We start from the raw sequence: 71080 nt of genomic DNA, 5'->3' as shown, positions 1-71080 counted from the left end.
AAGGACATTTTTGGCTAGATATTTTAAAAATTAATTTCTAACAACATAGCTATGCTAGTTCAAGAATCCAGATTTATTGGAATTTTTAAAAAGAAACTAATGTTTCCTTTATGTCTTTGTTTCACTGTGTGATACATCTTACAAATATTTATGCTCAGTTTCCTGCAGCAGACTCCATGAAATTTGTCCTGGATTCAGATGTTAAAATCACGCAGTGTATACATGCAAATGTAATGAATCATTACAAGTATTGAAAGAAATCGAAGGCAGTTGAATGTAATGGCTTCATGACTTCTTCACCAATTGTAAGCTCTTTCGTTGAATCATGGAAAAGTTTTACAAAGGCTTACTATACGGTTAACTCCAATTCAAGATTTTCTTGAAAATAAAGGAATATTTGCCAAATATCCAGTAATCAAAGAAAAAAATCACTGTGTGATTTCCGTTTACATCACTATCACCCTGCATATCAATAAGCTAAATCTGAAGGTCCAAGGAAAGGAAAAACGTATCTGTGACTTAGCTGCAGAGGCAAGATGGTTACGTTGAAATTGAAACTTTTCATAACATAATCAGTAATAATGATTTTTACACTTTTCTTACATGAGTCAATATGTAGAAGATTTTAATTGTAATTGACTGCATCATGTAAACTGGCTGGAAAACTACAAGAGAAATGTGAAGAACTCGTTGCTGATAAAGTGGTATTTCCTGATTGAAAAGCAACTCTGAGTTTGACGTCCATAATACTGAGCTAACACAAGACTTAATAAATTTACCTAGACAGACATCAAGTTGAAACTGGTATCTTTTGCTTTAAAGCAGTGATGGCAAACCTTTTGAGCTCAGCGTGTCAGCATTTTGAAAAACCCTAACTTAACTCTGGTGCCGTGTCACATATAGAAATTTCTTGATATTTGCAACCATAGTAAAACAAAGATTTATATTTTTGATATTTATTTTATATATTTCAATGCCATTTAACAAAGAAAAATCAACCAAAAAAATGAGTTCGCGTGTCACCTCTGACACGCGTGTCATAGGTTCGCCATCACTGCTTTAAAGTCAAAGCAATTATTTAAAAAGATGAACCAGTTTTATCCATGTGGATGCAAACATGAAAGGAGAATGATTTTTCAGTGATGAGAACTTTTAAGGATGTTTGAACACCTTAGGTATGTACATAAACTGTTCCAACGGGAAACTATAAAAATCATACAATTTAACGACTCCCCTTAAAACCGAGAATCTAAATTTGATGTGTTGTAAATGTAAAATACACTTAATAAAAAGAAAAGAATCTAAAGTAGCTCATTAATATTTTTATATTGATTATATGTTGAAAGATAATCTTGTGAGTGTATTGTATTTTATAAAGTACTAGAGGCCCAGTGCACGAATTCATGCACAGGTGGGATACAGCCAGCCCAGCCCCAATTGGCAGATCAGGGCCAGGATTGTTGGGAGGAGCAGATGGCAGGAGGTTGGCCGGCCGGCCTGCCCCAGTTGGAGCCTGATCAGGGCCTGGCGGTGGGGTGGGGTGGGAGGGTGGGGTTGGGGGGGGGGCTCTTGTGGGTGGAGGGGTGATCAGGGTGGGGCAGGCCGATCGAGGGCAGGGCAGGTGGGGGGGAATGGCCGAAGGGGGGTTGGCCGGCTGGCCCCACCCCCTGATCGACTGATTTGCTGGCCGCAGTGGGCGTCATAGCGACCGGTTGTTATGGCGTTCGGATCGCTGGCTCTTTATATATAAAGATAGTATTAAAATGAATTTATCTGTTGATTTTTACTTTTTTAATGTGGCTACAAGAAGGTTTTACATAACATATGTGGCTTACACTATATTTCTATCAGATAATGCTGGCCTGGGGAAGTGTGTCCAAGCTGCCTCCCCAATGAATACTGCCCTGGGGTGCTCTAAGGGATAGGGAGGGGAAGAAGTCAGCCTGGGTGAGTGACAGGTGCCCTGGGTCCTGGGAGAACCTTTTGTTCTGTTGGGTACACAAGTGCTTGTCAGGGCTTGCCATTGTCTTCTTGCTCTTTCCTCTTCTAAGCACAAGAAGAAAAGAAAGGGAAGGTCACTTCTGGAAGCGTAAAGCCAGACTTCCTCTGGAAGTCTGCTGGCCAGTTGAAATACGTCAGAGTCTATTCAGAGAACCAAGGAATGAAATAGAATAATTACCTTTTTTCTAGGAAGCATAAGTAAACAGTTACAGGCTTGTGACCCCTGAACTATCAGAAGCCCTGAGGCAGAGAAAGGGGCTGGAAACTTCATCTAAGAAAGTAAAGGTAGCTTTCGCAAAATAAGAAAAGAAGGGTTAAGTGAAGAAGTAATTCGGGCCAAAAGTTGAAGTTTCACGGGAGAAGATTATTTAATCCACCCTGTGTACTTTTCATATCTTTCTGTTTTTCTCTAAAACACGCATAAATCACACACAACCATGAATGACCTAATCACTGGTGCTCTTTTTTCATAATCACAGTTCAGAGGAATATCAGCATAAATATGATCAGATTGTTTTCTACATTGGCTGGCCATGGCTGGGGAAAGATTTGGTTTGTTTAAGGAGGTGGGGCTATGGGGAAATCACCATTTTCCTACATGGAATACGTGGAATCCCGACAAGGAAACTGGGAGAAAACAAATACTTCCTGGAAAAGGTTACCAACTTATCTGTGTCATAGACAGCTCTTTGCCCGGCACAGTGCCTGCCACCATTGAGGCAACCGGCATCATCTGTGAGATCGAGTTGTAAAATCAGGTCATTCCCACTAAAAAGCTTGTTGTCTAATCAGAAGACAGGATAACTGGTTTTATTTTTTAGTATTTTATTTGTATTTATTTTATTAATTATAAAAATCTCTCCTCTTTGGTTGGTTTGTTTTAGAAAAGACAGTGGGTACAGGACACATTACAGACATTGAATTTACTACCTGTATCTCACTCTCCAAACGTTCCCTGTAATGACTTGAAACCATGTTTGCCCCACATGCATCACCCTAATTGAAATCCTGGTATAAAGTATCTGCATGCCAGGGCCAGTGGAGACTCATCACTTGACCACAAGTCTGGGCAAGCGCAAGTGGGGGCCCCGCTGTATGTTTTAGCTGTTTCCCCTGCAAGATGGCTCCTCTCTTGCTTGCGTTGTTGAAACTTGTGCGTTATCACTGTCATCTTCCCCACATTGTTAAGAGAAAATGCCTTCTAAGAAAGTGGAAAAAGTCTATGAAAAAAACTACATGAACCAAGGAGGCCTGGAAAAACTCAATCACTTAAAAGAGAGTCAAGAGTGAAAAGCAGCCCTAACCAGTTTGGCTCAGTGGATAGAGCATCAGCCTGCGGACTGAAGGGTCCCAGGTTCGATTCCAATCAAGGGCATGTACCTTGGTTGCAGGCACATCCCCAGTAGGGAGTGTGCAGGAGGCAGCTGATCAATGTTTCTAACTCTCTATCTCTCTCCCTTCCTCTCTGTAGAAATCAATAAAATATATATATATATTTTTTAAAAAAAAGAGTGAAAAGCATTTTGCGAGAGGAGAATGAATAAAAAAACATAAGAAGTTAGAGTGGACAATATAATTTGTATTGGATGTTGAACAACATGGTTGCACAGAGCATTTAGCTATACTCACTGAGTTCATTAAATGTAACTGGTGTTTTAAATTCTTTATACCTTTTATTACAGAGGTTTCTAAGAGTGTTTTAGTACTATATGGGGGAGATTGGCTGGGATTTTAAGAAATACTTTTTTTATTTTTCTCACTTAAAATAACAAAATATGGGCTCAGGCTATTTGAAATTTTAAAATAAAAAAATATATTTTCAGAAATATATTGGATTTGTACAATGCAGGCTACCTGAAGTCACAGAGTGAAAGCAGAATTAGATGGTGTTACGAGCAAATCTGTTTTAGAATTGCCATATCTAGAAAAATCCTTCAAACTACAAAGAACTAAATATTTTATGTTACCTAGAGACATTTGGCAGAGAAATGACTCTAGATAATGTTCAATAACAGAACTTCAAAGCAGTCCTGTGATGTTGAAATAAAGTTGGAATCCTAGATCTCATTTTAAAAAAATACATTTGAAAACTTTGACATCTTTATAAACTCCTCTTTCCCCCCAAAAGAAAAATATATTGAGTGGAAGTCACTGGACTATTATAGTTGTTCTCAGCCAGTTTCTCTATCTCTGGTCATCCCGATCCCTCCCTGTCCCAGTGGTCAGCACAAAGTCCTCAGAAATTTCTGGTGAAACAGGAATCATAATAGCTTCTGGCTGAGAAAGCATCAACTTCCCATTTCTTTGTGTGTCATATTGAAATATCTCTTTCCAATGAGCCAAGTCCCACTATATTAGCAAGTCTCCTTTTATGATCGCCATCACTCTAGTTAGTTGCCCTCTCGTGTATGTTACTTTGCGGTTCTTTCAACCTCCAGGTTGGCAGACCCTCTTAAGCTCAGTTAAGGCCACTGCTCAAAACTGCTCTGTTCTGTTCAGTTCTCTACGCCTCTTGAGCACATGCATAACAGGGACGCATCTCCACGCAGCACGGGATCATGTTTGTTGAATGAATGAATACATGAATGAGTGAATACATGAATGAATGAGTATAACTTTATCTGCCTAACTAACCGCGAGAGACGAAGACTCTAAAGGAGACTTCCATCTTTAATCACAGGGTGAATGACATACCCTGAAATGTCCTTCTGTAAAACAACATAAAATATAATTCACATTCTTTTTTAAATTTTTTTTTTATTTCAGAGAGGAAGGGAGAGGGAAAGAGAGACAGAAACATCAATGATGAGAAAGAACCACTGATCAGCCACTTCCTGCACACTCCCCCCCCCCGCCCCCCCAACCAGGGATCAAGCCTGCAACCCGGGCATGTGCCCTGACTGGGAATCGAACCGTGACCTCCTGGTTCATAGGTCAATGCTCAACCACTGAGCCATCCTGCTGGGCTTGGCATCCTTTTTAATGCAAAGCTGAGTTCACAAGAAAGTAGGAGAAATTCCTAAAAGGACAAGAAAACAGAGTCATAAACCAGTGCTCACGGCAAGCTGCCTGCAGGGATTTGTACAATGGCCAAGTAGAGGTTTTGGTTTAAAGGACCATGAAAAGGAGAAGAAACAAGGCCCAGTCAACGTGGGATTTGAAACCAGCCCTCCGAAGAGCACTATTAGTGGAAACACAAAGCAATGTGCTTGGTGGAGGAGGATGAGAAGAAATGTACCTTACTCCTGGGTATAGATGGAGGCAACTATACCAGTTACTGCTACCGTTTCTGAAGCCCCACTAACATTGGCGCAAAGAAAAAACAGTATTTTAAAACTAAAAAAAAGAAAACAAGAAAAACAAACAAACTATAACTCATAGACACAGACAACTGTATGGTAGTTATCAGAGGGAAGGGGGTGAGGGATGGGAGAAAGTGGAAAAAGGTCAAATACATGGTGATGGAAGATTTGACTTTGAGCGGTGGGTACACCATGCGGGTTACAGATGATGTCTCATAGAAGGGTACACTTGAAACCTATATGATCTCACTAACCAATGTTGCCCCAATACATTATTTTAAAAACTTAAAAAAATAAAATAGCATGCATCTAAGGAGAGAATTAATGAAACTAGTTGAATGGTAAAAATAAAAATGAAGAAATGATCAGATATTCAGAGAGGTAGAAAATATGAAAGAGAAATAGGGTAATAAGTTCTGACAAGACCCATTCAGAGCTTTAGAAAGAAAGGGCTGAGCACATGGGGCAGAGGAAACATTTAAAGAGATAATAGCTGAAACTTTCCCCAAACTGTGACGTAGATAAGAGCAATTACATTGGAGAACAATTTGCCAATATTTACCAAAGTGGAGCATGCTCCTGTCTCAATAATCCAGCAATCTTACCCCTAGGTATGTATTTACCATAAATAATTTCTTGCACATGTGTACAAGGTAATACGTAAGAATGTTCATTATGTCAGGGTTTGTGATTGGAAAATACTAGAAATATTCAGGAGGAGAAAAGATAAATAAATTATGATATAATCATGTAGCGGAATACTATAAATTTAATAAACTAGAGCTACGTGTATCAACACAAATAAGTGTCACAAAAATATTGAGGGATAAAACCAAGTTACAGAATACATATAGTACAATGCCATCTATTTAAAATATACAAACCGAAGGTTGCCAGATTTGTGGGGGAGGGGTGCTGCTGTGTTTAAAAGGTGAAGGGATTAAGAAGTTCAAATTGGTGGTTACAAAATAGCCATGGGGAGGTAAAGGACAGCATAGGGAATATAGTAAAAACTGTAGTAATAGCCCTGACCAGTTTGGCTCAGTGGATAGAGCGTCGGCCTGCGGACTGAAGGATCCCAGGTTCGATTCTGATCAAGGGCATGTACCTTGGTTGTGGGCACATTCCCAGTAGGGAGTGTGCAGGAGGCAGCTGATTGATGTCTCTCTCTTGTCGATGTTTCTAACTCTCTATCCCTCTCCCTCTCTGTAAAAAAATCAATAAAATATATAAAAAAATATAGTAATAACTATGTATGGTGTCAGATTGGTACTGGATTATTGGGGGGAATCTTGTAAATTATATAATTGTCTAACCACTATACTATACTCCTGAAACTGTTATAAAATAATATTAAATGTCAACTGTAATTGAAAAAATCTTTTAAAAATAAATTAAATACACAAATGTGTAAAACAATATCTGTCAATATGAATGGATTAATACAAAGAAATGCTCAGGAATTATAAACACCAAACTCAGGGCGGTGATTTCCTTGGGAGGAAGTGGGGAGAGGAGGAGTTATGATCAGAAATGGGGTCCAAAGGAGTCTTCAATTGTATCAATAGTGTTCTATTTCTTAAGGTGAGTAGAAGGCTCACAAGTCCCTTACATTACTTTTTATAGTCCATTTAGGCCTGAAAAAAAATGTATTTTAAGCAGATAAAAGGCCTTTGAGATATAACTGAGGAGATCTAATAATTGGGGTATTTTAACTGAAATGTTAATAGTTTCTGGAGACATTTAAAGATTCATAAAATGCAGTTTAACCTCATGTTATTCTTGACACTTCATCTTCCTTTCTCCCCTGGAATCCAAAGAATTTCCTCTGGATTCGCAATATAATATATCTTCATGGCAAGTGTGTTCTACTTTTTCCTGTCAACTTTCACGGTGTCCTCGGCTTTCAGACATGCACGAGACTCTGCTATCATTAATAGCTAAATAGGGAATACCTGCTGTGAATTCTTGCCTTCCCTCCCACCCAGAGTTCTCAGAGGAGCAGCCTAATACTTCCTATCTCTAATCCATCATTTCCACTTGCTCTGTAAACCACTACAATCTGGTTCATGTCCACATGGCCGGAAGAGCTCACACTTGAACTGCGACAATCACTTGAAAGTCAAGTTCAAAGTCACTTTTCAGTTTAATGGACTGAAACTTTTCAGTTTAATCTGCTGTACTTGACACTGTCTATTTCCTCCCCCTCCCCCTTCCCCTCCCCGAAGCTTTCCCGTCCCTTGGTTCTATGACACTCCTTTCACATTCTCCTCACACCTCTCAATTCCTCCTCTGTATTCTTCATAATATCCAAGTTGTCACCTTTGTTACATATCGGGTGACCAAATGCGTGTGGGTGCATTTCTGAACTCTCTCTTCTGTTTCGTTCATTACTTTGCCTCTCCTTGTTCCAAAACCCACGGGCTCTTTATAATTGATTTTGATATAAAAGCCTATATAATAAAAGCCTAATATGCTAAGTGTCCAGTCATCCAGTCGGCCATTCAACCAATCAAAGCATAATATGTTAATGATGTGCTAAGACTGCTCAACCACTCGCTATGATGTGCACTGGCCACCAGGGGGCAGATGCTCTGACCGGTAAGTGAGCTTGCTGCTGGGGTCCAGCCAATCCAGACTAAGTGAGATGGGCTTGACACACCCTGGAGCTCTCCCTCAGTCCCTCCCCGGCTGGCCAACCTCCCATGTCCCTCCCCAGCCTTGATTGTGCACCAGTGGGGTCCCTTGGCCTGGTCTGCACCGTCTCCCAATCCAGGACCTCTCAGGGGATGTCAGAGAGCCAGTTTCAGCCCAATCCCACAGGCCAGGCTGAGGGACCCCACTGGTGCACAATCAAGGACCCCACTCAAATTTGTGCACCAGGCCTCTAGTAATATATAAAATAAGATCTCCAGCTCCCTTTTTCTTTAAGATTGTCTTCCCTATTATTGATTCTTTGAACTTACATATACGTTTTAGAAAATTCCTTTTCTTTTGAATTTTTTTTGAAAATTTTTGAAATTCAGAAGTTTGAGAAAATCTAACCTAGTTATTATACTCATTTTAGGGATTAACTGAGGGGGCAGCTTGTTCAGAAACCTTCCTACTTCTCCCACAAGTTGCTTAGGTTCCCATTCCCAGGGCACATTTCTCTCCAGAGGTCTCTTTGGGGATAATGACTGTTATTTATGTGCTACAATTATTGTAATTCAGTATCTCCCACAACTCCTCATCAGTAGATATTATTATCCCGTTTAATAGAGTAGACAACTGAGATATAGAAAAGTAAGCCACCTGCCTTTCACACAACTGGTAAGTTTCAAGTTTACAGTTCAAATCCAGGTCTGTCTGATTCCAAAACCTGATATTTTTTCAGTATTCACTCCTCTTCTAATGACAGAATACTTAATCACAGAATTTAAATACAATGTGTTGGAGAGTTGATGTTTACTTTAAAAAAACCTAATCGATTCTTAACTTTACAGCAAATAACATTTAACATCTGTAAATAAGGGCTCGAGATAAACTTTAATTTTTAAATACCACATCTATACTTTCTTATTCTAAACAACAAACGTGGCATATGTTTGAGTTCTTTATGGCTGAGTAACAAATCAGCCCAGAATGAATTAGCTTAAAACAACGAGCATTTTATGATTTTCGTGAACTCTGTGGGTCAGGGCACAGCAGGAAGGCCCTGTCTCTGCTCGACCCACCGTGTCTGGGGCCTCCGCTGGGGACAGGAATGGCTGGAGGCCCCTTCATCTGTAGGCCTGGTGCCTGATCGGAATGACTGAAAGGCCGGGCTCAGCTGAGGCTGCCCACCACACAGTCTAAAAGGGGCCTCCATGTGGGAAGAGCAAGTCAGAAGAGCAGATATCCCAAGGAAAAGGAAAATGTTTGGGTGTGTTCAGAGCCGGTCTCAGGGGTCATACAAAGGCACTGCCATCATATCCTGGTCTAGGCCAGCAGTTCTCAACCTGTGGGTCGCGACCCCTTTGGGGGCCTAAGACCATCGGAAAACACATCTATAATTACATATTGTTTTTGTGATTAATCACTATGCTTTAATTATGTTCAATTTGTAACAATGAAATTGGGGGTCACCACAACATGAGGAACTGCATTCAAGGGTCGCAGCATTAGGAAGGTTGAGAACCACTGGTCTAGGCAGTCACAAGCCAGCTCAGATTTACGGGGAGGGGACATGGAGCCAATGATAGGGGTGTCAATGAATTTGGGGCCATACCCGAAAGCCACCAAAGATAACAAAAAACATCTAGACTTGAACTGTGTTTGAAGTCTTCACCCTTGTTTCTCTCTTTCCGGTTAGCACAGAGCGACGCCTTCACAGTATCCCTGCTCTGCAGGAGAGATGTCACATCTCAACAAGAGTCCCCATCCCCCCTCACCTCAGGAGAATTTGGGGGTTCTCTAGACACAGATTCTAAACCTTCCATTTCTGCACGTTTGCATTGTCATGTGACTTTCTCTCATCGCTGTGAAAAGGACTGGCCTGCCCTGGGGGTTGCCAAGAGATGTCACAGGGAGCGAGTGCCTCCCCAAGGGATGGGATGTTAGGTTATGGAAATGAGTAATTTACAGGGAGATATTTAAATGATGATAAGTGAACATTTTAACATTTCCTTTGAATAGTAACAGTGCATTTATTGAGCACTTGACTTAATGTTTGTCAGCATTGTGCTCGGCCCTTATATTGGGTTTTCTCTGCCCTTTCTGTGCAGACTGTGGTCCTGAGGTCCGCAGCATCGACACTACCTGGGAGCCGGTTAAAAATGCAGAACTTTGGGCCCCAGCCCAGACCTCTTGAATCAGAATCTGCATTTTAACCAGGTCCCCAGACGACTTGTGCGCGTATTAAAGTTTAGGTATGCTGTGCTGTGCGGTGGGCGCTTTTACTCTCTGCCTAAAGAAACGTGCTGGAGAGCACACGGTGTGTGTGTTAGCAGAACCAGAATCCAATCCCAGGTCTGACCGACTCCAAAACCTACTCTCCTAACGAAGGCTCCAAAATGCCTTAGCGAATTTCATCATCATATCAGCAAGGCCTTTGCTATATGGACAACTGTCATCTGCTTAAAGGGAGGTTGTGCAAGTGTTCAGTGATTCTGAAATGGAAGCATGGAACAGACTGATGAATCTCAGAGGAAGGCGGGGGAGGAGGGGGAGATTATATGCATATATGCATAACCCATGGACACAGACAATAGTGCAGGTGAAGGCCTGAGGCAGGTGCAGGGGGCAGAGGGTCAGTGGGGGAGGGGGTGGAGAGAAGTATCACATCTGTAATACTTTCAACAAAAAAGATAATTTTTTTTTAAAAAAGAGGCTCCGGAACAGGTTTCTCCAGCGCAGCAGCATTGGGCATCGCTCTGCGCATGACTTAGCCCTGTTTCCCCTGCCACCCTGAGCGTCCCTTAAGAGGTGAGACTATTGCCTGTGTGTTTTGCCCCTCCACAATTAACACAGAGCTGGCACATAACATGGGATCTGTTCCTGACATGCTCATTAATGCATCAACGACTTGTCTGTTCCGATGGGCAGTGGACAGTTCTCTGGGAGCTGACGTTATGTTGGAATAGAAGAAGGTGCAGGAATTCTTTCTAAGGTTTGCTACAAGCTCAGGATTTTAGCTGCAAAAAACCAGCAAACAAGGCTGCTCTTGGCTCACCAGTTCTGTTTATCTCTCCATCCAGGCAGCCCCCACCCAGGGCAGCCCGCACCCAGCCAGCAATGGAACCTCCTGAGCAAGGGCGGCCTTGCTCTCCCAGCTCTGGAGTGCAGCTCCTTGGAGGTTATTACCCTCCCCTCGGTTTATGAAAAGCGGGAGGCTGGATCCCCTGATTTCTGTGGTCCCTCAATGTCTAAAGCTCATTTTTATCTGTTATATCTCATCTCTTCCTGCGGAGAAGTCTAGGGAGAGGGAAATATGGGCGTCCAAGCAGTTGGAGCAAGCAGACATCCTGATCTTCCCAGACAGTCTGTTTATGCTCCCTGCCCCGGTGTAACTATTAACAATGTCCTCTTTTGCTGCTGGGGTGATAAATTATATGCTCACTCGGTCACTGGGGCCTAGTAATGGTCCTAAAGTCACCTCGGGAGCCAGGCCGTGGCCAGTCCCTCACACAGCCATCAGCTTTCTGGACTGGTGGCCAGCATGGTGGGTAGTTTCTCAGGCTGTGGAGCTGGGTGTCCTGCGTGTCCAGACGCCACCTTGGTCCACTCTGTCCAAACCAGAAGCTTCTGTCTCCTCGGGGCCTTAGTTGGACACACTCTGCTATTACTTAGCTCACCTGGAAGACCCCTGATCACCCTCTCTTCCCCCAAACACACATCCTCCCAACTCCTGGCACTGAGAATGGGTCGTTTGCAGTTTCAAGGCCCCCAGCTTCCCACCATCCTCCAGCGGTGGCCCGAGTATACAGCCCACACTTACTAGGTGGCAGCATCAGAAACTAGCACAGCAGTCCCCGGCGGCCCTTTGATCCCTGAGCGGAGGAGAGAATGGCCGGAAGGGACAGCCCAGCCTGAGGTTACAGTCCAGCTCGCTTTCCTCCGCTCTGGGGGCCAGCAGGCCAGCAGGAAGGAGCTGAGCTATTCTTAGCCAAGGTGTGGGAGCCTGGCAGGAGCCACAGGCGCTGCCCCAAGGGTCAGAGACAGGAATTGGCCACCCACTCCGGCTGCTTCCCCTGTCTCCCTGGGCTGCCACTCACACAAGGAAATAAGCACCACACACCCCTCACCCAGCCACAGCTCAGGGCTCAGACACCGACCACCCCTCCCATCCCTTCAGCGGCAGACAGGGCACAGCCTCCCTCTCAGAGTCCAGTTTGTGGATACAGTTAGGGCTGGGAGGCGCCTTAGCAACCATCTCAGCTCCTTCATAGAACTCATTCTCCAGATGCCAGGACTGAGCCCCAGAGAGGGGCAGTGACTGGCGCATGTCACCTGGACGTTCATGGTCAGGCTCAGAACTCTAACCACTGCCACGTGGAGATAAAGGTTGTAGGAGCCACAAGATTGGCCTCAGAGCACATGGGCTCCCTGTGACAACGTTTTCATACGGTCTCAGTAAAATGAGAAAAATTAGGAGAAGTTCACCAATTTGCTTTAGTGGAAAGGACTTTATTTTGAGTTTCTGCTCTTCTTCCCCCGAGGTAGTAAAGATGACCTGGTTTTTATTAAGTGACTCTAATGGAATGTGATAACCCTATGTAAGTCGCTAATATTAAAACACTTTCTTTTACTGATGTGTGAAAAAAAATGGAACCAATAGCGTGGCGAATACTCCAAAGGAAATAAAGACATGGTTCATTCAGTCATTCTGTAACTATGCAGTGTCTGTCATCACGGGGCACAGAATACACATGACTTCTGCTGTGGTCTTGTCTTGCTCACAGTCACATGGGAATGACAAGTACAAACAAGTAAACATATGACTGTGAAATGTGAGTGACCCCGTGAGTGAGCTTTTATGGGGGGGCGGGGGGAGGCTGTGAGACAGGGGACTGGTCTGGGGACTTACTTTTTTAAAATATGTTTTTATTGAATTCAGAGAGGAAGGGAGAAGGAGAGAGAGACAGAAACATCAATGATGAGAGAGAATCACTGATTGGCTGCCTCCTGCATGCCCCCTACTGGGGATTGAGACTGCAACCCAGGCATGTGCCCTTGACTGGAATCGAACCTGGGACCCTTTAGTCTGCAGGCCGATGCTCTATCCACTGAGCCAAACCAGCTAGGGCCGGGGACTTACTTTCAATCAAGGGTCATGGAAGACCATAGGATGAGGATGCTAGTTTACAGAAAGTGAACTGGGAAGAGGAGGAGTCATGCGAAGGGGCAGCTTGGTAAAGAGCTGAGACTGGCAAAGATTTGGGCAAATCTGCGGAACCGAAAACCACCAGCCTCGTAGAAAGACTGGGTAAGGATGTGAGTCTAGAAGAGGGAGCTGAGAGCCGGAGCCGGTTTGGCTCAGTGGATGGAGCGTCGGCCTGCGGACTGGAGGGTCCCGGGTTTGATTCCGGTCAAGGGCATGTACCTGGGTTGTGGGCACTTCCCCGGTGGGGGATGTGCAGGAGGCAGCTGATCGATGTTTCTCTCTCATCAGTGTTTCTAGCTCTCTATCTCTCTCTCTTCCTCTCTGTAAAAAATCAATAAAATATATTAAAAAAAAAAAAAAGATTTCATAGAAGAGGGAGCTGAGAGTCAAGCTGGAGTCCATTGCCTTCAGGTCTTATTGGCCATGGTGAAGAGTTTGGATTTTATTTTAGAGCAAACAGAAGTCATTGAAGGGTTTTCAGCAAGAGAATGAAATGGCCCAGTTTTACTTTTGAACACATCATCATCTCTGCCTGCTGCGTGAAGAATGAAAAAGAGAAACGCAATATTATGTTCACAGGGGCCACTGATATTTCAGGTGAGAAATGCAGAAGCAATGGAGATATAGAGAATGTTGGACTCAAGACTTCCCCAAAGAAGATGGTGTTCTACTTGTCAAGCAAACACACACATACACACAGGACACACATACACATACATGCATGTGCGTGCTCACACACATATATACCCATACACAGATGCACACACACTGAATGAATCAGGTTATCTGGAAAATGTTGTAAAGTCAGATGTTTGGACGCAGATTTTTGGAGAGAAGAGCTGAGAACACTCCAGGGCCCTCCCGTTCCCTCTCCAGTTCTAACCCTCTGGCTCTCCTATGGGGTCTTCAGCTGGCTCCTGTGCTTGCTCCCCTAGGTCAATACATGCTCCAAGGAGTCTCCCGGGTCCTGTCCCCACTGTCCCCAGCCAATCCTACCAAAGTTCCTCGGTTTGGATATGACCATCCTGGAGAAAACACACATCTGGGAAGCAGCTGCCTGGCCACTCTCACAAAATCATCTCCGTCTAATCCAGTTTAAGCTGGAATGGAGAGGAGGCGTGGAAAACTAAGGGGAAACATGAAGCCTGTCCAAGATGGATCTGGGTAGAGTGTCAGGGCACCACCCAAATCTTTGGAGACATGCCTCCAGGGTGGCCATTGGGATTTCAGCTGGCCTCTGTGCCTTCTTCTGATCCCTGCAGATGTGCCCACAGCTGTGTGCCATCTGCTACCCTCCACCCCAGAGGAAGCTATAGTTTGGGGGTTAAAGAAGTGAGCAAGGGGAGACTCTTCCTTGGCTCCTTGGCTCTGGAGGGCGAGGTGTGGGTATAAGGAGTCTAGGCTTCCTATGAAGTAGCCCAATGGCCTGGCATCTATCTGCACAGTGAGTGGCTCCCCCCAAACTCTCCTGGCATGGAAAGAATTTTCAAAGAAAACTCAATATTCTGAAGCCTCCCAAGTCCTTCCCTAAATGTTTCGCAGACTCTAGCTTAGAAATGTCATCTTTGTATTTACTCCACACCCTGCTCCTCTCCCTGCCTCCACACCCCACACACTTGCACCCTGAGTTCCCAACCTGGGTCATCGTGAGTCTGACAGCATCTAGTCAAGCTGACATCTAATCTTCCCCAAAGGAACAGAGCTGCACTCCCATCCAACAGATGATGTTATCGGCCACCTCCCTGAGCTCAGAAGTTTGGTGCAGCCCAGACATATGGATCTTTTTAGAGACGCATGCAATTTGGCAGCCCTGTTTCACACCCTCCAAAGCCTGCTGCTCTGACACTGCTTTGCTGGGAGTGCACCAGGAGCGGGAAGGAGTGGGGAGTGGGTCCGAGCGGGCTCTTTTCTTCTTCTCTTCCCTTGTCATTTCTCCTGGCAACTCTCACTCAATCTGGCCAAAAAATAAGAATAAGAATAATAATTTCTCTTCCTGGCTCAGTCTTTGGCTGAAAACAGGCAGAGAGAGAGGGGGGGGGGGGGGGGGGGGGAGAGAGAGAGAGAAATGAAAGTAAGAAAGAACAGAAATATTCTGATCAGTTTTCCAAGACAAAGGCAGGAGTCCCTCAACCAACTACACACTCCATCTTGCTCCTCCTCCTCCTCTTCTCCACCTCCAGCCACTGGAGCGAGAGCCAGTCACAAGCGCAAGGTCTGTGTGATCTGTGATCTGCTGCTGGATCTGAGCGGTGCACAGCCTGAGCGCCGTCTGCTGCAACCCTGCTCCTCCTTCAGGTCATCCATCCCGAGCCTCGATGGGCAAAGTGAGCCTTGCTCTGTGTGCTCAGAAATGATGGGAGAGGCTTCTGCTGAGGCCAAAACATGTCTCAGGAACACTGCAGGCTCCCACGTGCCCCTTTCCTCCCTGCCAGACACACAGGAGGCTGTCATGTCTTGGAGGAAAGGACACTTTCTTCTGCCCCTGAAGAAGGAGCCACTGCTCAGAGACCAGCAGCCAGCACTGCCAAGGGAAGCATCTGGAGCTCAGAGGCTCCTTTTGTCCCCGCACGAGGCCTCTGGTAACCTGCCACTGGGGAGTCTGCAGAATGTAAACCCTAAAGGGTGGTGCCATCTTGGATGAAGACGCTAAACTAGGAGGGGTTCAAACACTTCCCAGGAATTGGCTGTCCTTGAGCCATGCCCCACCCTGGGCCTCCTAGGTGGTCTCTCCCAGGCTGCAGGCCCAACTCAGAAGATAAGAAATGGGAGGAACAAAAATCAAGGAACACTCTGCCTTTTTCTTTCAGAACCAGGCCTGGACCAGCCTCCTTATTTTAGTTTTGATGGTTTCAAGACAGAGAAAACCTCTCCATCAAGCACAAGAGTCAATAGTTGGGGACAGATGTTTCCTTTCCAGACACGTTTTCCTGCCTCAAGTTAAAAATAGCCACCCTCTTCGCTTTGACTTCCATAAAATATATGTCACAAAGCTCTGCACTTGGGTTTCCAGAGACAAAGACTGATAGGTCCCTGGATTTTACAGCCTCTTGGCCCATGAGTTAGAAGCAGGATCAGGTACAAGATGATCCAGCCCCTTGGGGTGGATTCCTGGACCCTCTAGTGAGGGAAATTGCTTCCCTACCCCTTCCTTCCTTCAGGTAGCACCAGAAAGAGAGCTTTGAAGTGAGGAAGGACAGTTTGCCAAGTAGATCCACTTTTGCTTCTCTGAAGAAATCCTTCATCTTGGCATTTTCTTGAATGAATTACTCCTCCTGCCCTTTGATACTCTGGCTCTAATGGCAATAGAAACGCTGTCTGGTAGCATCATGAGCAGTGGTGAGAAAGGCCTGCACCATCAGGAAGACGTACTGAAAGCCTAGAACGGACACAAGGGAAACGAGCAGGGACAAACCCAGTAGTACAGACACCCTCACGTTCACAAGCAATGAACTGCTGACCCATTCTCAGAGCTGCTTCCCGAGGCCTAAGGGTTCTGTACCCAAGGGGCCCTCAGGGCTGACTGCTTCACCTGTTAGCCAAGTGGTTTCAGCTATCACTGCTCCCACAGACAACTCAGGTCCTGACAAATCTAAAGAGAAGAGCTACAATAACTAACCATCGGCACACCTCTTTCCAAAATGAAAATAGCATTTTTTACTTTTTTTGTTTGTAAAAGTAATACACAGATATTGTAAAAAAAAAGAAAAAAAAGAAAGAAAAAAGAAAGAAAGAAAAGAAAGGACATGACGATTACAGAAGTGAAGGAAAGGAAATCTACCCATAACTCCACCACCCGGATGATCATTGTGAGCGTATGTGATGCTTAGATGCTTATTATCACATCACTCACTGCCCTTTCCCCCTTCCCACAGCAAACAGCATCATGCTGTGATTCGCTTTTTCTCATTCACATGCCAACCAGTTCTAAAGAGCTGCGGCAATGCACAGAGAAGCTGTGGGTGATGTGCCAGTCTAGCTGGAAGGCCACACCTCTCTCTCCTACTCACAAGCCTGCCCCTTAGGAGGCAAAGCCGGGATGGTAGACCTGGGCCAATGCTTGAGGGGAGGGGAAGTGAGGCGTTGAGTACTCTGCCTCTTTTCTGAACATGATGACGCTTTTGTCTTTAATGACATCCCAAGGGGCCTATGAAACATGCCAGCAGACTCCCTCAGACGCTGCCCTGAGGATCAGCCCAAGCTCACTCCCTTCTAAGGAATAGCCCCACCTTCCCCAGGGCAAGAGAGGAATGTTACCCCAACATCAAAATAATCTCAACCCACTTGAAGTTATATACACACATATTTTAATATATACATATGTGTACATCTGTAACTTGAAAACTTTTGTAACTTAAATATTTGTAACAAATTAAGACAAATTTTTCACAAACTAGTAATGACATGGATGAAAAAGGGAACAGATTAGACAAAGTATAGATAAATGAGATCAAAGGAATTTTATCAACAATTTTATAAACATATCACTTTCTAGGAAAATAACAAAATTTACTCGAGGGAATTTTTAAAAACTGAGATATCTTAGCCTTAGTAGGTTTGACTCAGTGGATACAGCATCAGCCCTCAGACTGAAGGGTTCAGGGTTTGATTCCCGTCAAGGGCATGTACCTTGGTCGCAGAGGCTATCTATCCCTGGCCGTGGTCGGGGTGTGTGCAGGAGCAACAATCAATGTATCTCTCTCACATTGCTATTTCTCTCTCTGTGTCTCCCTCCCTCCCATCTACTCTCTCTAAAAATCAATCAGAAAATATCGTTGGGTGAGGATTAAAAAAACACACACACAAAAAAAAAAACTTTAAGGAAGTAACCATCTCAATCTTATAAAAACTCTTCTTAAGAATAGAAACAAAAAGGAAATACTCTCCAAGTCATTTTACAAAAACTTTATAACCCAATAACCAAATCAGGCAATGGCACAATGATGAAGGAAAAAATACAGACCCATTTCTTTTATGACTATAAAAGCAATGATCATAGGTAGATGATTGTATTAGCAAATTAAATTCTACAGTGTATAACAGTGATAATAAATCATGACAGAGTTGGGTTTAATGCAAAGTTGATTTAATGTTAGCAAAACTATAAATGCAATTCACCACACTACCATATTAAAAGAGAAAAGCTGTATGTCATTTCAACAGATATAAAAAAGACCTTTAAAATCATGTTTATTACTAAAGAAAGAAATATTTCAGTAAATTAGGAGTAGAGGTGAATTTCTTTAGGATGATAAAAAGCACATATAAAAATTAAGCAAATGTAGTCCTAAGTAAACAAACATTAGAATATTAACTTTTAAAATCTGGAATGCGTCAAGGACATATAGGGTCATCACATTTTTATCCTTGTAGTGGATGTTCTTGCCAGTACATTAACTTAAAAAAAAATTCAGAGGGATAAGGATTGGAAAGAAAAACTAAAATTATCCCTATTTGCAGTTGCTATGATCATTTTCATAGAAAACCCCAAAGAATCTACAAATACTTAAAAATAATAGACTTTAACAAGATAGCTCAATAAGATTAAATAAATCAATAAACTGCATTTTCATATACCAGCAACAAAAATCATTATAAAGAGGGTATTATTTACAATAGCATTAGAGGACATCAATTACCTAGAAATGAAGCTAACAAAAAATGAATTAAAACCACTACAGGGAAAATCATAAGACCCCAATAGTGGAGACCTATGCTAAGTTGACTGAATGAAAGAGCCAGTTATCTCCAAATTAATCTACAGAGGAAATTTTATCGAAATCTAAAAGGATATTTTGGGGAAGAAGCTGATAAGCAGATTCTAACATGTGGATGAGTAGAGCCAAGAATAGCCAAGCCACTTTCCTAAAGGAAATGAGAGTCCTCATGTGCCCTACCCATATCAGGACTATTTGAAGCTGCAGGAAATAAGGCAGTGACAAAGGCACAGGGGCACACATGGTGAGCAAAGGGTAGAGAGCCCGGAAATGGTCACACATAGGTACGAAAGGTTGGCATATGACAAAAACAGCATTTCAGGTCAGTAACTGAGTGAACAGAGCTGGGGAAGTGGTTATATCTGTACGAAAAAGATATGAAACTGGATCAGGTCTAGTTATAAGTAACGAGCGTCTCTCAGTTCCTGCCCCACACTTCTACACTCTTCACTAAATGCTGGGTATAATGTGTGTTTGCTTTGTTGTGTGAGAATATTCAATTCTGCTACAGGGGAGAAGAAAAGCAAACAGGATGGGTGAAATTCACCAGGTGTACTAACTGTGGATAGTAAATAAGCAAGTCGTTTGTGAGACACAGGCAGAAGTTAGATGTGCTGAAAATAGGTAGTAAGTTTGTAATCTGTGAGACATGTCAGAATAGAGTAAGTGGAATCCTGTATAATAAAAGTGTAATATGCAAATAGACTCAACGGCCGAACAGCGGAACAACCATCCGGGACCACGCTATGACACCCACTGGCACCAGGCCAGCCAAGGTGGGTGCGATGTGATTGGTTAGGAGCTGGCCATTGCCCCATGATTGCCTCGCAGAGGGAGGCCCTCGCCACTGACAGGTGGGTGGCTCCTCCCTCCTACGAGGGAGGCCCTGGGTCCAGGGTGCCGGCAGCCAGGGAAGGAAAGCCTACTCCTGCAGAATTGCATGCGTCGGGCCTCTAGTATATTATAAAAAGAATGGAGCAAACAAGAGTGTTCCTTACAGGTAGAAAAGAATGGGAAAATCAAGTCATAAGGAACAGTGCATGCCACCTCAAGGCTGACAGCCAGATCATTTCTAAGTTTTCTATGTAGTGGTGACACCGTTCTGGCCTTTGTATGCTCTGTCCCAGAAATGCTGATCAAAAGGATGGCTGCCCAGAATACTCATGAGCTGTATGAGCAGACCTGTGGCCAGGCCACTTGCCCTCATGTCTCCCAATAGAGCAGCGGTTGCCAATCTTTCAGACCTCAGGGACCATCAGTGGTCCTCGGACCACCTGTTGGCAACCACTGCAATAGAGCAAGTATATGTTGGTTCCAAGCATCTTCCATCTACTGATCCTTATTTAACCTCAGTTCTGTCCTCATGACTACACTGTCAGAGCATAACATGATTCAGATATTGCGGTCCTTTTACCTTGCTTGCACCTTTCCCAAATAGGTTAACCTACTGCAACTCTTTCCTCTTGGTTCTGACTGTGTGTTTTAAAAAGTTGCAATAGCCCAGCTGGCATGGCTCAGTGGTTGAGTGGGGACCTATGAACCAGGAGCTCACAGTTCGATTCCCGGTCAGGGCACATGCCCAGGTTGTGAGCTTAATCCCCCAGGGCCGGGTGTGCAGGAGGCAGGCAATCAATGATTATCTTTCATCACTGATGTTTCTCTCTCTCTTTCCCACTCCCTTCCTTTCTGAAATCAATAAAAATATTTTTTTAAAAAAATAAAAAGAAGCAATAACCTTTGTGATCTGATCAGCATGTTTTCGTCGGCGCCTTCTTGGTCTGTGGCCTCTATAGCCTGCCTATAGTGTGCTTGGAGACTACCACTGCATGGAGCTACTTTCCCACAGGACACTGGTACTGGGAACCTACCTGCCGTATTTCCCAGACTCTTTTGTCAGCTGGTTCTGGCAAGAGGAGGCACTGGAGAGAAATTGGAAGGCAGGAAGAGAAAAGAAGGGACTCACTTCTAACTTCAAGTTCTCCTTGCCTCCCTCTAGCATCTGAACGTCTCTGCCGCCAAAGACCCCTCCCTGCCAAACTGGGATCCAAATCCTGAGAGCTTTCAAAGACCCCAAACAAGTTTGCAACGTGGGAAAAAGGTGTTGGTTCCAAAACATGAACTTGAAAAATCGGAATGAACGAAAGTTTTATTAAATGCTTACAAAAGGTAAACTTAGCCAACTTGTAAACTGCAACTCAACTCTTCAACGGTTTTATATAAATGCAATAAAGTCTGAATTATAAGAACAAAATGAAAAAATATATTTTAAAGCTCAAAAAATTTTTAAATCATTTCCCTTAATGTGTTTTACATCAAAGAAGTTGTATTTCACATGGGGTGAGGGTCTATTTAAAATTGATCCAGATGACGTGTGTGTATGTTGGAGTTGGGGTGGAGAGATGTTCCATGGTAAGGGTGGTCATGGCCTGGAGGTCGCTAAGAGCCTGAAAGAACCTCTTACTCTATATATTCCTGTTGTACCATCCACTATGAGCAGTGTTGTTAACATCTTATTCTGGCAACGGCTTATGTAGTGAAGTAGGAAAGCAGAGACTTTGAGGATCAGCCAAGAAAGGCCAGCGCTTTGAAGAGACTTGCTAATTCAACTCTATATGGCCTATGAGGAAACATAAGGCTGGAGTCCCAGGGTGGACTCATGTCCAGCGGCCAAAACCTGAGTTCGTGGGTGGTTGTGTTACCAGCAATGTTGGCTCTCAGTTCTTGAGTTCAGTAAGGAAAGAATTCAGAGCCAGGAATTCTAGCACTAGAGGAAGTTTATTTAGCATGCAAAACAAAGTACACTCAAAAAAGAGTCGAGTGGGCTGCTCAGAGAGCTGCCTTGGCCTTTTAGAGAGAGTCACAGAGGCAGAAGAAGTGAGCCAGCTGGGCTGCGTGGCCGCAGGAAACAACTTACAGAGTCAAAAGAAGGACCATTAGAGATTAGGAGAAAGAAAGCAAAGATACACAACTGAGGAAGAAAGGTGTGGGCATGCTCTAGAGAGAGTATCCACTGGTCCTTTGTCTAAAGAGTTTTTAACCTGTTTTTTAAAGGCAGGAATTTTAGGTCTGGGGAGGAGGGTGGTTCTCAATAGAATAGTCACCGGCTTTCCAGACATGTCCTTTTAGGGTCATGGTCTCTACTAATTGGTCGGTCCTAGGGTAGGGGGTCATTGGTCATTGCATCTGGCCCTGATGTCAGCCAGGGCATCACCTTTGTCTGATTTTGCTGCTTTTCTGGACCTGGAGCTGAAACACAACTGAGGACTAGATGTTACCTCTAGTTTGACCAAAACTCTGTCTCTGTGGTCAACAGAATCAAGGCTTAGTTCCTCAGATTATTCGATGCTAGTAAGAATCTCATTGTCCTGAGGGCTTAATGCTTAAGGGAGGAGTAGCTGTGCAAGGGAGAAGGAGGCAGGTGAGTGAGGGTGCTGGATAAGGTCAGTTTGAATCAGCCATCTGTCTCAGTTTCCCCATTCCACTGGCCAAGGGATTTTCCTGGCTTCTTACTATCTTGACTCAGTTGCTGGTAGGTTGTATGTGCTTAGAGTGAGGAGTCTCAGGCACCCTAGAAAATGGACAGAGTAGCCAGCTATCACCCAGTGTCATCGTTCTGGTGTCACCCATAGCCTTGCAGGCCAGCGAAGAACAGCTCTAGTTCTTAGAGGAAGGGATTTGTCAGCCTCCCACCCACACTGGTATTTTCCCTCCCTGAAGTCTGATCTCCACTTCGTACCTAGCATGTCTTCTTTCTGTGCCAGGGCTTCTGAAACGCCCGTGTGCATAGGAATCACAGAGTGTGCCTATTAAAAGTGCAAATTCTGGAATGTCCCCTTGGTTCTGTGCCTGCCATGCTCTGAGAAGTTCTGCTCTATAGGATCATTCTCTCTGCCCTTTGTTCCTAAAGCTAGTTCAGAAATTCAGGAGCTAGAGACAAGTTCGTTCCTGCTTCCCTTGGTCCAGCCAGGGAGACAAACGGCATTTGAAGTAAGCATAAGAAATGACTGAGAATGAAGGAAGAGCCAAGTGGGCCGAACTGGTTTTCACTGTGAAGCAGGCCCAGCTCCTGGAGCTGAGGGGTGTGTGTGTGTGTGTGTGTGTGTGTGTGTGTGTGTGTTGGGGCAGGGGAGGGGCTAAATTGGGAGTCCCCAATTACAAAGGCCTGATTTAAAAATGTATTTTGCAGCTCGTTCGGCCCCCCAGCTGCAGGCCCTTGAGATCACAATGTGGTCAGATTGGAATCACCATTGAAACACATTCAGACCATACCATTGTGTTTTCTCAAATGTGCATCTTAAGCCTTTGGCTTTATTGTGTGATTAAAGTCTTTGTTTTCTAGTTAAAGGAAAATTGAGGAATCAGATCAGAAGAGGGAGCCTGGGGTTTGTTTGTGGACCCGGACACCCTTCTCCTGTGCAAACACTGAACTGATCGTAGGCCAGAGGAGGACCATAAAGATAAACCCACTTTCCTACTGCGAGGGGGTCTGCAGACAAGTAAATCAGGAAGGATCAGAGGGTGCTGGCCTGGCTTCCTTTCTCCCGCTCCGGGCTCCGTGGTGCAGACAACATGAAAGAGACTAGACTGGGTGTTGCTAATCCTAGGATTCCACTCAGGACCTCAGAGCATGTGCTCCCAGACTGCGCCTTATCTTGTCCCCTCCCTGCTGGCGTCATCTGCTCCTCCTGGCTCCTCTCTCCTCCAGCCTCACCTCCCAGCCCAATCTGTGACTAGGCTGCCTGCCCAGCTCAGTGTCTGCAGTTCAGTTTACCAACATCCTGGACGACTGGGGAGGAATAGGGGCTCCAGGATCAACCAGATAATAGAGGAGGGAGGCAGGGAAAGTCCTATTTCTGACGGGAGATCAGGATGAAGCCCCTGAGGCTGGGACCCTGGGCCCGACAGGGGATCCTGGAGGAGGCATCCCTGTCCCTAAGGGAGTCCTTTGTCTTCGTGATGATGGTGACAGGATCTAACCAGGTGGGAAAACATGGTAGGGCTGGTCCCAGGAGAAAACCTTTAAATGAACACAAATAGACAGATCTCGCAGGGGGAAAAAAATGAAAAGAAAAAGAAAAACGGACAAGGATGGTTTGGACGGGCAAAATGCATAATGGCAGCCACTTATGTGTCCCTCTCACCCATTATGCTTCATTAACATGCAGCACAGTCTCCACCTGCCTATCATTAAATGCGCCCGCTTGCACGTGGTAAGTTTTCCCTGATTAGCAAAACGCTCACACTTGGGAACTCAGGTCCTCACAGAAGAGTCCTTCTGCAAGATTGTTCTCGGCTTAAAACTTTAAAATAAAGAAAAGCAAAAAGGAATAGAACACCAAAAAAGAAAAAAGAAAAAAAAAGTAAGAAAAAAGGAAATTTGCTCCTGCCCGGGCCACCGGCACGGCTGACAAAAAAGGGGTTAAAAGTTAAGTGGAAGTGAGCTTGAAGATGAGGCCTCTACATAAACTTGAACAAGGCATCTGGGGCCCACACAAACCTCCACCTTTTTTGGCCTCGAAGGCGGCAACCCCAGCCTCCCTCCCCACGTCCTCCGCCTTTGGGACCGCGCAGGGAAGCTCACGTTAGTGGCAGCCAAGGAGAGGGGCCGGCCTTGCCAGGACCAAAGAGGGAGGGGAAGGGAAAAGCAAGAATCGCCCACCCCGCTCCCGGGAGGAGGGGCGGGCGTCCGAGCGAGCGAGCAGAGTCTCGGGCGCTGTGCATCTCCCGGGAGCCGCGCGGGAAGGATGCTGGGCCGCAGGGGCGCGCGCGCGGGGCGCGGGATGCCGCGGGGCTGGACCGCGCTCTGCCTGCTGAGTCTGCTGCGTGAGTACCCGCCGCGCGCGGCCGCCGGGCTGGACGGGGAGGGCCGGGCGCTCCGCCCGCTGCGCGGAGGGCAGGGACCCTTGCCTCCACCCAAGCCCCCCACGCCCAGGGCGGCTCCAGGCTTCGGGGAGCGAGCCCCTCACCTGTGACTCGGCGGGGCTGGGACGGGCAGGGGAGGCGACCGCGCCGCGAGCGTGCACTAGCCCAGGTGTTACCCCGCGGCGAGCCCCAGGCGTCCCGCAGTGGGACAGCGCGACTAGCTGGAGTTGCCTCTGATAGGCAGCCCTTCGAAGGTGCCGGTGCCCCTTCCCGTTACCAAAGGTGCGGAGCGCAAAGTTGCAGAGAAGGGAGGAGAGGAGCAGCCGAGTTTTGCGGCTGATGAGTGAGAAGCAGCCGAGTTTGGGGGCCTGAGCGTGTCGCGGGGAAGGGGACCAAGCGCCCACCCAGCCCTGGGACGAGGGGGGGAGGGGGCGGCCAGAATTAGACGTTGAAGGAAAGGGAGCAAAGCCACCTGGGACGAGGCCGCGGGCGCAGCGCAGGAGGCCCAGGAGGCAGGCTGAGTTAGGTGAGGAGGGGAGTATGGAATGGAGAACAACCCGCGCGAAAATCCTTGCATCGGATCGCAAAGTGAAGTTACAACTCGCTCTTCCGACACCCACACCCATTCCACTGCAGGGAAGGTGGTGGTGGATGGAGTTTGTTCTCCCCGCTGCCTCCCTCTCCCACCACAACTCCTCCCTCAGGCACCAGCTTAGGATTGTTAGGTTTGGGGATTTTCCTTCCCTGCCCGCCTCCTCCAACTTCTAAAACTAGTGGACAGGTCAGAAGACTAGTGGACGCTTCTCCTCGTCCATAATGCTCTGATTTCTTAAGTTCTTGCTCTCAATTTCCTTAAAAACACACAAACAAACCCACACACAATAGGGCGCTCGATAAATATTCCTTTCATTTGGAGATAGCATTCTCTATCTCATTTCATTGCACTTAGAAGGTTTTAAACACTGTAACTTGTTCTCCCTTTTGCTCAAGATTCGGCTCCCAGGGCTCCCAATTCTCTACTCTTCCCAAAGGCCAGCCAGCAGGGCCCCACAGAGTGGTCTGGGCCAGCCAGCTGGGCCCCCACTCTCAGCCTCCTTTGTGGTCCCTTTCTGGGTCCACCCAGTTGGAGAGCGACTCATTCTGGACTGGAGGAAGCTCTAAGTTAGGCTCTGGGTTGACCTGTTTGGCAGCCCCAGACTTGCCCTTTGGGGCAGGGAAAACGCTGTCCCTGAGGTGTGCAAGCCCTAGCGAGGGGATCCCCCTGGGTGAGCTGATCAGAGGCTCTGATTCACATCAGATGCTCCTCTGCTTTGACTCCACAGCTTGTGATGATGACCTGGTCCTGGGCCCACCCTTTGCTTATTTCCTCAGCTGGCCGGGCTCAGCCTAGCCTGCAGCAGTGGAGGTGCGGGGAGCAACTTAACCTCTTCAAAACCTCAGGCTGACCTGTCGAGAATTTCAGTCTGGGGGTGAGGGATGGGGCATGCGTCCCGATCCTCAGTCTTGCCAGATTGCGCCCGGCGGTTTGGCACCTCTACGCCTTTCTTGAGAACTTTCTAGGGTGTGTTGTTGTTTTAAGACTCAGAGTCGTTTTCTGTCCTGGGGATATATTGTGGAGTCCATGAAATGAGTGACTGTACCTCGAATGCTAACAAAGGGGCGTTGCAGAAATTCTGGGCTATTATTACTGTGAAATTTAGAGCAGCAAGGGGTGCTGTGGCTTTCTCATCACCTGGACACAGAGCTTTGTTCTGAGAAGTTCTTTTTCCTGTCCCTGGAAGAAGTTGGCATGGGGATGGGCATAGCAGCCAACCTAAAGTAGACTTTCTTTGTTGGAAATGGAGCGGCTCTGGGTGGCGGTGAGAGGCATTGCCACACCAGCTGGGGAGAGGAACCCCATTTGTCAGACTCAGGGTTTCCCTCAAGCCTTCCGTGGCCAGTCCCACCCCTTCACATTCCTCTTCTTCCTTTGAGTCCTTCTGTGCCTGCAGACCCCACACCCATATCCTGTCTGGGGCCACATGTAAGAGGGGGGAGAAAAAAGAAAGAAAAGGGAAAAGAATTTTATCAGATATTTTCCAGAGGAGAGAGGACTCCACCCTTTGAGTCTCTGCCACATGGTGACTGAGGAGGAGCAGCCTGGGGACCTCTGACTAATTCAGTGGCCCCCAGTCCTCTTCCTTGTAGGGCCAACCCTGCTGGCACAACCTATGCAAACGCAAGCCTTCTGCAGCATTCCTGCTTGACAGATAAAAACAGGCCACGGGGCCTCCTTTTCTTATCCCTTTGGCTCCACCTCCTGGGAGCCTCATTCACTTATCCTCAACTCCTTCATTCTCTGACTGTCTTCAAAAGCTCAGGGCAAAGGGTGCCAAACTGCAGCTGATAAACTCCTGCCAGTCTTACAAAAACAAATAAAAAAGAGGAATAAATTCCACTCCTTATGGTCTCACGGCCTGATTTCCTTTAGACCCTGGGCAGGCAAGCCCGGGCTGACTTTCAGGGCTGGATGGTTACCCAGCTCCACCCTGAGGGTGCCTGGGCCTCCCTCTCTCATTGACTTTACTTGATCTAACTAAATGGCCCGAGTGTGGAGAACTGAACATGTGAAGGTATGGGAACAGAACAAAAACACCACCCTCCAGAAGAAAGTGCTCAGAGTCACTAGAGCAGAATTTCTATATTTTTCTGGGCTTTGACTTCTCTAATGAGAACATTTTCTTGTCTCCTCAGCAAAGAAATAAAAGCACATTATCTATGACTTTTAGTCCCCAAAGCCCCCAACTCTGCTAAAGGGAAAGATGTGTGCATCTTGGGGGATGCATCCTGGGACCACCACGCCAGGGCCCACCTGGGAATGAGTCACTCCCCTTCAGGTGTAAATAAAGGAAAGGCCTTTTGGCTTCATTGGAAAGTCTGCTATTTGTTGATTGGGGAGAGTTGGGCGTGGACAGAGAACCTATCACTGACACCTACAGGGGGCAGCCTCTCTAGGTAGCCAGTTCCATTGTTCAAGAAAATCCCTTAAATAGTCTTTGGATGAGACAACCTAGCCCCCCTGGACAAATTTAGGATGTGCAATTCCGCAAGAGGTTGACTCGCTGAGCATGATAAAAGAAAGTTGAACTTTGTATTTGATGAGCCTGAGACAAAAGGCTGAAGTACTCCAGAGTCCAAGCAGAGAGAGAGAGAGAGAGAGAGAGAGAGAGAGGAGGGGAGTGCCTGGAACAGTGGAGGGACAGTGGAGGGTGGAAAAACCTGGCTAAGAGACCTTATGGTACGATGTGGATGTTTAGCACCATCGTGTCTAGAATTTCAGTTTTGTCACCATCTCTTGTAGGCTGTGCTATAATCTCGCCCCAGGCTGTCAGGCCTTCAGTAAGCACAGGGTAGCCTATGTTAGCAGTCTTCTGGGGAGAATAAAGGAGTGGGTGCTTGGCTAGGCCATTCTGAAGTAGTGCAGACCAAGAATTGCTGCGGCCTGCGGATGGGGAGGCATAGCTCTTCCATCCAGGGGTCAGTGGCAACCAGGAAAATGCAGGAAGAGGTGGCTGGGAGAAATGTAGGCCCAGAGAAAGCTCAGGATATTGGGGTTCCACAGTAAGTGGATGGGGTCCAAGACACATCATTTACATAGTAAAGGGAAGTCTCAGTATACGGGGCACACTCAGGCCACAGACACTTGGTTTAAATTCAAACGTTAGCTTGGCCTCTGATGTATAGGAAGGATCAGCCCAGCACTTTGTTCTAAGCCAACGAGGCCCAAACTCCTGGAATCGATAACAAGGATGCTTCCCGAATGCTTCCAGGAAAGATGGGCGGCTCACCATCTTGCAGTTCATTCCATCTTTTAAAAACTAACCTCATTATTTTAAGTTTTTCTTTGTCTTGCAGTGAAATTAGCCTTCCTGCTACGTCTAGTCATTCATTCCAATTCTATTTTTTCTATTAATTCACAGAATCCTTCTGATCTTTCTTCATGACAACCATTTTCGACCTTTCTAATCACCCCACTAGATTATAAACTCCTTGAGGACAAGGATGTATTTAAATTCTAATGACGCTCACCCCTAATAGTGGAAAGGAATCTTCTCTTATTTTGTGCTTCCCACAGCACTGCGCATGGCCCCTTGTACGTCACTGGTGCTTATGAAAAATAAGAATGAAATGTACCTTGAAGAAAGTTATTTACTCTCCCTCCCAAATTCTTCTTTTCTACATCAGAGGTTATAGGAAAGGGACAGATAGTAAATATTTTCGACTCCCAAGGCATGGTGCTCTCCACTGCATATTGTATTTATTTTATTTTACAACACTTTAAACACATGAAAGCCATTTTTAGTTTACTGGCCACGGTATAAACAGCCCACGGGCGGGATTTGGTCCACCATCTGCAGTTGCCAACCACTGATTGAGATGAAATAACAGTAGGCCCTCAACCATAGGACTTGGTTTCTAGAACTCTCCTTATTCTGGTTAACTTCCCATGGACACTCCCTAAACTTCCCCTTAAAATATAGTCTTAAATGAGACCCCTCTACCTAGTGGTGGTTGGTGTGACCGTACCTAACACAGTCTCCATTCAGTCCAAGTGTTTATTTTGAACTCAGGACTGTGCTAAGCGCTCTGAGTAAAACAAATGAGTAGAGGAGACAGTCTGGCACTTGAGAAATGTATAATGGAACCGAAGTGGCAAGACCGCTACTCAGGAAACAGCATATATGATTTGTGCTCCGTAAGTGATAGAGATACACGTCCTAAGGTCTTGGAGAAGCAGAAGGAAAGGGGCCTACACTGAAGATAACCACTATTTCTTGATGTTTACCAGATAGACTAACTGCTTTACACCCCTTTCCTCCTTTGTTCCACAAAACAACTAGGAAGTAGGGACTATTTTTATCCTCACTTTACAGGTGAGGTTTAAAGAGGGGAAGAGGCCGGGCTGGTGTGGTTCAGTGGTGGAGTATTGACCCAGGAACTAGGGAGTCACGGTTCAATTCCCAGTCAGGGCACATGCCGGGGTTGTGGGCTCAATCCCCAGTGGGGGGCATGGAGGAGGCAGCCGATTTATGATTCTTTCTCATCATTGATGTTTCTACCTTTCCCTCTCTCTTCCTCTCTCTGAAATCAATAAAAACATACTAAAAAATAAAAACATAAAGAGGGCAAGAGGCTTCCCAAGGCCCCACTGCCGAGCATGGTGCAGAAGCCTGCCTGCTTCCATCAGGGTTTGAGAGCGGAGCCTGGGCTCTGTGCTTCCAGGCTCTGCCGTCTTCTCGTCAGCTCAGGAGTGGGCTCCCAGGGAGGCCCCTGTGCTCCTTCTCCCTAGGACTGCATCTCTATGAGCTGAGACACCCAGGAACTCCTCCAGGAAACTCCTGGTGGGCTGGCTGCTAGAATTTGAAAGAATGGGCCGAATGGGGCTGACTGGCTAGGAGGTCAGAAAACAACACCAGCAAAAAATAAAAATAAAAATAAAACTAAGCGTCTAAGGAAAGTAAGATCAAGGACAGGAAAACCCAGTCTCCTAAGGTGTGGAAATTGAGTTATTTAGGTAGCCTTTCTGAATTGCTGAGGATTTTAACCCCACACCTACCCCCCTTTAAAGAGTAACAATAGCTTCAATTCACTAGTTGTAGGTAGAAATCTTATGAAAATGTATTTCAGACTCTTCTGCTTCCTTAAGTGTACCAAAACAATAGGACTTTAACCTTCATGCTTCAAATGTATCATGAAAATAATTTGCTCAAGGTACAACTCAGTGACATTCTAATGCTTATGAAGGTGTACATATTTATTAACTCCTCCCATAAATGATTCCAGGCTAGTGTGTGGGTTTTGATACTCATGTCTGTTTTTCATTTCTTTCCGTTTCTTCACTTTTAGCTGCTGCTTCTCCTTATTTATTGTTTGTTTCCAAGGGTCTCTTTTTAATTTTTAGCTTTAGCTAATATATCAAATAAGCAACTTGAGAGTATTGTGTGTAAAACAAGAATAATTGCCTCTGAATAAGTGCCTGTAAGTTAAATGGGTGACTTTTGCTACATCAATTTTGTGACATCTAACGTGGCTCCTGAGAATCCTCGCATTGCCACCTCCCTGAGGCCTCGTCTTCTTCTCTTGCTCCATGTCGAGAGTTGAGACCACACAGCACACCGCGGGTCTTCAGTGCAGGCCCCTTTCCTTCTGCTTCTCTAAGACCTTAGGACTTGCATCGCCATCACTTGCGGAGGACAAATCATGTAAGCTGTTTCCTGAGTAGAGGTCTTGCCATGTTAGTTCCATTATAAATTTCTTGAGTGCCAGTTAATAAAGATGGACTGAGACGTAAACAAGATAGCGTTTCCTTCTATTTGAAGTTGTACTCTCATACGGTCTGGTGGAGGCCTATGCCTCCAGTCTAGAGTGGAGTGGATGGAGTGCCGGTCTTACCCGTCGATTTTAGGAATCTGACTGGTAGGCTGCTGTCCCTCCCCGCGGAGTAAGGGAACAGAAGTTCAGATAAAGAAAGGTCAGAGTCGAAGGCTTAATGCCGTGGGTGTGTGGGGGAAGTAGGACGCAAAGAGGTCTGTGGCCCGTCTTGATTCTTATAAATGTCATTTCTTCAAGACCCCAGTCTCTTCAAGGGAACGAACTCTATAAAAGGGTCCCTAGAGACTGTGAAACCATGAGACTCCCTCACTGATGGTCCCTGGATTGCAGCACCAGGCCAGGATTGTCTCCCATGGCCCTGCCGAGGTGCCCCCTGGCCCTACACCAGCTTATGCGTACCCCGCGCTCAGCCTTGCCTTTCTGTTCTCCATCTCTCTTCAGCTTCCCCAGCATCTCCGAGGCTTCCCTGCTCACCCTAGACTCAGAGCAGATGGATCCTCAGTGCTCGGCTGAGGGGTGGGTGGGAGGAGGCTGCGGCAGCCGGGAGCCCGACCCTAGTGGATTGGTAGCTGGCCTGGGCCTAGGGTTGCTTCACTCATCTGGCACAGGCACCTCTGTCCTCAGAACTAGCAGCAGGTTTCTGGACACATCTGGAAAAGTTCAAAACTGTTTGTCTGGGTGAAGGAGGTCCTGGGGGAGGGGGTTCAACAGCATGACATCACCTCAGCCAGGCCCAACTTCCTTCGGGAAGAGAAAAGGGCAGGGCCAGGCTGGGCCAGATGGGATTCCCAGGAATGGATGTATTGGAGGGGAAGACGAGGAAAGGGCGGGCAGGAAGAGTGACGTCAAGGGGGATTCCAGCGGTCCCTTGCAATGTTCCTGGAGAGGATGGCTTCGGTTCTTATCACCTGCCCCCTACAGTGAATCCAACCCTTAGGGGCAGATTGCTGAGAGGGTCCTACTGAAGGACAGAAGGAGATGGAATCTGCTCCCTGTCTATTTCATTTTGTTAAACTCACTCCCTGCCTAAGCCAGACAGGAGCCCCCCTCCCCCACTTTACTTTCCAGAGAACGGAGGATGCCTGCTGGTCCTGGGAAGTTTGGCCCCCTGAGTCAGCTAAACCTCCATGGCCCCACTGCTCCTCGCCGCGCATGAACTATGCCTTTCTTTGCCCAAACCCTGGCGATGCCGGTTCTCATTTCTAAAACGGAGAGAGCGGTATTACTCTGTCCTCCTGCTCACCAGCCACGTAGTATTCAGATGACTGTTGTCCTTGCCCTTAATAGCAGTCTTCCTGCGGCAGGTTGGGGAGGGAGGCAGATATGGGGCAAGAGAGACTTGTCGCCATCTCTAGGGACACATTCTTGGCCCCAGGTTAATTGCCTTTAAACTGAAGACGAACTTCCCTCCTGTTGCTGAGGGAAGGGAAAGGTTTCATTCGACGTTGCTTTTCCCTGGAAACCTCGGAAAAAGGCGCACCTGGCTCTCAATCGGGAACATTTAGAGACAAGCTTTGGGGACCCTCAGGAGCCTCTCCTTGAGGATGGCTCTGCTGGGTGTGAGCCCTGGATCTCCAGTCCACCGCGGACATGTACAGGGCCCAAGCCAGGAGTACAGTGAAGGTCCACACACTACATGTCTAAACGCGTCAAAGTTATAAACCAAGCCAACTGGCTGATAAATAAAATATCGTCTGTTCTCCTACCTGGGGAAACATACCTTCATGGCCACCGCAAGGCCAGGTTGGCATGTGAGACTCTCACAGTCCTGGAACTCAGTCCCACAATGTGGCTGACCAAGAAGAGGTGGCCCTTGGTCCTAGCCCACCCCCCTTTTCTCTTCTTAACCATGACTCTGGCCCGCACCATAAGGGATCTTCCATGCATGCAAGGGTCCCTCCACCTGCACGCTTATGTTCTAAGCCTTCGCCCTGCAAAGAGCCACCCCCCCCCCCCCCCCCCGGCCGCCCCTGGGCCTGGCGGGCGCACACTCTGGTGCTGCAGCTCACCCTCCGCAGGACGGGCTGGGAGAAAAGGCCCGTGCCGGTCCTCCGGTGAGTAACACGTTCTAGGTCTTCTGGCCCCCAGTGCAGATTCTGGAAGGGAGGCTCCGTCTCTGTGGGCACCGTGGTTGGAGGGCAGCGCAGGGCGGGAGGAGGGACAGAGTGTGGGCTCTAAAGCTCAGGGTCCAGGCGACAAGCGGCTCCTCCCTGGGTCTAAAGATGGCACTGCTGGCTGGGAACTAGGAAGCACGGAAGGGCAGGCACCCTCGGGAGGATCTTCAGAGAATAACTAGATCCAGGAACATTATACTGTAGCAAGTTAGCATTCATCTCACTGATTCTCCCAAGAACCCACGTAAGGAAAGAACCCTCACTTTAGAGATTTGTAAACTGAGACGCACGCACACACACATGAAATTGCAGAGTTACTGGCAGAGTCCAAACTAAACTCTCCGTCTGCGTCTGATGGGAAATCGGGCCTGGTGTTCTCCAGTTCGCCAGCTAGGTTTCTAGGGCAGAGATTCCTGAAGGAAACCTTCGGGTGGCTGGCTGCTGTTCTTCAACCAAAGGAAAGCAGAATCGGTTTAAAGGCCATGAGGGAAAGAATGCGGGGAGTTTGGGGATGGGAAAGTCTGGGAAGAAGAGAAGAAATGTAAAGGGACTGCATAGAGGATGGTATGAACGTAGTGATTGTTCCAAGAATGAAAATGGCGGTGCATGGAGAGTCAGAAAAAGAGAGGATACGTTAAGAAAGGAATAGAGATATATCCTCTCCACATTTTAGATCTCTGTAATATTTATTCAGGTATACTTTGATATTTTAATATTTTAACATGTTATGAACATAGCCTCACGTACTCATATTGCTATAGTTTCCCCACATCTCTTTATGTGTAATGATTACGCGTCTTCGGTGCGTATGACATTTATCCTATTGTAATTCATTTTAGTTGCTTGCAACTTTTCCCTCCTGTAGATAATCCTCCTACAGATAATACTCTCCACGCCACTCAGTGCATACAAGCTTTTCTTTCCCTGTTTCCTTAGGAAAAATCTAGTCGTGGGAAATTAGTTTCCTGTCCAGGAGGAGGTTCTTGTTGCTGTTGCCTTGCCATGGGTGGCAGGAGATGTTGTCACGCTTCACGAATTCGCATATCATCCTGCACAGGGCCCAGGCTAATCTTCTTGGTGTCATTCCAATTTGAGTATATGTGCTGCTGAGGCGAGCACAGGATTTTCTGGATGGAAATTAAATCACACCCTGGCCAGTTCTCTCAGTGGTTAGAGCATTAGTTGAAGGACCAAAGGGTTGCTCATTTGATCCCTGGGTTGGGGCACGTGTGGGAGGCAACCAATCAATGTGTCTCTGTCACATCAATGTTTCTCTCTCACTCTCTGTCCTACTCCCTCCCCTTTCTCTCCCCCCACCCCTAACTCTCTCTAAAAAATCAATGAGAAAAATATCCTTGAGTGAGGATTAACAAAAAATATATATATAGAAGAAGAAGGAAGGGGGGGGGGAGGAGAAGGAGGAGAAATAGAAATTAAATCAGGTGATATCATGAGGCTCCAAGACAATTTAGGTTCTGACTTTTCCTCCTTGTTTCCCTACAGCCTCTGCATTCACAGATACAGATAACTTGACTGCTGTTGCCACAGAGCCATCTACTCCAGGAATGCTTTCAGCTCTTCCTACAAATGCATCCAACCAGGAACCCATAACACAAAGGACTCATGAAAGTACCACCCTCTACCCTGTCTTTCAGAACAGCAGTGGGACCACAGCAGCCATCTCAGGTGAAAAGTGTCTGTCTTGGGTCCCAGAGGGATGCTGCTGGTGCTTGGGTAAAGCATTAGGACATTTGCAGACGGCCCTTCCTGCCCCTGCTGACCCCCATAGAGGGAAATACAAGCTCCTATAATAATGGTTTGGGCATCTTGTTTAGGGTACCCTGAAGTAAGTTCTAGATCATTCTTCCTCCAGTGACAGTGTCCTCAGGCCAATGTCTTGGCAGCTGATCCTGATCAGTCATGTTCCTCGTACCTCTGCTCTCATGCTGAGTCGGGTTTAGTGATGAAACAGGACTAGATGAGAACTCCCTAGAGATCTCTGACCTCTCCTGAGTGAAGGAAGGTGTGTCCGGCTTCAAATTGGTGGTCTTTGACTTCACTGGAGTGGACCAGCATCCAGTTAAGTTTCAGAATCCTGAGGGAATTCTAATACACCTAGATTACAGCTATGGTTCCAACAGCTGGCTTGAAATGAGTTCCGTAAGGGTTAGGCCATAAAGTAACTCTTAAATCCCCAAATTCCCTCTTCTGAGTTGAAGACCATGCCAATGTCATTATCTATAAGGTCTTCACTCATGACAATGAACTGAGATGTGTGTGTGTGTGTGTGTGTTTATGCAAATGTGCTCAAATGCACACTTGTGCTTTGGTCTTTTCCAGAGTCTACAGTCAACTTTACTTCTACCTCTGGGATCACCCCAGTTCCTGGAACCGCGAACTCTTCTGCCCAGACACAGACCTCTTTAGCCACCATAGTGTCTTCCACCCTAACCAACTTTTCAACTTCAGAGATGACCTTGGAGCCCAGCATGTCACCTGGAAATATTTCAGACCCAATATTCAATAGCACCAGTCCTGTGGCATTTACCATTGAACCCAATACATCCTTTTCTTCTACCCCAAGTACCATCAAGGTGTGTGAATTAGGCCAAAAATGGCAGATATCCCCCTCATTTCATATACATATGCAAGCTCTATACTCCCCTTAACAACTTCTCATCCCAACCAATAAGATTTGGGTCATTAAGAATTAGCATGGGCCCTGGCCAGTGTTGCTTAGTGGTTGAGTCCCAAGCACTGAAAGGTTAACAGTTCGATTTCCAGTCAGCGCACATACCCAGGTTGTGGGTTCGATCCCTGATCAGGGTGTGTATGGAGGCAACCGATGTTTCTCACATCGATGTTTCTCTCTCTCTCTCTCTCTCTCTCTCTCTCTCTCTCTCTCTCTCTCTCTCTTTCTCTCTTCCCACCCTCCTTCCCTCTACTTTAAAATCAATAAAAAGAATTAACATGGCCGAAGCCGGTTTGGCTTTTTTAAAAAGAATTAACATGGAAAATATGCAGCCTAAATATTGCTGGAAGGGGTAGAAAGAGGGAGAGGGGTGGAGTCAGGTGGCAAGGCTGATCTGTGCCATGGGAATTGCATTTCTAAGGAGTAGAGATTAAAGGGGATTCTCTTCGATCCGTCCAATCCTCGCTGTTTTTTTCTAGTACCTCTTGGTCTGGGCTTTGATTAGGGCCCCATTCCCCTTTGTACACATTTAGAAACCATCTTTCATTTAATGGGGCTGTTTTTCCCAAAATGCTTAGGGCAAATACCATTTCCTCTGTGTGAGAGGGTTTGGCGGAAATGCCAGGCATAGAGAGGCAGTGAGGAATGGAACAACAAGGGATGGTGAGATCACCGGCCCTTCTCAGCCCTGGGACTAGTGACTGGCAACAGCTTCCAGCACGGAGGGTAGAAAATATGAGGCCGGGGGACCTGGGAGCTGGTGCTGGGGGACCTGCCTGGCTTCTTTTTTAAAGGAGCTAGAAACGGAAGCTGGACAGTCCTCGGGGTCAGGAGGACACTGAGCCTTGCCAAGATCCGCCCGGCCCCCCATTATCTGTTTGCCTATACAAGGAGAGGCAAAAGTAGGTTTACACGTGTGAGTACGCAAAACATATAATTTATTCTTGTATAATGATTCATTGTATTATTTTTGATATAACAACCTGTAAACCTATTTTTGCCCACCCTGTATGGCCTGACTGCGAGTAAATCATTCACTGGAGGAAAACAGCCTGCCCTGCCCGCACATATCTCTGCACAGTGCATGCCAGTGTTTACCAAGTTTGCAAATAGCTGGTATCTGCTGGGACCGGCGGTGAGATGGAGGAAGAGAGTAAGGCTGTCATAAAGCTCTAGTCCTCTAACAAATTTTTATGCATTTATTTTATTTTATTTATTAAATTTATTGGGGTGACATTGGTCAACATAAACATACAGGTTTCAGGTATGGGTTTCTGTGTTATAAGATCTGTATATGGCACCATGTGCCCATCACCCAGAGTCAGATAGTCTCCCATCACCTTATATTAGGACCCTCTTCTCCTCCCCACACCTCTCCCCTTCTCTAACAACTTTTTAAAATTCTTTTCTCTGAAAGTCTCTTAAGAGTGTACTTCACAGAAATCAAACTGGAAAAGAGGTGGGGCAGAAATGAGAGGCAAAGATGCTGGCTTATTTACTTTGTTTTAATACAGGGAGACATCAGATGTTCCGGAGTCAAAGAAGTGAAATTGACCCTAGCTATCTGCCTGCAGCTAAATGAGACCTCCACCTGTGTAAGTCAAATCCTCACCCCCATGCCTCGCCTTCCCTCTCCTCTCCTCCCACAATTCCTTCGCAACCCCCTTAAACCATTTGTACTAGATGGACTGTGGTGGGGTCTTAGCAAGGTCAGGCTACTTCCAAAATGAGTTTTGCGTTTAGGGAGTAAGAGGCCCCATCTGGTGGACAAAAAAGATAAAGATGATTCTATTTAAATGTAGTTTTTACCTCCTCTGGTATAGTCTCTATAGTACATTTAATATATATAGTCAGATTTAAGTTTGATTTTATATTAAGAAAGTCCTTCATGAAATATAAAATAGTCACCTAAAATATTAATTTCTTTATTATATTTATTTACATATAACTTTAGTCCATATAGAATTTCTTTTTCTGTAATGCTGTGTTTTTCATATAACCATTTCCCAAACATTATTTCTTCCTTTGTTGATCAGAATGCTTCTTTTAGCTTATATTAAATTTTTATATGTCACAGGGCATATTTTGACAGATATTTTATTTGTTCAGTTTGCCTGTTATAACATTTTTTAAATTATTATACTTTTACATTACAGGACTTTTAATATTTAGCCAGGCAGGTCCTTGCTCTATCAAAAATGAAAAGTACTTTTTATTCTTTTAGAAAAAATTTAGGAACATCTTGTCAAGATTTTTTTTTATTAAAATTTTAATTGAAACTAAAATTCATATTTTTTCTGTTCTTCTCTTATACTATTCAGCATCGTGGGTTTTTTAGTTTTTTAATTTTTTTCTACAGGTTTTATAGATTTCTTAAATTTATCTATAATATGGACTTATTATGTATTACAATTAGTTATTGTTGGGATATCAAAGTTAATTGAGTTTGGAATATTTATCTTGAGGTTAGCCATTTTGGTTAACTTACTTATTAATTCCAGGAGCTTTTTAGTTTATTCTTTTCTGTTTTTAAGGTAAGTTATTATGTTACCTTCCACAATCTGTTGTTTTTCTCCTCATTTTTCGTAGTTATGCCTCTTGTTTGAGTTTCATGTCTTAGTGCATTGGTAAGAATGTACAGTGTCGTGTTCATTTTTAATGATATAGTAGGCCTCCTTACTTTGTTTCAATAAACCTAGTTTCCTGACAGTAACAAGGCTCTGGGTGAAGGATGGGATGACAGGAAGAGTGGTATTTACTTACCAAAAAAACAAAAAAAACAAACACCCACAAAAAAAGTTTCCTTATAAGTTAAGAATTCATTTAAAGGAACCATACATGTGATGTGAGGCATACACCGACCCGGAAAGGGCTAGGAATTGACTGTGCTGTAGAGCACATGAAATTACTTATTTTGTCTATTCTAACTACTGACATCTACCTGTGATTATTAGGTGGGTGGTTCTGACTCACAGAACTTTTAAAATTATAGCTTAGAGAATTAACTTAGGACTTTTAAAAACAAAATAAATTGTGAAGACGTAAGTTCACACAATGGAATAACTAAGTGCAATTTGCAAAAGAGCTAACTTAGACACGAATATAAATTCTCTGTGTGTTCCTGATGCTGACTTCCAACTCAACTCATTAAAAAAAAAAAAATGCCAAATCCTTTGCTAATTCTAGCTCAGGAAAATAATCATCTCCCCCTCCCCCTCTCACCCCCTCTTTTGCCTATCATCTTGGTTGAACGCTTATTTTCCTGTGCCAGAATGCTCATTCTTTGTACCAACAATTTAGAGCTGATTGCATAACCTTCCACATGTCTGTCCATTTCTCTTCAAAGTTCACATTTAACGAGGGTCATCATATAAAACAAGTGCCAGGAACTTCCTGCTACTCCAGAAATAATTCCTCTTACGTTGCTATGCCCTCTTTCACCCTGTGGTCTTGGCTGTCTAGTCTGTGTTGTGGCACAGCTGAGAAGATCTGCACTCTCCTCTGAGATGTGGGGAGGGTCCATGAGTATCAGTGTGGAAAGAGAGCAGCTCCCCCGGGATTCTAAAGAAGGCTTCTGCTCTGCTTGCAGCGAATCAAGTCTACGGTAGCAACAGTGGAGTGCTATCATTTCCCTGGTGGGTTTACCACTATCGATCCCCCTTCCTTCCTGAGGTCCCCTCTTCCCCAGACCCTAAGCAGCAATGCCTCCTATGATTCCCCAAGGTCATTTTCCTCAGCCAGCCATCCTTGTTCTGAATTTTTAGCCACCTCTCTTCTTGTGTCCCAGATTCCTTTTCCTTGAGTCCTACATGATGGATCATCGGTCGGTTCCCAATGCTGACGGTGCGGTGTTAACTGTCCTTAGGCTGCTTTGTACTTTTGATGTCAGAAGGCCTTATGGTACTGGTTCTGACCATGGGAAACTTAGGCCCTACTCACAGCCTAATGAGAAGCATGAGCGTTTGGATTCCCCTAACATCACGTCCTTGAATACGTAGGTAACGTTGGCGTGCTCCTGCATCTGTACTCCCAGGAGAGAAATGCACAGGCATCGCTCTCAGCCATTCAGACTCTCGTTCTGTGCCAGTACCTACTGAGTATCCAGCGTGTTAGCTCTCGCTGTGTGGATTCTTCCGGCTTGCCTTCCACACATGCATTCTGTAGACATTTGTATCCCAACCACCCTTCCTTCACTCCCCATCCTTCGCCTCTAGGCACACATCCCCTGTATGATCCAGGGAGAGGGAGGGCGGGCCCACGCTCTTCTCAGGCACCTGGTACCACAGCTCAGAACCCTCATTAGCAGAACGTGTCACTCCAAGTCTGACTTTCATTTTCTCTGCTGCAACCTCAGGTTAATTCAGTTTTTGTGGTTGTGGTTTCTCAAATTGTTTCCAAAATGTGAGGTTACTTTATTCTCTTATGCCATACCCATTCTTTTCCAGGAGAATCCACCAAAAAATACTTTTAATGGCAGTAAAATACACATGGCATTACCATATTTAAGTGTACAGTTCAGTCGTGTTAAGTAGAGTCACCTTGTTGGGAAGCCAATCTTCAGAACTCTTTTCATCTTCCAGAACTAAAACTCCACACCCATTAAACAATGTCCCATGCTCCCCTCCTCCTAGCCTCTGGCAACCACTATTCTACTTTCTATTGCTCTGAATTTGATTACTCTACGTATGTCATATGAGTGGAATTATACAGTATTTATCTTTTTATGACTGGCTTATATCACAGCATAATGCCCTCAAGTTTCATCCATATTAGAGTCCATGTCAGAATTTCCTTACTTTTTAAGACTGGATATCTTTTCCTATTGCATGTATATACTACATTTTGTTTATCCATTCATCTACTGACAGACACTTGAGTTGCTTTCATATTTTGGCTATTGTGCATAATGCTGCTATGAGCATGGGTATACAAATATCTCTTCAATGCCCTGATTTCATTTCTTTTGGTTATATAACCAGAAGTGAAATGGCGGATCATATGGTAATTCTACTTTTAAATAGAGTTTATGTTTTCCATAACAGCTACACCATATTACATCCCCATCGACAGGTCCAGAGGGTTCCAATGTCTCCACATCATTGCCAACACATGTCATTTCCTGGTTTGGTTTGATTTGGTTTTGTTTTTGAGTAGCCATACTAATGGGCGTGGCTACTCTCTCATTGTGATTTGGGCTGGCATTTCTTAACAATCGATGACATTGATCATCTTTTAATGTGTTTATTGGCCATTTGTACATCTTATTGGAGAAATCTCTATTTAAGTCCTTTACCTGCCAATTTGGTTTTTAGAACGACCTTTCTTTGGAATCAGATCTGTTTGTACGGAGGTTTTATTTACTCAGCTAGCTCACCTCACCCTTATTCTGTCCCACTGACTTCATCCGAGGCAGATTGCACATCATACCCCCAGCCCACGCCTTCCTTGCCCTATGCCCAAACACGAAAGGTCAGTTTCCATGCAGAAAAACAGCTTACAGATGGAGGACTGAAGAAGACAGTGTGTTTCTTGGAAAGAGCCTGGAATCTGGAGACAGCCTAACTTCGTGCCCTTGGTCAGCTGTGCACTTGTTGTGTGACTTGTGGCAGGTCCTTTAATTAGTCCAGAACCCATATGAACATAGAGGTTTTGCCTGCATTTTCAAGCTCACACCAAAGTAGATAAAATTATTGAGGGAGATGCAGCACTGGGAAATATCTAAATGTTATTTAGAAAAATTCCTGTCCTTCTCTCCCTATTGTAATGCTTAGCAGGCTTCCTTGACAAGCTAAGAGTCCTTGCAAAGTTTGAGGGTGCTACTCTAGAATGGTTGGTTGGTTTTATGATTGTGGTTATTATTTTTGCAAAGAAACTTTGCAAGCAGATGTCGTCGGGGGCTCACAAATCGGGTTCTCATGAGCGAAATGGCGAGGCTGTGGCCTCCTCCTGCCCCCTCTCCCATGATGCCTGCCCACAGCCTCTCTTGGGGAAGGATGTTTATTTCAAGCATCCGGAGAAGCATTGTGCTTTGTTCAGGATCCACCTGCTCGTCTCCAGGCTCAAGCACAATGCACTGATGCCGAGTGGGAGGCTGGCCGCCGTTATTCCCTTGAATTTAGTCCAAGAAACGAAGCAAGGGGCGGAGGGCCTCTGGGTGAAGGCCAAGCCAGTTGGGATGCTAGGTTGAACAACAATGCACTTTTTGTTTATTTGGTGCTATGCTTAGTTCAGTCTGGGTTCCACGTTATGTAACATACACCTGCTCCCACACTAAGGAGTCTTACAGTCTGGTCAGAGAGAAATGACAAAAACAGTAAGGCAGAATATGATTAAACATCAAAATGTGGATTCTAGATGGCAGAGTACATAAGGTATTGCTATTATTGATAGTAATAGTAATGGCTGCCATTTTGCCAGTGCCCCTGGGGGTTTCAAAAGCCTGCTGGGCACTCTTTATACAACACCTCCTTACTCACCTCAACAACTCAGACTTCAGCTAAGGACCATGACACTCGGGCAAACTGCATGACATGAACGAATCTAGTCACTAGCAGAGCAAACGTTGATGCGCATTCTGATGGGAGGTAGGACCGGCTTCAGGGAGGAAGTGGGATTTGGAGGGATGGGGAATCCAAGGGAGAATGTTCTTCATTCTCCTGCAGCTAGGCTTGTGCCAGTCACAGGCTCTCATGCCCCTGAGCTTCCTTATGGGGGTTCCCCCAATCAAAGGCCTCTGCCCACTGGCTCCTCCTCTACACTTTCTGCCTATTCTTCAAGGCCTACATTGAGACGCTCTGATAGCCCCACGCCAGATGTGTGCTCACCCTCCTCTGAACGCCCATAGCATCTTAATTGTACCTTTCTTTGGTAAACTAGGTCTGTGACCTCTTGGTCTCTTTTTGCTTCCGTTTCTTCATCTATAAAATGAGGAGAATGACAGTACCCATTTCATGGAGTGATGTGAGGCTAAATGAATCAATATGTGTAAAACACTTGAAACAGCGCCTGGGACATAGTAAACTTCATTTATGTTCATTGCCATGCACACAAACCCGGAGCTTGGACATGTAGAATTCATGCTACTCTCCCCCAGCCCACACACATACCCACCACGTGACACACGCACCACGTAACACACGCACCACGTGACACAGGTTTTCACACAGCATCGTATATTCAGGGCTTGATAAATGTCAAGACCTGATTGAGGTGCAGCTTCTTGGACTCAGCTGCTTGAAGATGGTGCCACCTCGCTTGGCTTGTCTTAATTGTGCAAGAGCCTGTCCCTCTGCCCCTCTCAGGAAGGAGACATATTCCAACCAGAGACACATCAGAAGCCCAGCCATCCAGCAGCACTTCCCTGCTTTTCATTCTGAAGGCATGGCGCTAGGGAGGGTGTAGTGCTCATGGAAGCCAGGTGCGGCTCTCAGAAGGGACATGGGCCTCAAGAGGAAGGAGACTACTGAGTGTGTCCAATGTGGTGTCCAGGCTACCTATAGCAAGGAGCCAGATTTTTCCAGAAGCAGAGCCTCTACCCAGGACTTCACAAGGGAGACCTGCAGAATTCAGCCTTTTCCTGAGGGGTGAAGCCGCCCTGGCCTGAGAATCCATTTCTCTGAGACCTCAGCTCCCAGAGGCCTTCCAAGGCCGCCGATGGACTCATCTCTCTGTGGCTTGGAGGTCAGCGAGGCCTGCTCTCCCGGCCTCATCCAAGCCCAGTGAGTTTCACTCAGCTCCCTAAAACTCCAGCTGATGGAAGCAAGCTGGGGCCTGAGGCCAATCTTGACCTTGCCTTGTGCGAGAGCAAAGGAGCCTGGGTTTTCCTGCCTTGGGCCAGGGCAGTAGGAAAATACCCAGGCCGCCGTCCAAGCTGGGAGGGCCCTCTGGCTTTGCTACAGAAGCAGTCCTGCCTACAAACAGGAAGCTTTCTCCTCCATGTAGGCTCAGCTCTGATGGCCCTCACACGCCCCAGCAGTTTTCCCCTAACAGGAAGGCGGTCAGAGCTGTTCAGGCATTTCCTCCTCCGCCATCTGCCATCCGGACAGAGGAGAGTCTTGGTTTCCACTCCTTTCCTGTGCAGGGGAGGCCACTCTGATTGGAGGCTGCCGGCACAACCCTGGGGCACTCGAGAATGGGGTGTTGGAAGGCACAGCCAGGGCCCGGGCCTGGCTCACTGTTGAAGAATTATCAGAGTTTATCTGCTGAGCCTGAGTGCCTGAGTAGGACTCAGTTCCTCAGTATGGACCAGTCAACAGCCTGGAGGAAGACCTCTGAACCTCAAAAGCACGGGCTCCAAACTTATGTTTTAATAGATATTTGTATTGATTTCAGAGAGGAAGGGAGAAGGAGAGAATCATTGATCGGCTGCCTCCTGCATGGGGATTGAGCCCCAAAAGCAGGCATGTGCCCTGACTGGGAATCGAATCATGACCTCCGGGTTCATAGGCTGATGCTCAACTACTGAGCCGCACTAACTGGGCAAGGGTTCCACACTTTTAATGGGAAAGGGGGATAGAGGCTTGACAGAAAGACCATTTCCCTTTGCACCGTGACCTTTGTGAGATCCCTTGGAGAGTAAGAAGGGAGGGACCCAGGATCCTGTCGAGTCTATAGTCATAGATTTTGTCTCCACTCCTCACCCCTCTTGGCTTTTTCCTAACATTTGGAGCTACTCTAGCCTTGACACAAAAGATTTTCTCCTCAGTATTGCGCTATTAATATTTTTTGTTATTGGCAAATTATTTTGAATTTACTTTGAATAGTATATGTGGGCAGGGCAGTCCTTTTATAAATTTGTTCTCTGGCATCTTACACCTAAGACACTAATAGATACATGTTTTGGTTCCAAGAAGTTTGTTTCGTGTTTTTTCTTATTGTGTTCTTACACACACATAGTTCGAGGTGTGTTGTTTTTGTGTGTTGTTTTTTTTTCCCCCAGTTGGAATTTTAGAAAAAAGGGATCCTTCCTGTGGAGGATTTAACCAGAATTATTGTCAAGACTCTGGATGCAGTTCAGGGCATAAGAGTAATTTCATCTCTTGCTCGCCCTTTTCCTTGGTCTTCCCAGGAGAACTTTAAGAAGGACAAGGGAGAGGAGCTGACCCAAGTCCTGTGTAAGAAGGATCCGGCTGAGGCTGCGGCCAGTGTGTGCTCCTTGCTCCTTGCCCAGTCTGAGGTGAACCCTCACTGCCTGCTCCTCGTCTTGCCCACCCAAACAGGTAAGGGGCACGTCTGTCTTGGGGGCGAGGAAGGGAGTGGGGCTGAGGTTAGAGGATGCTGGGGAGAAATCAGGCATCATAACTCAGAGAGTGCAGGGGCTGGGGGGCAGGGCTGGGCTGACTTTGGGAGAGGCCCTCCTGAGATGAACCACCCTGGCCATCAGAGCATCTTCTAAAACAGCTTAGGAGGAGAGAGCAGGATGGGCTGGCTCAGCTTCTAGATTCAGCGACCCCTGTTTCTAATTCTAGAACGGACCAGCAAGTTCCAACTTCTGAAAGATCACCAATCTGACCTGAAAAAGGTGAGTTCTCAAAGATGTTGGGTTTGGGCTGTTCGCTGGAGTAGGGAGAGAATAACGATCCTCTCTGGACTTCCCATCCCTCCCTCTCCATCCTTCTCCAACAATCTTGACCTTCCTATGCTGAACCAAAATCTCACAGTGCAGCTTGATGAAGAGATATCAGTCTGAAATCCTATTTAGGAAATTCCTGAGGTCCATGTCTTCCTGTGTTCACCTACTGTTGGGTCACACACACAGGTCTAGTGTGGGCTGGACTCCTTTCTACAACCCACCTCCCACAAGTGACTAGGCTGTATGTTCTGTGCCTTCTCTTCCAGCTGGGGATCCAAGACTTCACAGACCAAAGTGTGGAAAGCCACCAACGCTATACCCCCAAGACCCTGATTGCACTCGTCACCTCGGGGATCCTGCTGGCTGTCTTGGGCATCACTGGCTACTTCCTGATGAACCGCCGCAGTTGGAGCCCCACAGGAGAACGGCTGGTTAGTTCTGGGGTCCAGGCCACAGGAAATGAGGAAGATGGTGGGCTTCCGGGGCAGCCCATGAATGTCATGTCAGGGGAGGAGGGATACCGGAAAAGGCACTATTTGTGCCCTTCCACGGGGATAGGCCACGCCTACACATACTGTGGCCTTGGATGAGTCAAAACAAGACGCAGGGTGGGCCAAAAGTAGGCTTACAGTTGTTTGTATATTCCATAATGCAATCATTAAGAAATAACCATCATACAAGAATGAACTCTGTGCTTCGTGCACTCACAACTGTAAACTGACTTCTGCCGATTGGGGAGGGGGACTGACTGGGACCAGCCCACCTCACTGTGGTCGCCGGTGGTCCCTGCCATTGACTTATTCTTTTCACTGGGATAGTTCATCCGGGCATGACCGGAGCAGCCTGCTGAGTCAGCCACTTGCAAACATATTACGTGGCCACGGGTGCCACTTGGCTCACAAGGGGGCATGTGGTGGGAAAACATACTTTAAAAAAAAATTATGTTGGGGGGGAAAAACCTATTTTTGACATGTTCTGGATGAGGAAGGAATGGCTGGGGTTTGATTGGTGGCCTCTGGCGGGAGGGGGGGGGGAGGGGGTTGGGGGGGTTGTTGTTACATGTCAGGGAGCCGGGTGTCTGGGGAGCTGGCTGCCGGCTGGTGGCGGTGTGGTGCTCTCCTCTGTCCTTTCTCCTCTAGGAGCTGGAACCCTGATGGCTCTTCCAGAAGAAAGGAGTCTGCACAGGCAGCCGCCCCCCTCCCTTCCCCCACCGGGTCTCACTCCCCTGCTTACAGATAATGCTCCTTTATTTATGCACTGTCTAGGGGGAAGACCCTTATTACACGGAGAACGGTGGCGGCCAGGGCTATAGCTCAGGCCCGGGGGCCTCCCCTGAGGCTCAGGGAAAGGCCAGTGTGAACCGAGGGGCTCAGGAGAACGGGACCGGCCAGGCCACGTCCAGAAACGGCCATTCGTCGAGACAACACACGGTGGCTGATACCGAATTGTGACTCGGCGGGTGGGGCGAGGCGGGGCGATGTCTGCGGGGAGGGGGCCCGCCCTGCCGGAGGTGCCATCCCTCGCTTGCACCCTTTGCCACCGCACACACCTTCCATGGCCATTCCTGGGGCCCTGCCCTGCACCATAGAGGGGTTCTCTCCACCTTGGGGAGCGGCAGGTAACCCTTTATGCATTCAGCTCCCTGAACCCAGACGCTGGGCTCCCTGGAGGAAGGATGTGACGGGGAAAAGCCAAAGCTCAGAGAAGCTTCCAGTCGGAGTGGATGATCCTACAACCTTCACACTTGGCCCCTTTCCTCTCCCGCATCTCTGCCTCGTTCTGGGAACTCCCGGGAGAAAACATGGGCTTTTCTGGGCTACAGTTTCCTCCCAGGAGGCCTTGCCTTTTACTGTTTCTTCCTTATATTTTCTGTCTTTGCTTTAAGGAAACCAAAGCAGCTCACTACACCTGCTCTTTGTTATGATATAGCCAGACACCTTGTCGTCTTACACCATGTACCTTACGCCCCTTCCAAGTCACTGTGGACCCGTCACCTGCTTCCCTCTTGCTCTCCAAGGCTCCCCCGAGCTCCGCGGTCCCCCCACCTCTGTGTGCAGAGGCCGCACAGCTTCATGGCTGAGCCTGGACCAGGGCTCCGCGTTGTAGAACAATGTCTCTGTTTGGGAGACGGGATGGAGGTGTATGGACACATGTGTTCCCACCCATGAGGGCAAGTGGAGGAGAGCACACAGCTCAGTGCTGGTCGTCCCGGAACCTCCCAGAGCCTCTGCGCAGGCCCCTTCCTCCCAATGGTCAGAGTGGACAGGAACACGGGACCACATCGCTGAGCCAAACCCCCTGACCTGTGCGCATCTCAGGAAGCCTCTTGCTCTTAGGCGAGGTCCTGACCTTACCCTCTGATCTCGATGGCTTCCTCCTCCCCCACCCCCCGATTCCTGGGGTGAGCTGTGTCCTCAGGCCCCCAGCAGACTCCCTCTGTCCCTGTCTCCCCCACCCTGACCCCCTTCACTGCTCTGCATCCCGTGGTGGTCAGGGCCCCAGGACAGCCACCAGAGGACCCTCACCACAGCCACCTCCTCTGTGGGTGACCCAGGTCCTCATTTTTGTGGGGTTTTTTTTCCAGAGGGGTGAGCAGGGATCCTGATTTCAATGACGGTTGGAAATAGAACTTTCCAGAGATAGGATGATTGGGTAGATTTTTTTTCTTCTGAATAAAGAATGGTGTGTAAATACTGTAATTAAAGTAATAGTGAAACACATTTTTCTGTGGCTCTGACCCAGCTGGGTGTCTCTGAGTGCCAGAGCGGCCCGTCTCTCCATCTGCTCCGCTGGACTGTGCAGTGATGTGTAGGGAGGACCATCTCGGGACACAGGTACCCACCAGGATGCGGCCCCTTGGGATAAGCCTACCAACTACTCCCCTGTCTCGGGGGGAGACGGGGAAGGCTCCTGGGGACGCTGGACATCTTTAGTCATGGAAAGAAAGGCAGAGCGAAATGCAGGGCCTTCAGGATGGGGGCTGGTGCGCTGACATCTGGGGGGCCCTACCCTTCATGAACACCTTTCTGAGAAGAGGCGCATTTTGGTGGCTGTATGCAAAATATGCAAAACACAGGGAAGGGGACATGCCCTGTGCACCCTCTGTGAACACGCCACCCCCGCCCCTGGCTGGGAGCAGAACAGGGAGATCTGGCTGCCAGGTCCAGAAGGGATGGTCTCCACCCTCAGCGTTAAGACAGCAGCCTAACTGTAACACCTTCTTTAAGCACACCACCACCCCCCCACCCCCCCACCCCCGCTCCTCAGACCATAGGAAGTGGGGGTGGGGGGCACCGGACACCACTGAGGAGCTTCAGGAAATGCTCCCCAAGTGTGTCAACAGTGGCGGAGGCAGTTGGGCCCAAACAAAGGATCCTTCCATTCTTATCTGACCAAAGCCAGTCCTTTCCCTTCAGCAGGGCCCCACCCCACTTCCTCCTTGTTTTCTCCAACTGCTCTAACCAGAGGTTCCTCCCCAGGAGACGGAAGGGGGAGATCTAGAGCCAGAAGGTGACAGCTGGCTGTGGGGGGTTGGAGAAAGGAGAGGTGGTTGGTCATTTGAAAAAAAGAAGTCAGGTTGGCCTTCATCGGTCTGGTCACACGTCCTCCCATGAGAGTGACCAGCTGGCCAGTTAGGGTGGCGGGAGCAGGGGTGCAGGGATGGGTGCAGGGTGCAGGCTCCCAGGGAACATGGGAGGAGAGGGAAAGGCAACTGAGCCTTTGAAAGGCCTCCAGCCTCAGGCCCAGCAACCCTAAGTAGTATTTTACCTCGAGTTTGTCAGGGTGTGCAGCTTTGGGAGGAAGGGGTGTGTGTGTGTGTGTGTGTGTGTGTGTGTGTGTGTGTGTGTGTATTTAAGGGGTGGCGACTAGTTCTGATGGCTGGACTAGCACTGAAGGGTCTCAGCTTTCTAGACCAGTGGTTCTCAACTTGTGGGTTGCCAACCTGTGGGTCGCGACCCCTTTGGGGGTCAAACGACCCTTTCACAGGGGTCGCCTAAGACCATCGGAAAACACACATATAATTACATATTGTTTTTGTGATGAATCACTATGCTTTAATTATGTTCCATTTGTAACAATGAAAATACATCCTGCATATCAGATATTTACATGACGATTCATAACAGTAGCAAAATTACAGTTATGAAGTAGCAACGAAAATAAGTTTATGGTTGGGGGTCACCACAGCATGAGGAACTGTATTAAAGGGTCGCGGCATTAGGAAGGTTGAGAACCACTGCTCTAGACCAACTTTCCCCTTTGCCTAAGTCTCCTGGTGCAGCAATGGCTCCACCTGCTGGCCATGCTGGGATCGTACCGCTCAGCCTCAGCCCCATCGCCTCCATGCTGCGTTTCTTTCCCCTCTGCCTCACCCTTGCACACCCTGGTCCAATTCATCTCCTACGTGAAGCTCGTATACCGACAGAAAGTCACTGCTCGTGAGGCCTTCAAAGATACATTCAACTCCGCTCCCTTATGGCAAAGACAAAGTAAGGCCCAGAGAGGGCACGGGGCTTCCCCAGCTCACCGGGAGTCCAGGTGTCCCGAATCCAGAGCTCTCCCCTTCATCCTTTACCCCACCCTTCAGCCGGGCCTCGGGGCTCCTCCAGGTGGATGTCATGAAGCCGGTAAGGGCAGTGTCAGGGAACTCTGGGGGTTTCGCCTCTGGAACATGTCGTCAACGTGCTCTCGCAGGCCTGGCCAGCCTAGCAGGGCCGAGGCCCTGGGACAAGGGAGAACCTGAAGATGCTGGGAGGCTGGGCGGCTCGGCTGCTTCTGCTGCGCCTGTAGCCAGCCCCGGACACTTAGCACTGGAGGGCGACACCGTTCATTATGGAATGCAGACCTGGAAGCATCTTCTGCCAGATTTTCATCTAAGCGGATAAAGGGGAATGTCCTCTAAGTCATGATCCATGAGTCTTCCCCATCTCCCATCCCCTTCAGGGAGATCAGCCCACTATTCTTCTTCACAGAGGCCCAGAGCAGGTAAGCAACTGTGTGCGGCAGGATGCTGCTTCTGGTCCCCAAGTCCCCCTCTGAGGAGTTCCCCGCCAGCATTCAGACAGTCTTAGAGAACACCTATTAAGTGCCAGACACCTATTAGATGCTGGGGGCAGAGCCTCCTGGAGCTTACAATTCCAGCGAAGAGAAAGACAGTAAACCAACCCATTTCTCTAAGTTAATATACACATATGTTTTCAGGTCGGATTAAGAGCTTTGAAAAATATGAAACAGATTGAGAGTAATGGTTGGTATGTTACACATGTGGTTATTCTCAAGGAGGTAAGAACCGAGAGCATGGCTCACTTGAATGAAGTGGGGAAGAGATTATGCGACGCAAAGAACATTGCGAGTTCAAAGCCCTGTGATGCAAAGCCTGGCAGGTGCAAGAAGCACAGCTGGTGAAGGTGGGCAAGAAGCGTGCCGAGGGCGACAGTGACGCAGGCCAGAACCATTAGGCCATTCTGGCCTCGGCAAGGAGTTGGGTTTTCTTTGTAGATCGGGAAACCATTGGAGGGTTTTGATCGGGGAAGTAATATGATCTGCTTTCTTGTTTTAAAAGATCATGCTGGCTGCCCAGTGGAGAATAGAGGTTGGGAGGCAAGAGCGTGAAAGGAAGCAAGCAGGCGGACTGCAGTGATAATATCGAGAGCCATGTTCATGGCTGGGGGCAGAGTGATGATAATGGCAGTGGTGAGATGAGGCAGGATTTAAAAGATGTTTTGAAGGTAGAGCTTAAGGGGACTTGCTCTGCCCATTTATTTCTTCAGATAACCATCATCATAACAATGGAAATAGCTCATAGTTGTTACTGTATCCAAATGGAGATGCTATACCAAGATTTAAATAGTGGGTTTTAGTTAATATTCATTGAAACCTTCTGAAGTAGGTACTGTTATCTCAGAATAAGAAACAAACTCAGAAACACTGGGCTGTGCTAGAGGCTCAGTAGCAGAGGCAAAGGTGAGTAAGAGATAAGTTTATTTGGACCCAGAATACTACAAGTGCATTAATACAAATACACGCAAACAAACATGAGGCAGAAAGTGTGAAATAACACAGGAAAAGACTAACTGTGCTGTGTATCCAGAGGCCGGCAGGACTCCTTCTACTAGTAGCTGGGAAGATCCGGGCTGGGTCATGGTGAGTATCTGAGTGGGGCTGTCAAAATGGGTGAGAGCCCGATCACGGTGGCTCAGTGGTTGAGAATCGACCTATGAACCTGGAGGTCACGGTTCGATTCCAGGTCAGGGCACATGCTGGGGTTGCAGGCTCAATCTCCAGTAGGGGACATGCAGGAGGCAGCCCATCAATGATTCTCTCTCATCATTGATATTTCTATCTTTCTCTCCCTCTCCCTTCCTCTCTGAAATCAAAATGTATACTTATACATTTTTAAAAATGGGTGAGGACATTTAGGCTGAGAGAAGAGCATATATGGTATATGTTGAGATGGGAAGTACAAGGTACTTGATAAAAACAATGTGTTTCCCATATGGCGGAGGAGACTGTGTGAAGGAAAGCTGAGTACCAAAAATATGTGTGTCAGTTTGTGCAGGGCATGTAATGGCAGACCACAGAGTTTAATTTTATTCAACAGGAAAGAGCCACTGAAGAGTTTCCACTCATTCTTTGGTTTATTCATGCATTCAACAAATATTCTTTTGAGTGCTTATTATAAGTGAGGTGCCTGGGATAAGACACAGTCCTCTCTGTCAAGTCTTCACACTGGTGGTGGGAGGGACTGATGACAGAACAATTAGCATTGAGTGTAAGTCCTATGGTTTCAGGAGCTTTAAGTGGGAGGGGCATGGAAACCATGGAAGGCTTCCTGGAAGAGGTGACAATTTGGCTGACCCGAAGGGTCAAGCAGGATTTAAAAGGGAGAAGAGGACGGAGATGGGTATTCCAGGGAGAGAAAGGAGCCTTGGCCCAGGTGCAAAGTGAGGGTGGTCATTCCAGACATGTGAGTGATTCTTTTAAGGCCCAAGCAAAGAACATGATTTTTCTTCATATCTTCTATTTTTGTGCTGAGTGTTTCTGTTTGTTCTATAATTGCTCACAGAAGCATTTTTATGGTCCCTGTTTTAAAGTTGGTGTCAGGTGGTATCAATATATATGTCATCTCAGTTAATTATCTTTTCTCATCCAAATTAAGATGTCATGGGTCTTGGTATTATGGGTGATTTCAAATTGTATCTTGGTCATCTGGGGTATGACGTTAAGAGACTCTGGTATGATGTCAGCCTCCTGTTTTAGCAGTCCCTCTTTGAGACTGCACTGGAGGGGGCCTTCTGGGTACCACCAGGTTGGGGTAGAAGTCCAGGCTCCCATTCAGCTGTTATACCTGTTGCGGGGGTGGGGGCGGCATCATAATTTCCGGGCTCGAGTGGGAGTTCAGGCTCCCACCAGGTCTCTGATGATGCCACCCTGGTGACATGAGTCCTGGGGTCTCGAACTGCCTTCTCTTTACCTTTTAGTGTCTACTTACCCTAGTATATTTGTTTTATGTGTAATATTCAGGGGTTTTAGAGGTATTTAGGCAGACAAATAGGGAGAAATGCATCTGCTTCATCTTGTCTGAAACTGGGAGTTCATGCAAAAAATATGAGGTTGGAGCCCTGGCTGGTTTGGCTCAGTGGATAGAGTGTCGGCCTGCAGACGGAAGGGTCCCAGGTTCGATTCCAGTCAAGGGGACATGCCCGGGTTGCCGGCTTGATCCCCAGTGGGGAGCATGCAGGATGCAGCTGATCCGTGACTCTCTCTCATCATTAATGTTTCTATCTCTCTCTTCCTTTCCCTTCCTCTCTGAAATCAATAAACATATATTTTTAAAAATATGAGGTCGGGGGGGAATTACTAGCTATGAGGCTAGAGAGTTAGGCAGCTGTTCTCCAAGCCCTCTCACACCGTTAAAAGTACTGAAGACTCCAGAGAGCTTTCGGTTTTGAGAGTTCTCTCTATTAATAATTACCCTCAGAAATTAAAACGAAGAAAAATGTAAATGATTCATGAAAACTAATATTCATGAAAAAGAAGATCTCATTCTGTGAGTGTATAAGTAACATGTATTTTAATTCGAGACGGTCGTTTCCAAAGCAAAATCCATTAGGGAGAAGGGCGGCATTGCTGTACATTTTGGCAACTCTCTAAAATATCTGGCTCAGTAATAGACTGCTGCTTCTCTCACATGTTTCTATGCTCGATTGTTGTCATATTGCGTGTCATGTAGAGTATGACAGTGACAAAAGCAAATAGCATTTTAGTATGATTACGGAGATCATTTTGACCTTATAGGCCCCTTGGAAACATCTCGGGGAACCCCGGGTGACCCCTGACCACACTTTGAGAAGTGCTGCTCTGGAGTTGGCCTCTTTCAGGAGCCCTGAGTCACCTGTGGCCACTGAGCACGTGAAACGTGGCTGGTGAGCATGAGAAACAGAACTTTCCATTTGGTTTCATTGTAATTCATTCAAAATTTAAGATTGGAACAGGATAAAACATTTTTGTTGTTAAATACAACCTTGTTGTTTTGGTAAACATATACATTTCACTGGAGCCCTTGAAAATGTAGCATCTGCATTCATATGTGCTGTACATGTTGACTACAGATCAGATTTTGAGGACTTAGAAAAGAGAATGTAATTAATAATTGTTTTACATTTGGTTTATGTTGCTATGATACTGCTTAAAATATATTGGGTTAAATAAGATGTATTTTTAAAATTAATGTCACCTATATTTTTTTTCTACTTTTTAAAATGTGGCTACTATCAATTTAAAGTTACACGTATAGCTCATAATATAGTTTTACTGGGCAGTGCTGCTCTAGATGGATCTAGATGAGGCCAGCTTTATAGACCACGTGAAGTATGGGGCTTGTTTGTTTGCTTTTGCTTTGTTTCAAATATATTTTTATTGATTTCAGAAAGGAAGGGAGAGGGAGAAAGAGAGAGAAACGTCAATGATGAGAGAGAATCATCAACCAGCTGCCTCCCACATGACCCCAACTGGGGATCGAGCCCACAACTGGGGCATGTGCCCTGACCGGGAATTGAACTGTGACCCCCTGGTTCATGGGTCGATGCTCAACCACTGAACCACACTGGCTGGGATGAATGATGTTTTTTATTTTGAAGGTAATAAATTATAATGGGGAGCCATTGAACAGTCTGAAGTAGGGAGTAACATAGTCAGATGTGCAGAATGTTCGCTGTGGCAGGGTGTGGAGCAGGGATTGCAGGAGCAGCCAGTTAGGAGGTGACTGCACGATGGAAGGAAAGGGAAACTTGTGTTTGGAAGAAAAGTGGCTAATTGGAGGCACAGTGGGAAGGTATAACCATCTGGCTTTGTAATCAGGCAGGTGTAATAATGGCAGTGCGGTTCTATGAGGATGTCATTCTCAGGAGATGCATGTGGAAATATTCAGGGATGAAGTGTCATAAAATCCACAACTTCTACTTATTATTATTATTTTTTTAAAATCTTCACTGAGGATATTTTTCCATTGATTTTTAGAGAGAGTGAGAAAGACAGAGAGAAATATTGATGCAAGAAAAACACATCGATTGGTTGTCTCCTGCGTGCGCCCTGGCTAGAGCCTGGGCTGGGGAGGAGCCTGCCATTGAAGTACATGCCCTTGACTAGAATCGAACCCAGGACCCTTTGGTCCTCAGGCCAACACTCTATCCACTGAGCCAAAGTGGCTAGGGCCACAACTTCCTTTTAAATACAGCATGTTCACATAGATACTGTATACACACCCATTGCACATCTGTGAGAAAGTGAGAGTAAAAAGGCAGGTAGCATCTTAGTATTAGCGTGACAAAAATATGTATTTAGAGAGAGGAGGAGGGGAGAGAAAGCAAATGCGACACAAAACATCAGCACCTGTGGATGGATGAAGTGATCTGGTAAACGGGACCATTTCACTCTTCTTTTGCCTTTTCTGTAGGTTTGACATTTTTCAAAAGAAAAAGATGGGGAAAATAATGACCAAAGAACCTTAGCACGCTGAGTGGGTCTGAGAGAAAGCGAAAAGGGCAGCGAGGGTGGTCTCCCGTCCCTTGCTTGGCAACAGAGCGGACAGTGTTGTTTTTTGTGAGATGGAAACACAGGTGGAGAAACGGGATCGTGGGGAGGATGACATGTTCAGTATGGAACGAGTGGGCTTTGGGAAGCCTTTGGGATACAATAGGCAATGTGCAAGCTGAAGTTTCCAGAAGGCAACTGCGCCTGAGATGCACACTGGGTGTCTTTAGAATCTAGTAATAGTCATTGAAGGTCTTTTACTATTACTGTGGCATCAAGGGCGTGTGTGGCAAATGAGGAGGGAGGCAGTGTGAGGACGGAGCCCCGGGGAACAGCAGAGGAGGATGCTGTGGTAGACAGCCTCCAGGGTGGCCCCAGTACTGCCCCCCTTGTATTCGCACCCGGGTGCAACCCTCTCCCACATTGTACCAGCGTTGGTCTGTGTGACCAGGGCAAAAGTGATATTATGTCACTGCCCAGATTAGGTTATAAAAGACATGGAGGCTTTCATCACGGCCACACGCACTCACTTTTCCTGCATCACTCTTTTGGGGGAAACCACCTGTCATGTCCTGAGCAGCCCTGTGGAGAGGCCCACGTGGGGACGAACTGAAATCTCCTGCCAACAGCCGTGTGAGGGAGCTCGAACGAGCTTGGACAGAGCCCTTTGTGAATGAATGAATGAATGAATGAATGAATGAATGAATGAGAGAGAGAGACTGCAGTCTCATGAGAGATTCAGAGCAGAACAACCCAGCTCAAATGCTCCACCCAGCTACACTGCTCCCAAATTCCTGACCCTAAGAAACTAGGCGAGGTAGCCAATACTGGTTCAACTGCTGAATTTGGGGGTAACTTGTGATGCAGCAGCAGGTAACTAATAGTGATGCCTCAGTGGGGACTTAGAACAGGATCAAGGAGACATGGAAACATTGAGACTGGGGTCATGAGAAACCCGGGAAGAGAATGTGTCACAGAGGAAGGCCTGGTGCACAGTGTGAAAAGCTACCAAGCGGTAGAGGAAAGGAACTTTCAAAAAAAGCGGTGGCTGGTAACCTCGGTGAAAACCAGGTGTGAGAGGGCAGAAACCAGATCGTAGTAGACTGAAGAGTAAGTGATAACAAAAGCTGTAGTGTTTCCATTACCACCCTCCATTGGAGGAAAAAAGTCATGTGATAAGAATCATAATCCCCATTTTAGAGAGGAGAAAACCAAGGTCACACGGCTACTTTATTATAAAATGCCTCCCACCCTCTATTCTGGTGCCTCCACCAGCTGCCCAGCTGGGATGGATTCGCCATCATCCCGTTCTGCCCAACTCACTCCTCCCGCTTTAGGGTCTGGGAAGAAAACCGACAAAGAGAGTGAAGAACCATTCTTTCATTCATCCCACAGCTATTTACTGAGCCTCAGCTGCCAGGCCAGCCTTTTTAATGAAACATGGAGGGGCTACCAATGTGATGTTTCACATATGAAGTCAGTCCTCTACAAGCACAAAAAATTAGCCTTATCCTTCTGCGGAGGGGACCCCTCCCCAGGGGTGAATAAAGGACAGCAAACATCAGCAACTGCAGCACCAACAGAGGAGGCAATCGGAGCAGTCATTCAGTGCTGATTAATAGCAACAACTCCTCTGGAGTCTCGTTCGTGAAGCTATAGATACGCGCCTATTTCTAGCTCTAACTCCGCCTGAATGTCTTTGGCCTTCGGTCAATCAACTCACCTTCCCATGGCCCACACCACCGCCCCCACAGGAAGGTTTCCTGGGAAACGTTTGCCCTGTGAGTGGCACCTGCCTCAGAGCGGCTTGAGCTGCCTGGAGTGACCACATGGTGTCATGGTCAAGTTCTCTGGCTTTGGATCGGAGGCCTATACTGAGACTCCAGCTCTGAGATGAGCTATGTGATTCTGAGCAGCTTATTTTTTTAAAAAAAAATATATATTTTATTGGTTTTTTTACAGAGAGGAAGGGAGAGGGATAGAGAGTAAGAAACACCGATGAGAGAGAAACATCGATCAGCTGCCTCCTGCATATCTCCTACTGGGGATGTGCCTGCAACCAAGGTACATGCCCTTGACCGGAATCGAACCTGGGACCTTTCAGTCCACAGGCCGATCGATGCTCTATCCACTGAGCCAAACCAGTTAGGCGAGCAGCTTATTTTTTAAAAATCCTTTTCAATTCTTAGTTTCCTCATCTGGAAAAAAAAATGGGGATAATAATATAAACCTCATAGTGTTACCACAAGTCTAACAGGATGAAAAAAGAATTGTGTAAACATATGCCTGCCACATTCCCTCATTCTAGGGTGGGACAGGACTCATCTCGGAGGTGAGTGGCTCCTTCGTGGAGGAAAATACGTGGATAAACTTTTGTGGCTGAGAAAAGCAGCGAGCCCCCCCCCCCCCACCCACACCACACACACACACACACTCTCTCATCCATCTCCGTAGCTCCCTTTCTGCCCCTAGATTGAGAAGAGCCCCGAAGGGAGATGTTTGCTCCAAAGAGCTCAATTTACTCGTGCTATCGAGTAATAGCAACCTGATGTTTTCAGGGAGAGGTGGGCATCAGGAGAGAGATGGAGGAGCAGAATGTTGGCGGGAAATAGTTGTAGGCAGGGCTCTAAGTAGCAGCATAGCCAGGAGAGAGGACCCGGGCGAGGGAGGTGGGGAGCTACAGTTGGTGACGCCTATGTGGTGCCATGACCGTTCTTTATAGCCTCAGGCCTTCGGTAAGTCTTCCACACAACATGGCCCTGTGTTCTGGGGGCTTTAGGGTTGGAAGGAAAGGCAAAGGAGGGAGGGACTCAGCTTGCTGTGTGTGACAGTGATGGGGCGGGAAGGTGGCCTTGTTAGGAGGCAGGTGAAAGAGCTGGAACTCAGCCAGAGCAGGAATTCGTAAGGGAAAGCGATCATGCCAATGTCAGCCCTTCCCCCAGAGTCCTTGGAAGTCTTGGGAAGGGGGGTAACGACATCCCTCAAAATTTGGTGTGGGGACTGGTGCTATTTAAGGGAAACATGATCCAAGAAGGCTGGTAAAAATCAGGTTATATAAGGATTAAATGAGCGAATAAAGCAATTAGCTCAGAGCCTCGCCCAGGATAAGCACTCAGCTAACAGTAGCTTCTTATTATGATTTAGGGAGCAATTTCCTCTCTTCTTCTCCTATTTGAAGTTTAAGGGCACACCATCTACCTGAAAATTATGATATAGTCATTCATGTAGTCTACTAACATTTACCAAGTTCCTTCCATGCATTTGATGAGTTAAATAGTTTCAGGCAGTAGTGATTATCATAGCTAACATGATTGAGGGTTTAGTATATGCTAGGCACTGTGCTAAGTACTCTGCCTGGCTTGTTTTATTGAACTCTCACCGCAATCCTAGGAAGGAACAGTTCTATTCCCACATTACCAATGAGGAAACATTACCCTTGAGGTTAGGTGACTTGCTCAGACCACACAGCTGGCCAGTGGGCGAGCCAAGGTTTGAACCTAGGTAGTCCATTTCAGTGCTGGCTTTTAAGCTCCACACCAGGCTGTGTTTGAATGTAACTGACACGCATGTGAGCTGTGGCACACCAAGAGGGAGGAATCGAGAGAGGAGGGTCACGGGGAGGTAAGCCAACGCAATGGGTAGGATTTTCTTGCCTTCTTTTCTCCAATACCTCCCATCCCCTTTCTAGCTCTGAGCTGTCAAGATGGGGTGGCATCAGAATCTCAACACTTGCCCTGACTGGTTTGGCTCAGTGGATAGAGCATCGGCCTGCAGACAGAAGGGTCCCAGGTTCGATTCCGGTCAAGGGCACATGCCTGGGCTGTGGGCTCGATCCCCTGTGGGGGGCATGCAGGAGGCAGCCAATCAATGATTCTCTCTCATCATTGATGTTTCTATCTCTCTCTCTCTCCCTCACCCTTCCTCTCTGAAATCAATTAAAAATATATTTAAGAAAAAAGAATCCCAGCACATGTCTGTGCAGAGCTGCTTGTCAGCTGGTTGAATTCTCCCATCCTGCCTGTGCTGACCATTAGCAAGGGGAAGGAGGAGAAGGAAGAGAGGAAAAGTCCCACCGAACCAACCAATAGATCATTACAAGCTGCCTCTGTGCCATACTGCAGCACAACAGCAATAAATAAATAAGTCACTTGGGGTGGGGGGTGGGGAATGACTTTCCTATAATCAGCTATTAAAGGCTTGTACCACTAATTAGTCTATTAATTAGAACTGTTCTCATCCTTCCACATGTTATCAGCCTGCCAAGGCAGAGAAGACTCAGCCCCCCGGGCAGAAGATAAGGGAAAGGAGAAGGAGCAGATTCGAACAGCCGGGCACGTGTGTGTTTTAAAAGCACAGCTCTCAGCGCCTGGGGCATATCCACCTGCTAGTAGGAAAGGGACATTTTATCAAAAACCAAAGGGCTGTTGTCTTTGTTGAGCAGAAAAGGGAAAATGTGATTTAATCTTTAAAGAGTAAAACCACCATAACCACACACGGGGGATCTCTGAAGGGAACTTCCACGCGTGTTCCCTGGGGCGCTGGCCACAGTGAGAAACAAACATGCTTTGTGTAAAGGCTGCGTTACCAGTAGACCCAGGAGCACCGGGACTCTGCGCCCTGATGCCCAAGAGTGCACATCTTAGAGAATTCGCACACACTGAGTTCCTACCATGTGCCAGGCACCACCTTCTTTCTTACAAAATAAAATAAAAAATTTTTAAATTTGTTTCAGAGAGGAAGGGAGGAGAGAGAGAGAGAAACATCAATGATGAGAGAGAATCATTGATCAGCTGCCTCTTGCACACCCCACACTGGGGACCCAGCCCACAACCCGAGCATGTGCCCTGACTGTGAATCGAACCCTGACCATAGGTTGATGTTCAACCACTGAGCCATGCCGGCCAGGCTCCACCTTCTTTCTTTAAGTTACTAACATCTTGTTTGATGATTTAATCCACATTCCTAGAATGTTCTAGAGTTATTGCTGGGAGACACCCCCCCCGCCCCCTCCCCCCCCCCCCCCAGGCAAAGGAGCCTCATATGAGCCCTCACAGCTGGAGTCCGCAAAAGATGGCTCTTTCCCTCCTTCCTGGCTCTCAGTGGTCCAAACCCCCTGACCACCAAGGGCTTGGAAAAGCTGCTCATCACTGGGGCTGACTGCGACATACAAACGCAAAGGGCTCAGCAATTCACAAGTCATTCTTGAGAGGTGCAAACAGGCTCTGAGCCCCACAGCTCCCCATGTCCCGGGAGGGGCAAGGTGGGAAGGACAGTGGCCTTCTTAGTCCTTTCCTCTCTTTTCTGGCCCCTCCACTCCTCTCCATCCTCCCCCGGTTACTAAACAGACAATCCCATGCACTCGGGAATGAAAACCAGAAGACACGGGGCAGGCGGGGGGGGGTGGGGGGGGGGGGGAGGTTTGGAGGCAGGAGTGTCCACTAGCAAGGGCCCAGCTGTTAGGTTATCTCGTTTAAGCCTTGTGAGATTGGTGATTATCGATCCCATTTCGCAGAAGGGGAAACTGCGGCTCAGAGGGGTTAAGTCATTTGGCCAGGTTTCCACAGGCAGTGGCAAAGCACTTAGCAAGAGCTCAGGAAATATCTGCTGACAGGCGGCATTGGAAATATGGAGGCAGGAAAAGATCTCCAGCTTCGGGGAACCTCAGAGCCTGCAAAGGCCCCACTGTGTGGTGAAAGGGGGCTGTCAATCAAGGTAACCCCCCCAGGGTGGGAGAAGGGGCAGAGGTGGGGAATATGGGGTCAGCTCGAAGGTCAATTGCTCCCGACCCTCCTCCTTTCTGCCGTGATTCCTGTTGTTATATACTTTACTTTATACCAACAACCCATCACACACACCCCCGCCCTCCTCCTAAAAAAAAAAAAAAAAAAAAAACCCTTTCAGAAATGGTAAGCCGTGACATTTGCAAGTTGCATGATCCCCAAATGTCAACATGCATGTGTCCCAACATTGCTTCCTACTTTGGGCATGAAGGGAGGGGCAGTGGTGAAGTGTGGAGAGCGCCTGGGCTTGGGACCCAGGGACAAGCCTCTGTTCCCTGGCAACCAGCGAGGTGACCTTATGCAAATTGATTTCCATTGTCCTCCTTCAGTTTCCTCATATGCAAAATGGGAAATGACAGTTGCCCACCTCAAAATGTTATTGTGAAGATCGAGTGAAGTAATGCAACACGACTCCTAGCACTTCAAAATGACAAGTGCTTCCGCATATGTCTCTGGCAGCCTTCTGAGAAACCCTGGGTCTTATTATCCCCATTTTTCAGTTGGGGATAAGGGAAGACTCAGACAGACTGAAATTCACTTGAAAACAGTGGGTGGTACCGCATTCAAAAGCAGTCTCACTGGTCCCACCCTGGCTGGCCCTCGGATTCTGCATTTGTCCCAGAGTCTCTCCTCTGAGTCTGTGTCATGTTCAAAGCTTTCATTCATTCAATAAGTATTTGGTGTGTTCCTACCTGGCACCTGGCCTTGTGCTAGGGATTAAGGACACTATTGCAGAGCCCCTGGTCTGACAGGGAAAGCAGACATTACGGGAGGCAACACTGTGCAATGAGTGTCACATAGCAGGGATGGGCGGGGGCGGGGGGGGGGTGTAATAAGAGGAGACAGTGGGGGAACCTGGAGAATGAGTAGGACGTAGCCTCATAAAAATTCGGGCAAGAGGGGTCCCATCTCAAAGTGGGAAAGGTCAAATATGGGAGCAAGGTCGGAGGAAGCAGGTGGGGGATTCCTATGGGCCTCCTGTTTTCTCAACTTCCCCTGATTACTTAAGAGCTATTTGCCAAGGGCGTGCCATGTAAGGCACCTTTGTAGTTGCAGAGGGGGAAACTGGCCTTAAAAGTGTTTATAATCTAGAACAGCGGTTCTCAACCCGTGGGTCGCAACCGCTTTGGGGGTCGAACGACCCTTTCACAGGGGTCGACATAGGACCATCAGAAAACACATATATAATCATATATCGTGTTTGTGATTAATCACTATGCTTTAATTATGTTCAATTTGTAACAATGAAATTGGGGGTCACCACAACATGAGGAACTGTATTAAAGGGTCGCGGCATTAGGAAGGTTGAGAACCACTGATCTAGAAGCCGTAAGACAACCAACCACAGAAAGAACTAGAGGCTCTCATGTAGAGCAGTAATAGACATAAATGGCATAAAGAACACGCGCCCAGCAAACACCGGCGACGGACAGCACGTCTGAATGTAAAAACTGGGGAAAACAGGGCTGAGAGCTGGTCTGAAAAGAGAGTTGGGGTCGCTATAGGCAGAAATGCAGGACTGAGGCATGGAGGAGACACCCCCGAGGAGGAAACAGTGTAAGCAAAGATGGCAGCAGATTCAGGTCACCGCCAGCTCCGTCTCCTGCTACCTCAGGGCGTCTGCCCAGAAGGAGGGCTTAAGCTGGGCTCCGTGGAGTGTGGCGATGTCTGAGCATTCGGGCCATGCACAATTGTCCTTACGTAGGGGTGTGCACTTGCCTGCAGACAGGGCCCACAGCGCGTTTCCAAATCTCCAAAGGGTCTACATGTGAGAAAAGGTTAAAAGCCAGTCCTCCAAATCTCCCAAATTAGAAGTACAGGCAGACTGGGGCCTCTTATTATTTATTTAGTGTGTGTGTGTGTGTGTGTGTGTGTGTGTTTTAAACAACAAGATTGCTCTGGAAGAGACCTGTGCACACTCGTAGTTGTAGACAGGGCCAAGGAGGCCTTGGAGTGGCAGCCTGCAGAGTTTCCTGCCCTTTGCTCACCCCTGATCCTCTATCGCCCCCCCCCCCCCGTTTTAAAGACTAGTCGGCACCCTCGCCACAGTGTCCATTTGCCCCGAGAGAAATATGGAAGCAAGGTCAGACGAAGGGGGGGTGGGGGGTGGGGGACTCAGGGCGTCCCGCAAAGGCTTGGAATCTCCTTCCGAGCCGGGGTGGGCGGCAGACGTCCTGCCTCAGGCCGGGGGTGGTCAGCGTGACCTGTCAGCCTCCGGCCGCGCAGCAAACCTCGGTCAGATTCTGGGAATTTCCAACGCGGCTGGCAGCGCTGCGTCAGATTTTCCCGGACGCCGGCGTGCGGTGCCCGGCGCGGCCGCTGGGGGGCGCGGCGCGGGGCGCGGAGCGTGGGAAGCGCGGGCGCGCGGGCAGGCTGAGCTCACACGCCCGGGCAGCGGCGGCGGGGCCGGCGTCCGCAGCGGCTGCGCATCTCGCACCTCCCGCGGGGCGCTCCCGGGGCGGCCGGGCGGGTGGCGCAGTCCCCCCGGAGGAAAGCCGCCGCGGGAGGTAAGAGCCGAGCTCCGGCCAGGTGGGGGGAGGGGGGTGCACCGTGGGCCGGGCCTGCGGGCGATCGCGGAGAGCCCGGGGCAGGGGTGGGCCCCTGGGGGCGATGCACCGGCCCCCGCGGCCCCACCCCCGCTGCGGCGCGGCCTCCGGGCGCAGCTGCCTTCGCCGCGTGGGTGGCGGCGGTGCGGCCCGGAGCAGCCCCGGGCGGTCCCCGGGCTCTGGGGCCGGGGCCAGCAGGGCGGGGGAGGGGGAGGAGCAGCCCCCCGGGGCGTCCCGGGGGCTCCTGCCCACTCCCCACCTGGCATTTCTCCGCTCCGCAGTGGGCGTGGTGCCCGTTTGCTGCAGAGCGGGCGCCCGGAGTTGTGGAAGGCTGTGGGGGATGGAGAGCGCCGAGACAGGTGGTTGAGGGGGCGAGAGATGGTGCGCAAAGGCTCCTGATATTAATGCGTATTTCTCTCCCCCGCCTTCTTCAGGGGGCTCGGAGGTGCATGTGGAGGAGGTGGGGGAAGGCCAGTGGCATGGCTCAGGAGAGGGCAGGCGCTGTGGGGGGATGCTATTGGGCTCTGTTCAGTTGCCCCCACCCCACCCCCAAATAATAAAGTGGGTGTGATGGTGAGGATGGAGGAGTTTGATGAAGACCTGGCCCAGAGCTGTGCTAAACTGCCCAGGCTAGCCGCCTGGCTCCTGCGTGCGCATCTGGGAGCCCCAGACTCAGAGCACTCTGCAGACACTTGGGGAGAGTGTGGGGCGGGGGGGGGGGGGGGGGGGGCGCAGGAGTGTCAGAGATCGAAGCTTTAGCAGCTGAGGCAGCCCCAGAAATAGGGGTTGGGGGGAGGGAGGTGGGACTGGAGGCAAGGGCGTCTCCAGGCCTACAGCCCAAGTCCATAGGTGATAGGTTTTGTCAGGATGTGGTGGGAGGTGGGGGACTTAGGGAAATTGGGTAATGTCCTGAGCGCCCCCCCCCCCTTTTAGCTGTATTTGCAGCCATAGACCAAAATTTGGGATTCATCATTCAATCATCAGTGCACAATTGGTTTGTTTTGTTTTTTAGAGGACTGGAGAATGACAGAACAGAGGGACAGAGGGACACCGGCTCAGCCAATCCTGAGCTGTGCAGCACTTTCCCCCAACAAACCCAGAGGAGGGGGCTGCTGGCTCCCCGCCCCTCCCCTGCCTGTGGCCCCCTTGCTGCTCCCCTGTGGGAAGGGCAGCCTGGCCACCTGAGGCTGCAGGGGCAGAGGCTGGCATGGGCCAGGGTGGTGATGGTGCCGCAGCCCCTCCCCGTGGCCCAGCGTGGGAAGAAGAACGAAGAGCCAGGCAAGTCTCTCTCTGTGTCCTCTGGGGTGGAAGGAGCAGGTATAGACAGGGCTGGGGCGGCCAGGGCCTGGTGATCCTTTGGCATTGGTGGCGAGAGGGCTGTTCCTTCCAGCCCCTTGGGTTTGGTTCCACCCCTGCGTGCTTATTGGTGCTACCATGTTATATAACGCTTATATAACCTCCCAGGGCAAGCGCTCTGTCTCCACTCCCAGGTCACGCAGACACTGTGTCCATGGGGGAGGCAGGATCCGTGGAGGCTTGTGGGTAGAACTACTCCCCCCATTCTCAACCTGGCTCTTTCATTCTCCTGATCCCGGACATAGGAGGGGGCACGGAAAACAGGGGCCCACTCCACACCAGCTGTCTGGGGCTGAGGAGGGGGAGGGCGGGTGGTTGGGCAGTCTTCCTCACCTTCTTGCCCTCTAGTCCCTGTTGCCCAAGAGGCTCTGGTGGAGTGGTGCCAGGCTTGTGCTTTGAGATCAGCTTTTTGTTCGTGGGGCCCCCTGGCGTGGCAGATGGGTGTGGTGAGACGATCCCCAGCATGTTGCAGTGGAAGAATATATGGTACATCGTGTTGGATAAAGAGAGGCAGAAATGAGCTCCACCTTTGACGTTTTGAGCAAGAGCGACTAGAAAGATGGTGGTGGCGTTATAAAAAAAATTGGTGCAGGCCTAGGGGCTAGGGGATGGTCAGGGAAGGGTGTACAGGGAAGTGGATCAGAAAGCAAAGATAAACATGGTGTTCTTTTACTGTACTCTCCACTGGGCTGTCCCTGGTTACCAGGGCAACAGAAGCAGTGATGAAAATCATGCCTTTCCTTCAGTGGAAAAATTTGGCTCCTCCTCCCACCTCTTCCTTCTCTAATCGCCTGCGACCCATGGGGAGGGTGATGTCTCCAGGGATCAGAGACCTCAGCCTATCTTCGTCATGCCCCCTATGCCCAATTTTTAAAAATGATCTCCCCCCTTCCTGCATCCCCCGTCTCCCCCAGAGCTTGGCAGTTACGTAGGAGTTGGAGTGGATGGAGGGGGAAGGGCATGGACGTCATTGCAGAACCGGGCGAGCAGAGCGTGGGCAGAGATGTGGATGCAGGAATGACTGGCACATGACGAGGGTTCGGCGTCGATCAGCGGGATGGAGCCTGTTTCTGAGATGGTGGGTGAGAAGGGTGGGTGGGAGGATGGAGGCCTGCAGAGCCTGGCCTTCTGGGCTCACAGTGGTAGGGATAGGAAGGCCCTGAGGTTTCCAGTGTGGTCATGGCTCCTGATGAAAGCTAGGATTCATTCATTCAGCACTGATTGCGCACCTGCCATGTTAGGTCAGATTCTGGGAACTGGGCCTTGACCTTGAAGAGATTGTGGTGGACGGCAGGAGGATGGGGAGATGGGGGAAGATCAGCCTGGCCTTTTTACAAGCTTAGAGTCTGGGCCCCAGGCGGAAGACTGGCAGTATTCCAGACTGGAGGTGATGGATGAGGGTGGAGCCGGTGGGAGTGCAGAGGAAGAAGTAATTCAGAGAGCCATTTTGGCTTGGGGACAGGACAGGGGAAGAGACGGTACAGACATTCCGAGCCTTAGTGATTGACAGAAATAGAAAAATCAGGGTTCAAACTTCTTTGAGGGGGAGCCATGTTTGTTTTGGTTTTAGACATGTTGCGTTCCAGACGATGGCAGAGTGCCCATCCGGATAGATATGTTGATGTCAGGCAAATAGAGTTTGCAAGGGAAATCTGTTCTGGAAAGAGATTTGGAGGAAATAGTTGTAAAGTTTTGAAGGTGCGAGGTGGCTGAGAAAGTGTGTAGAGAGAGATCCCAGGGCCTGGGGCTTCGGCCCAGCATTGGGTGAGGCTGTATGTCTTGTTCTTGTTTATTATCCCAAGGGCCCGCCCAGACTGCTGGACCAGTTTCTGCTGATGAACACCCACGTCTTCTACCAAACCACACCCTTTTTTGAAGTTCGGGTTTCTATTTAAGTTTTCTTTTCTCTAATAACTATGACCAGGAGGATATGTCCTGGAAGGATTTTATATATATATTCAGAGGCCCAATGCACAAAATTCATGCAAGGGGCTCGGCCTTCACAGCTGTGGCAGCTGCCTCGGTCCTCACAGCCCCAGCTTCATCTGGAAGGTCATCCGGAAGGACGTCCAGTCTAATTAGCATATTACGCTTTTATTATTATATTATTATTATTATTATTATTATTTATCCTATATAATAAAAGCATAACATGCAAATCGACTGAATGGCGGAACAGCAGAACGACCATCCGGACGACCATCTGGACGACCATCCGGGACCACACTATGACACCCACTGGCACCAGCCAAGGCAGGTGTGATGTGATTGGTTGGGGACTGGCCATCGCCCCATGATCGCCCCACAGAAGGAGGCCCAGGACACTGACCTGGTGAACTGTGGCAGGTGGGTGGAGCCTCCCTCTGGGAGGGAAGCCTGGGTCCCGGGTGCCAGTAGCCAGAGGGCAGTCAGAGGGAAGCCTGGGTCCCGGCTGCTGGAGGGAAGCCGGTGGCAGCAGCCAGGGGAAGGAAGGCCTACTCTTGCATGAATTTCGTGCATCAGGCCTCTGGTGTGTATGTATGTGTGTGTGTGTGTGTGTGTGTGTATATGTATATATATATATATATGTATATATATATATATATTAGAGGCCTGTTGCACAAAAAGATTCGTGCAATAGGCCTTTCCTTCCCCTGGCTTCCAGCACCGGTTTTCCTCTGGCACCCGGGACCCAAACCTTTGCTCCGGCCGGAGCCACCTTCAGCCTTCGCTTCGCACCTACGTATGCAAATTAACCGCCATCTTTGTTGGTGGTTAATTTGCATATCTCGCTGATTAGCCGAAGGGGGGCATAGCGAAGGTACGGTCAATTACCATGTTTGTCTATTATTAGATAGGATATATATATATATATATATCTATTTATCTATCTATTTATTTATTGATTTACTTTTACCCTCTCCAAGCTCTCTCACTGACCTATGCTCTTAGAGCAGGGGTCTCAAACTATGGCCCGTGGGCCACATGCGGCCCACCGAAAACATTTGTTTTTTTACTTCAAAATAAGATATGTGCAGTGTGCATAGGAATTTGTTCATAGTTTTTTTTTAAACTATAGTCCGGCCTTCCAACGGTCTGAGGGACAGTGAACTGGCCCCCTGTTTAAAAAGTTTGAGGACCCCTGTCTTAGAGGTTACTGAAAGTTCCCAGGATGTGGTATAGAGATGTGTTATAGGCCCTTAGTCTCCACCATCAAGACTATTGATTCTGGTTCCTTTTCAGTAATCACTCTAGAGCAGCAATTTTCAACTGGTGTGCTGCAAGAAATTTTAAAACATATAGTATCCGACTGTTTAGTCAGGGTCACTGACCTCTTTTACCTTAGATTGTCAAATTAAAAAATGACAACAGCCAACACAACAATAGGCGTCTGGTGTGAGTGCCCTGTCTTGAACCATAATATGGAGTTGTATCTTATTGGTCACATTGCAGAATAAGGTTGCTTCCGATTCGTTCATTCTTGGTACCAGAAATCCTTATATACAACTATAGGCACCTGATTTGTTTTAAAAGTCACTTTGGAGCAAAAAAGGGTAGGTAGGTAGGTAATTACTTTTTTTTTTTTTTTAATAAATCAATCAAAATTATACCTATTTTTTTTTTTTGTCAGGTCAGCAAAACATATATTTTTTGGTGCTTTGCAGAACTTCAGTAATTAGTTTATGTGTGCTGTGAGATGGAAAAGGTTGAAAATCACTGCTCTAGAGGATTAAGAGCACTGGACAGAGTCAGGAAGCCTTTGCCAGTTACATGATCTTGGGCAAGTCACTTCCTTTCCCAGACCCTAGCTCTTTTCATCTCTAAAGCCTTTGGATGTGATGTCTAAAGCCTTTACGTCTTTTGCCCAGGTTTCTGATGCAGGCCTGACTTTTCTTCTCGAACTAGCAACCCAGACTTCTTTAGTGTCTTGTGGGAGGGAGGAGCAGGAATGGAGGCCTGGTTCCCAGAATAGGGCCCTGTCTCCAGAGTGGGTGGGAGTCCTCCTGGTGGAGGGAAGGTGGCCTCTACTCCTCTTGGGATTTGGAAATGCAGGAAGAGCAGGAAGAGCAGGAGTTGGCAAACTACAGCCCATGGGCCAGATGCCTGCTTTTGTAAATAAAGTTTTATCGGAACACAGACATGCCCATTGTTTATTTGTCTATGGCCACTTTCATGCTAATTGGTGTAGTTGAGGGCAGCAGGTCTTCTAATAATGTTGTTTTGTTCAATGTCGTTTTATCGTAATACCGATGGGGGGGGAGGGCGGAAATTGATTCCTGACTGTATGGAGTTTCCCAGTGCTCCCCATGTCTGTGTGGGTTTTCTGGGGTGCTCTGGTTTCTTCTCACATCCCAAAGATGTGACTCTTAGATGAACTGATGTGTCTATATTGTCCCCTCTGAGAGGGTGTGGGTGTGAGTGTGAGTGGCCCTGCAATGGAAGGGCGCCCTGTCCTTGGTGGGTGCCTGCCTTGTGCCCTGGGCTGCTGGGGAGAGTTCTTGTCAGCCACGACCCTGAACTAGAATAAGCGGGTTGGAAAATAATGATCTTAATTGTTCTTATTCATCTTTCTTAAATGTATATATAGCTCACATTTATTTCCATGTTTAATATTAGAAGTGTTTTGGGTCTTTATTTAGAAGTTTGGTGATGATTTTGTGACCAGAAATATGCCCTAGGAATTAACTCTTCTTTTATATCAATTCACCTGTGGTGAAATTGGTTTTGTTATATGCCATGTTGGTTCAAGTCACAGTTTCCAAGAACCTATCCATGACCTTTAGTGAGAACTTACTGTAGTTGCAACAGAGACCCTATGACCCATAAGCCTAAAATATGTACTCTTGCCTTTTAAGAAAGAGTTTGCCAACCCTGCTCTCCACCCCCAGAAAAGTGTTTGGATCTCCGCTGGGGATGCTTCCCTGGCTGGCTCAGATGCCTGGGGTCCTTGAAGAGTCTGCCTGGGGCCTGCTTTTGTGGTCCCAAGAGAGGATGGTGTGGCCATTGAGACAGTAGACCACTGGATCCGCCTAAGCCAGTATCCTGTACCTGGAAAACCCCTGTCGTTTTCAGTCCTACCTCTGGAACCTGGAGGTATCTCACCCCCACTCCCACACACATTTCTTTTTTTAAAAATATATTTTATTGATCTTTTACAGAGAGGAAGGGAGAGGGATAGAGAGTTAGAAACATCGGTGAGAGAGAAACATTGATCAGCTGCCTCCTGCACACCCCCCACTGGGAATGTGCCCGCAACCCAGGTATATGCCCTTGACTGGAATTGAACCTGGGACCCTTCAGTCCACAGGCCAACGCTCTATCCACTGAGCCAAACCGGTTAGGGCCCACACACACTTCTTGGAGCCTGGAGGCCTGAATTCCTCAGCAGGGGTGGGGTGTGGCCTTGGTGTGACAAGGTATTTCCCAGGACCCTATGGAGCATGGCCCAACCCAAAGCCAGTGTCTGGCAAAGAGGGTCATGGGTCTCTCCGAGTCCCATAGCACGTTTCTCTTACTACCTTTGCTTTGTCACTTCCAGCCTCACTGTCCCTTTAGCGCCAAGGCCCTGGAGATGCAGCTGCGGCGAGAGCTTGCCACCCAGCCTGGTTCAACGGCCCGAACCTGGCGCGCGTCCACTCTGGGAACAAGGCCCTGCGGCTTGGCGTTGGTGGGGTGTGTGTCTCTGTTGGCTTGGGGCCAGGTCACGACTGGGTATCCTCGCAGCCAACCTTTACAGAGTCCCCTTGTGTCCTGGTTTCCACCTCTTTTGACGTGGTCTTGGTGAAACTCCTGGCAGGAACAGGGCTCATATAAAGTTCCTGCTTTTGCAAAACAGCAGCACGACCATCTGTGCCGGGGTCCAACCCCAGCAGGTCCAGGGGTCCCCAAAGGTGTGGACGGAGTTAGTGAAGAAGG

General features: G+C 47.7%; 1 protein-coding gene, 1 long non-coding RNA gene and 1 other non-coding gene across 4 annotated transcripts; 2 read left to right on the top strand and 1 right to left on the bottom strand.

Moving 5' to 3' along the window:
* The first annotated feature begins 24481 nt into the window (after window positions 1-24481).
* Window positions 24482-48191, top strand: CD34 (CD34 molecule). 2 transcript variants are annotated; one of them, XM_036343687.1, is made up of 8 exons: window positions 24482-24683; window positions 34712-34894; window positions 35549-35802; window positions 37415-37495; window positions 44968-45118; window positions 45368-45420; window positions 45738-45902; window positions 46611-46749. In XM_036343687.1, the coding sequence occupies exons 1-8, from the start codon at window positions 24605-24607 to the stop codon at window positions 46623-46625; spliced, it is 981 nt and encodes a 326-aa protein (XP_036199580.1). In that variant the 5' UTR covers window positions 24482-24604; the 3' UTR covers window positions 46626-46749. The 2 variants fall into 2 exon arrangements, with proteins under 2 accessions (XP_036199580.1, XP_036199579.1); XM_036343686.1 differs by having other exon boundaries at window positions 24485-24683; window positions 46737-48191.
* On the bottom strand, window positions 34222-34327 carry LOC118673888. The gene has a single exon (XR_004973540.1). It is a non-coding gene; the product is annotated as a U6 spliceosomal RNA (small nuclear RNA).
* Window positions 48192-63519: 15328 nt separating the features above from the next.
* Window positions 63520-67247, top strand: LOC118672836. Its single transcript, XR_004973224.1, has 3 exons — window positions 63520-63790; window positions 64842-66263; window positions 66988-67247. It is a non-coding gene; the product is annotated as an uncharacterized LOC118672836 (long non-coding RNA).
* The last annotated feature ends 3833 nt before the right edge of the window (window positions 67248-71080 follow it).

Source organism: Myotis myotis, unplaced genomic scaffold (assembly GCF_014108235.1).
Source record: "Myotis myotis isolate mMyoMyo1 unplaced genomic scaffold, mMyoMyo1.p scaffold_m19_p_18, whole genome shotgun sequence".
NCBI lineage: Eukaryota > Metazoa > Chordata > Mammalia > Chiroptera > Vespertilionidae > Myotis > Myotis myotis.
Note: the sequence above shows the minus strand (reverse complement) of the source record. Positions and strands in the feature narration are given on the sequence as shown.

What these genes read in the sequence shown, in the direction of transcription:
- CD34 (XM_036343686.1), top strand. Translation starts at nt 24,605, where the DNA reads ATGCTGGGCCGCAGGGGCGCGCGCGCGGGGCGCGGGATGCCGCGGGGC. An exon ending in ACCAATCTGACCTGAAAAAG is followed by an intron (nt 45,421 to 45,737) that starts GTGAGTTCTCAA and finishes CTTCTCTTCCAG; the next exon opens with CTGGGGATCCAAGACTTCAC. An exon ending in GCCCCACAGGAGAACGGCTG is followed by an intron (nt 45,903 to 46,736) that starts GTTAGTTCTGGG and finishes TGCACTGTCTAG; the next exon opens with GGGGAAGACCCTTATTACAC.